The sequence below is a fragment of the Juglans microcarpa x Juglans regia genome, chromosome 6S, assembly GCF_004785595.1.
Source record: "Juglans microcarpa x Juglans regia isolate MS1-56 chromosome 6S, Jm3101_v1.0, whole genome shotgun sequence".
Lineage (NCBI taxonomy): Eukaryota > Viridiplantae > Streptophyta > Magnoliopsida > Fagales > Juglandaceae > Juglans > Juglans microcarpa x Juglans regia.
Window position 1 is genome coordinate 4,952,904 of NC_054605.1, and position 72,089 is coordinate 5,024,992.

At 39.4% G+C, this 72,089-nt stretch overlaps 5 protein-coding genes and 1 long non-coding RNA gene across 6 annotated transcripts; 3 read left to right on the top strand and 3 right to left on the bottom strand.

Annotated features, from left to right (window-relative positions):
- The first annotated feature begins 4,710 nt into the window (after positions 1-4,710).
- On the top strand, positions 4,711-5,694 carry LOC121236544. Its single transcript, XM_041132995.1, has 3 exons — positions 4,711-4,992; positions 5,047-5,363; positions 5,475-5,694. The coding sequence occupies exons 1-3, from the start codon at positions 4,711-4,713 to the stop codon at positions 5,692-5,694; spliced, it is 819 nt and encodes a 272-aa protein (XP_040988929.1).
- A 15,465-nt stretch (positions 5,695-21,159) lies between these two features.
- On the top strand, positions 21,160-21,567 carry LOC121236546. Its single transcript, XM_041132996.1, has one exon. The coding sequence runs from the start codon at positions 21,160-21,162 to the stop codon at positions 21,565-21,567; it is 408 nt and encodes a 135-aa protein (XP_040988930.1).
- Positions 21,568-24,548: 2,981 nt separating this feature from the next.
- On the top strand, positions 24,549-24,980 carry LOC121236547. Its single transcript, XM_041132997.1, has one exon. The coding sequence runs from the start codon at positions 24,549-24,551 to the stop codon at positions 24,978-24,980; it is 432 nt and encodes a 143-aa protein (XP_040988931.1).
- Positions 24,981-26,430: 1,450 nt separating this feature from the next.
- Positions 26,431-27,361, bottom strand: LOC121236548. Its single transcript, XM_041132999.1, has 2 exons — positions 27,281-27,361; positions 26,431-27,204 (listed from the first exon to the last, which is right to left on the bottom strand). The coding sequence occupies exons 1-2, from the start codon at positions 27,359-27,361 to the stop codon at positions 26,431-26,433; spliced, it is 855 nt and encodes a 284-aa protein (XP_040988933.1).
- Positions 27,362-31,406: 4,045 nt separating this feature from the next.
- LOC121236850 lies at positions 31,407-33,040 on the bottom strand. Its single transcript, XM_041133330.1, has one exon. The coding sequence runs from the start codon at positions 32,830-32,832 to the stop codon at positions 31,582-31,584; it is 1,251 nt and encodes a 416-aa protein (XP_040989264.1). The 5' UTR covers positions 32,833-33,040; the 3' UTR covers positions 31,407-31,581.
- Positions 33,041-42,529: 9,489 nt separating this feature from the next.
- Positions 42,530-44,116, bottom strand: LOC121236851. Its single transcript, XR_005934819.1, has 2 exons — positions 43,932-44,116; positions 42,530-42,746 (listed from the first exon to the last, which is right to left on the bottom strand). It is a non-coding gene; the product is annotated as an uncharacterized LOC121236851 (long non-coding RNA).
- Between the last annotated feature and the right edge of the window lie 27,973 nt (positions 44,117-72,089).

The following is a 72,089-nucleotide window of genomic DNA, read 5'->3' on the forward strand; positions in this document are numbered from 1 at the left end:
TTTAAGGTGGGGAGAATGTAACATCCCGCTACTTCCTTCTTACGTACGCCCCTTCTTTCTGATGAAGGAAATTCCGATGATGGAAATTATGCAACAGTCAGCCCCTTCTCTCTAACGACTGCGAGTCTCGTTATGCGTGTCAAACCCTGATGTTGTGTTTTCAAATATACTATGTGATGTCTAAAGTATGCCCAATGTTTTAAATGCACTGGAAATATTTATATAGAGTATTTTCAGTGTTATTGAACTAAGTTTGATTTTAAGTAAGACAATTATAATATTTATGAAGAGCTCTAAAAATATTATAATCGTCGAAAATCATTTTAATATTATTATTAAAAAGATTCCAGTTATTTAAAATATTATGAGATTTAAAATTATGTTTAAAACTCTAATTAAATTAAATGATTTTATTCCTTAAAGATATTAAATAAGACTTCATCATTTTATTAATGATGAAGGAATATTATAAAATAAACTAAAGTTTAGTTTAAATAATATTCTACCTTAATTCCTCTTAGTGCTTTTAGTTAAGTTAATGTTTACGCATTTTCAAATCAGTGTTTTAATCTCTTATTGTTAAATCGTTTTGAAGATTCCAAGATGAAGGGACTGGATTAAATATCCAGACCCTCTCTCTTTCTCCCTCACTTTTCCCTCCCCTCTGTCTCTCCTCCCTCTCCCTCACACGTACGACGTACGCCTCCCCCTCTCGCCCAATTATTCCATAGCCCAGCTCGGTGCCGCCACGCACCACCGCCACCACCACTGGCGTCCTCCCACGCTGGCAAGCTTCTACCACCGGAGCCAAGCCCCATGCGCAGCCCTTCTCTCTCCTCACAGTAAGTTGGCCAAAATGGGTAAAAACCCATTTCTCTTCCGTGCACCGCCGTGCGCGGCCACCAACGGCCTTCCCTCTCACCGGTGAACCTCTTCCATGGAACCCAAGCCATGGCAACCTCCCTTTCCCCTTCTGTCGCACTCACGAAGGAAACCCATAAATGAGTTTCGCAAGGCTTCAAGGCCACCGACGGCCCTAGCGCAGCCGTGTGCTAGATCCAGCCCCATCGAATACCACCAAGAGCTTCCCCTTCCACCGAAGACCTCCCCTAGCCACTCCCAAGTCCAGCCGAGCCACTTAGCTCCCTCACTCTCTCTCACTCTCCCACAGCTCCTCTCCACTTCACAACTTAGATCTGCCGCCGTGGACCACCGGGGCGCCACCCCAGCACCACCACAAGTTCCACCGCACCTCCATGGCCAGCCATGACCAGCCGAGCCTCCCTTCAAATTCCCATGTCGAGACCCATGGCCTTAGCTCCTCCACGAGCCGCCGTGTCTCCGACGTGTGCCACCTCGGCACCACCATGAGACCACCACTCCAGAACCGTGACCCAACCCTCCTACACTTAAACCCACACCTCTAGCCACCTCAAATGGCCAAGACAGCCACTGTACGTGGGTTAGCCGCCACGTACGACCCTTCCGACATCATCAACCGTGACGGTCAGTGAACAATGCACGGGTTATCCTGTCGGTGGTATAACCCTCTATCCCTCGTTATTTATGTTAGATGTTAATTAGCTGATTAGGTTGTTGACTGTGCTATTAGTATTGTGGAGTTCGTTGTGTAGTGAAGTGTTGGGCGTAGTTAGGAAGTGTGCTGTGAAGTGTTGTGGACTGTGCTGTGTAGTGTGGTTGTGGAATATGAGCTGTAATGGTGGCGTGGCGTCATGTGGATTGGGAAGAGAGTGTGTACTCTCATGGCATAGTGTGGATAAGGAGAGTGTGATAACCGGGCTTTAGGCCCAGCCCCTTTGCAGTCAGGATGAAGCCCAGCCCACGAGCAGCTTGTGATGGACGGACGGCGTCGTTTTGGGGGAGGGATTAATTCCCTTTCTGCCGCGTACTGTTCTTCTTCTTCTTCCGCAATTTACATTTCGATCAGGCCATTCCGTGATTCTCTCCCTTCCCGTGCAACTGCTTCCCACGCCCCACGATTTCTCTTGCTGATTCCGCGCATGAAGAGCCTTCCTCACCACATTTACAAACCACTCAGACTCTCTCTTGCGTGGACTGGTGTTTCATCCTTAGCCGACATAACTGTCTCCGTGGGTCTCGAATTTTCTGGTTCTTCGAAGGTGAGCCATTATTTTTTTTTCTCTTCCATTCTATGCTTTCTTCTCGGGCTTTTCCATCTGGTTGTGATTTTGCTTCGTGGGATTTTGGCACTTTACAGTAGACGGTGAGCACCAAGTCTGGGCGTTGGATTGCCTCTGTTTTTTAGTTGTTTTCGGTAATTTTCCCGCCACCCATTAAATCCTTAGTTCTCGTGATTCTTGCTTGCCGTTATACATTCATAATCATTTTATTTCCTTCCTTCGGTTTGTTTATCGCACACACACACGCTGCTTGGTTTGGCCGTGCATCACACTTAGTCATAGATTTCACTCTGCGCAGACCTTTGGCATTTTCAGTAAAGGAATATTTGACATTTATTTTTGAGTTGATGTTTTATGTGTTGGACTGCGGTAGAGTGTGTTGGAATTCTGAGTGTGAGGAGTATAATTTGGATGAATTGTGAAACTGTTTTGGATTTCATTTGAGACTATTTAGTGTAAAAGGATGGGTGTTTTGAGCTAGTTGTTTTGAATTCTTATGCAAGTTTTGAATTATTGAATGACTAGAATATTGATGCTTTCACTGAAATTACTTTATTCGGAGGTTGGAAGTGAAGTTTGGTTTGGGTTATGTTTTAATTATTGGAGTTGCGGTTGTTGGTTTTTTTTTGGAAATAATTATGATTGGTTTGGTGTTATAGAAGGTGGTGGCTGTTTTGGATTTTAAATGCGAATGGTTTGAAGAGAGAGTTGTTCAGGTTTAAATTGTTAGATAGTTATGGAGCTGTGAAGAGACTGTTTTGATTTATTACCCAATATATAGCAGCCTACTAGATTGGTTATTAATTGATAGATATATGTTTCTTTTGTTTAGGTGGTGTTACTATTAGAGTTCCGGCTCAAGGTGTTGATAGTACGAAGAAGTCAGGTAAGCGGGGTTCATATACTAGTTTTGCATAAAATAAATAAAATGAGGTTGACTTTGAGAATAAATGTGTTTATTTTCTTTTGAAAGAGATGATCTGAAAACAACCTCAGATGTTTATTCTGCATATGCATAAATTCTATATAAGAGAAAGTGTTTTTCTGTCATGACTAGTGTAGACATGAGCTAGTTTTGTGTACTGTACTTCTGAACTATGTAAAAGAGCGAATAAGGAATTCTAAAAGTTTTGTTATGAACAAATGAGAATACTTTGTTTATATTTATCTCGAACATGTGAAATGATCTGAAGCTTTTAGTGATTTGTTTTGATATGATGTGTCATCTGAAAATCTTGGCATGGAGTTCTGATTCTGTATATGTGTGTAACTGGATTTTCGATGAAATCCGTTCTGTTTCTGTTAAGGCCCAGCCACGGGTATAATGGTGGTTTATAACCCTACCACGGGGGTGAAACATGGTATACGGCCCAGCCACGGGTATAATGGTGGTTTATAACCTTATCACGGGGGTGAAACATGGAAAATGGCCCAGCCACGGGTATAATGGTGGTTTATAACCCTACCACGGGGGTTAAACATGGTATTGTCCCGATGTGATATTAAACGATGATAAGATTATGATGTTTCAGTTTAGAAATGCCAACGGATTCTCTTTTTGGAATAAGTATATTTTTTTTCTAAAAAAATTTCGCTCTAATGTTTTTGTACAAGTTTTGTTTCTGCATTCTGAAAGTAAATGTTTTGTTCGGCTTACTAAATGTTATAAATGCTCATGTTTACATGCCAGCATATGCTCTCTGCTTGCTGAGTTGTTGATAACTCACCCCTTTATCTCCATAATATTTCAGATGACATTGATGGTTCAGCTGAAGATCAGTATTAGAGTCTATGGAGAAGATTAGCATTGATTTGTTGTTGGGTATCTCATGATATTAGTGTTGGTGTTGGAGGTTAATTATCCTTCTTAAGTTTACTTCAATGGATTTAGACGATTTATGGAGACTATGTTAATGTTTTATTATTTCTAATTGTTATTTGAGACATGAAGAAGAGTTGATTTTTATTTGGGTTGTTGGACTGAATATTGGACAAATGAGTTTATTTGATTTATTTAATTGAAGTATTTACGTTCGATTTGAGGTTTGAAAAATGGAGATATTCTTGAATTTGGAAGTACTCTAGCCTTGTTAGAGCTGATTATCAGGTTTTAGGAGTTAACTCTCCGGACCCTCGGGGTCGGGGTGTTACAGTTGGTATCAGAGACAGGTTTGAATTCTGCATACTGTAGACCTTGGAGGTTTAGATATCTGTGGGTTCATAAGATGTGGGAATTTCAAAATAGGAATCGGAGGATTATAAGGATAGTCATGGGGGTATAAGTATGAGTTTCAAGGACATTAAGACTGTTCTTGATGGGATTTGAGGTTTAGATTTGGCTGATGTTAGTAGTTGAGTTTGGAACTTTGAGAATTCTAATGATATATGTGTGTAATAAGTGATGCCAGATTGGCATAGTTATCTGATATATATATATATGTATATGTGTTTATATGCATATTTTATTTACCCTCTTATTTATTTCTATTTATTTGGTATTTTTGTTTTCTTTTATTTTAGAACGTTTCACCGAGTTTAGACTTTCAGGATGGCTGCTCGTCGTAGAGTTCGAACTCTTGAAGATTTGAATGAAGACTACAATGGTGGGGGTTGCACGTTCGAACAATTTAATCGAACACATCCTCCCACCTTTGATGGAAGAGGTAATGCGAACGCTGCGGAATATTGGATACAAGACATTGAAGAAATATTTGGTGTTTTGGATTGTACCGATCAGCAAAAAGTCAAGTTCGCAGCATTCAAACTATCTGGAGAAGCAAAGAGATGGTGGAATTCTGAGAAAGTTATCAGGGAAGCTGAGGGGATTGGGGTAATTGTTTGGGCTCAATTCAAACAGAGTTTCTTCGATCGATTTTTCCCTTAGGCCGATAGGGATGCAAGAGCCCGAGAGTTCACCAATTTGGTGCAAGGGACCATGACTGTGCGCCAGTATGCTGCAAGGTTTGCAGAATTATCACGTTTTGCTGCATACTTGATTCCCAATGAGGAGAAAAAGACTAGGAAGTTTGAAGAAGGTTTGAACTACAGGATCTATGAGCGGGTGATGGTCTTACAGATTCAGAATTTTTCAAAATTAGTGCACAAGGCGACGCTAGTTGAACAGAATCTTAAGAGGGGTGCTGAATTGCAAGAACAGAGGAAGAGAGCGGCTCCGCAAGGGTTTCCTAGTTCGGATCAAGGGTAGTGGAAAAAGAAAAATGAGGGGAGCAGTTCGAGTCAGAGACAGATGCAGGGAAATCTTACACCTAACCCCTGTAAGTTCTGTAACCGCATACACCGTGGGGAGTGCAGGAAGGAAGTGGGATCATGTTTCAAATGCGGTAAAGATGGGCATTTCATTAGAGAATGTCCATTGCTTGCGGAGAACAATAGAAGGCCCAACCCACCCCAAAACTTCAGGCCGAATAGTCAAGGCAACAATCAGCGGAGGACGGTACCTGCTCGGGTGTTTGCTTTGACACCGGGAGAAGCTGAGGACAAGGAGGATGTCATCACAGGTATAATTCTCTAGCCATCTCTTAAAAAAATTTTTTTTTTTTCCTTGTTGAGAATTAAGGATTATTTATCTTATTATCTCTATGGGTTGGATGACATAACCAGGAATTATTCCCTTATTTCTCAATAAGGCTACTGTTTTATTTGACTCGGGGGCTACCCACTCCTTTATTTCAATGGATTATGTTAAATTATGCCCCATTGATGCTGATGAGATGGACTACAATTTGAGGGTCTCTACCCCAACTGGTGATATAGTGACTTGTAACAAGATTTTACTCAAGTGTCCTATAACTATTAGTGGGAAGGAAATGCCAGCTAACCTGATAATCTTTCCTATAACTGGGTTTGATGTGATTTTGGGGATGGATTGGTTAGCTTCCAGTTATGCTAGTATTGACTGTTTTAGAAGAGAAGTAGTGTTCAAGTTTCCGGAAGATGAGGAACTTCGATTTATGGGTTCCAAGGTGCGTATCCCTCCATCAGTTATTTCTGCTTTTCAGGTTGATAAGTTAATACGTGACGGGTGTCAGGGGTACTTGGCTTTTGTGGTGGTTGAACCAAAGGAAGAATTGAATCTAGAAGAGATTCCTATTGTGAGGGAATATCCAGAAGTTTTTCCTGAAGATTTGTCTGGATTACCGCCTGAACGGGAGGTAGAATTTGCTATTGAATTAGCCTCAGGCACGGCGCCTCTTTCCAAAGCCCCTTATCGAATGGCGCCATCAGAGTTAGCCGAGCTCAGAGAACAGTTGCAAGACTTGTTAGACAAAGGTTTCATTAGACCTAGTGTGTCACCTTGGGGAGCTCCAGTCTTGTTTGTGAAGAAGAAGGATGGGACAATGAGGATGTGTATAGACTACAGGGAACTGAATCGGGTGACCATAAAGAATAAATATCCGTTGCCCCGCATCGATGATTTATTTGATCAGTTGCAAGGTGCGCAGGTGTTCTCTAAAATTGATCTCAGATCGGGTTATCATCAATTAAAAATCAAGGCGGAGGATGTGCCTAAGACAGCTTTCAGGACTAGGTATGGCCACTATGAATTTTTAGTCATGCCTTTTGGTTTAACCAACGCCCCAGCAGTATTTATGGACTTGATGAATCGAGTATTTCATGAGTTTCTGGATAAATTTGTAGTGGTGTTTATTGATGATATATTAATCTACTCCAAGAGCAAAGCCGAACATGAAGACCATCTGAGGCATGTTCTAGGGACACTCAGGGATAAGAAATTATTTGCTAAGTTGAAGAAGTGTGAATTTTGGCTTGAGTCTATCGCATTTTTGGGACATGTGGTCTCAAGGGATGGCATTTCTGTAAACCCCGGGAAGATTGAAGCAATAGTTAACTGGACTCAACCAACCAATGTGCACGAAGTTAGGAGTTTCTTGGGTTTGGCTGGTTATTACCGTCGGTTTATAGACAATTTCTCAAAAATAGCGGTTCCCCTTACCGCCCTTACTAGGAAGAACAGCAAGTATGTTTGGACTGAAAAATGTGAAGAAAGCTTCCAGGAATTGAAGAAGAGATTGGTGACGGCCCCAGTTCTAACAGTCCCTAGCGAAAGAGGAGGATTTGTAGTTTATAGTGACGCTTCCCGTTTGGGTTTGGGGTGTGTTTTGATGCAGCATGGAAAGGTAATAGCTTATGCTTCTCGGCAGTTAAAGACTTATGAACAAAATTACCCCACTCATGATTTGGAGTTGGCCGCCGTTGTCTTTGCACTTAAAATCTGGAGGCATTATTTATATGGTGAAAGGTGCGAAATCTACACGGATCACAAGAGTTTGAAATACTTCTTCACGTAGAAAGAACTGAATATGAGACAGAGGAGATGGCTCGAACTAGTCAAGGACTATGACTGCAACATTAACTACCACCCAGGCAAAGCTAATGTTGTAGCTGATGCACTTAGCAGGAAGCCAGTGGGACCGATAATCGCAACTCTTACCACTCAGCCCCACTTATTAATGGACTTGGAAAGAGCCACTATTGAAGTAGTTGTGGGTGATCAACAAGCATTAATAGCCAGTTTAATAGTTCAACCAGCTTTGATAGACAGAATCAAACTCGGCCAAAAAGAAGATTCTAAGTTGGCGAGATTATTTTAAGAGGTAGAAAAAGGGGATAAACCTGAGTTTAATGTTTCTGAAGATGGAGTGTTAAGGTTTGGAATCAGATGTTGTGTGCCGGACAGTGTTGTAATAAAAAGACTTATCCTTGAAGAAGCGCACCGATCCCCTTACACAGTTCACCCGGGTAGTACAAAAATGTATCGAGATTTGAAAGAGTCTTTTTGGTGGGAAGGCATGAAGAGAGAGATTGCTCAATTTGTGGCTCAGTGCTTAACATGCCAACAGGTGAAAGTAGAACACCAACGACCAGCAGGGTTATTGCAACCACTTCAGATTCCAGAATGGAAATGGGACCATATCTCTATGGACTTTGTTACAGGCCTTCCACGGGCACCGACCGGACAAGATGCAATTTGGGTGATAATAGACCGTTTGACGAAGACAGCTCATTTTGTACCTATCAAAGTTTCTTATAAGTTGGAGAAACTAGCCGAGCTTTATATACAGGAAATAGTGAGGTTGCATGGGGTACCTGTGTCCGTTGTGTCAGATAGGGATCCGCGTTTCACTTCAAAATTTTGGCGAAGCTTACAAGAGGCCATGGGCACTAAGTTAAATTTCAGCACAGCATTTCACCCACAGACAGATGGTCAGTCGGAAAGGACCATTCAAATTTTGGAAGACATGTTGAGAGCTTGTATGCTGGATTTTAAGGGGACTTGGATTCGACACTTGCCTTTGGTCGAGTTTGCTTATAATAACAGTTACCAGGCTAGTATTGAGATGGCACCTTATGAAGCACTTTATGGTAGGAAGTGTAGATCCCCTTTATATTGGGACGAAGTGGGGGAAAGACAAATTTTGGGTCCGGAAATCATTCAGAAGACAACAGAGAAGATTGAGACCATTCGAGCTAGAATGAGAGCAGCTCAGAGTCGACAGAAAAGCTATGCAGATAACCGTCGTCGCCAATTAGAATTTGAAGTTGGGGACAAGGTATTCTTGAGGATTGCACCCATGAGAGGGGTTATGAGGTTTGGAAAGAAGGGTAAGTTGAGCCCTAGGTATATCGGACCATTTGAAATTCTTGATCGGATTGGACCAGTGGCTTACAGGGTTGCACTACCACCCGCACTCTCAGGCGTACACAATGTATTTCATGTATCTATGCTAAGGAAGTATGTACCTGACCCCACCCACGTTATCGATTGCGAGCCTCTTCTTCTTCAGGAAGATTTGACTTATACAGAAGAGCCGGTGCGGATTGTAGAGAGGAAAGAACAAGTGTTACGTAATCGGACTATTCCATTGGTTAAAGTGGTATGGAATAATCATGCTATCAGTGAAGCCTCTTGGGAATTAGAAGAGGATATGCAAGTCAAGTACCCACAGTTGTTCGACGATGATCCTAATTGCTTGTAACAAATTCCGGGGACGGAATTTTTATAAGGGGGGAGAATGTGATAACCGGGCTTTAGGCCCAGCCCCTTTGCAGTCAGGATGAAGCCCAGCCCACGAGCAGCTTGTGATGGACGGACGGCGTCGTTTTGGGGGAGGGATTAATTCCCTTTCTGCCGTGTACTGTTTTTCTTCTTCTTCCGCAATTTACATTTCGATCAGGCCATTCCGTGATTCTCTCCCTTCCCGTGCAACTGCTTCCCACGCCCCACGATTTCTCTTGCTGATTCCGCGCATGAAGAGCCTTCCTCACCACATTTACAAACCACTCAGACTCTCTCTTGCGTGGACTGGTGTTTCATCCTTAGCCGACATAACTGTCTCCGTGGGTCTCGAATTTTCTGGTTCTTCGAAGGTGAGCCATTATTTTTTTTTCTCTTCCATTCTATGCTTTCTTCTCGGGCTTTTCCATCTGGTTGTGATTTTGCTTCGTGGGATTTTGGCACTTTACAGTAGACGGTGAGCACCAAGTCTGGGCGTTGGATTGCCTCTGTTTTGTAGTTGTTTTCGGTAATTTTTCCGCCACCCATTAAATCCTTAGTTCTCGTGATTCTTGCTTGCCGTTATACATTCCATAATCATTTTATTTCCTTCCTTCGGTTTGTTTATCGCACACACACACGCTGCTTGGTTTGGCCGTGCATCACACTTAGTCATAGATTTCACTCTGCGCAGACCTTTGGCATTTTCAGTAAAGGAATATTTGACATTTATTTTTGAGTTGATGTTTTATGTGTTGGACTGCGGTAGAGTGTGTTGGAATTCTGAGTGTGAGGAGTATAATTTGGATGAATTGTGAAACTGTTTTGGATTTCATTTGAGACTATTTAGTGTAAAAGGATGGGTGTTTTGAGCTAGTTGTTTTGAATTCTTATGCAAGTTTTGAATTATTGAATGACTAGAATATTGATGCTTTCACTGAAATTACTTTATTCGGAGGTTGGAAGTGAAGTTTGGTTTGGGTTATGTTTTAATTATTGGAGTTGCGGTTGTTGGTTTTTTTTTGGAAATAATTATGATTGGTTTGGTGTTATAGAAGGTGGTGGCTGTTTTGGATTTTAAATGCGAATGGTTTGAAGAGAGAGTTGTTCAGGTTTAAATTGTTAGATAGTTATGGAGCTGTGAAGAGACTGTTTTGATTTATTACCCAATATATAGCAGCCTACTAGATTGGTTATTAATTGATAGATATATGTTTCTTTTGTTTAGGTGGTGTTACTATTAGAGTTCCGGCTCAAGGTGTTGATAGTACGAAGAAGTCAGGTAAGCGGGGTTCATATACTAGTTTTGCATAAAATAAATAAAATGAGGTTGACTTTGAGAATAAATGTGTTTATTTTCTTTTGAAAGAGATTATCTGAAAACAACCTCAGATGTTTATTCTGCATATGCATAAATTCTATATAAGAGAAAGTGTTTTTCTGTCATGACTAGTGTAGACATGAGCTAGTTTTGTGTACTGTACTTCTGAACTATGTAAAAGAGCGAATAAGGAATTCTAAAAGTTTTGTTATGAACAAATGAGAATACTTTGTTTATATTTATCTCGAACATGTGAAATGATCTGAAGCTTTTAGTGATTTGTTTTGATATGATGTGTCATCTGAAAATCTTGGCATGGAGTTCTGATTCTGTATATGTGTGTAACTGGATTTTCGATGAAATCCGTTCTGTTTCTGTTAAGGCCCAGCCACGGGTATAATGGTGGTTTATAACCCTACCACGGGGGTGAAACATGGTATACGGCCCAGCCACGGGTATAATGGTGGTTTATAACCCTACCACGGGGGTTAAACATGGTATTGTCCCGATGTGATATTAAACGATGATAAGATTATAATGTTTCAGTTTAGAAATGCCAACGGATTCTCTTTTTGGAATAAGTATATTTTTTTTCTAAAAAAATTTCGCTCTAATGTTTTTGTACAAGTTTTGTTTCTGCATTCTGAAAGTAAATGTTTTGTTCGGCTTACTAAATGTTATAAATGCTCATGTTTACATGCCAGCATATGCTCTCTGCTTGCTGAGTTGTTGATAACTCACCCCCTTATCTCCATAATATTTCAGATGACATTGATGGTTCAGCTGAAGATCAGTATTAGAGTCTATGGAGAAGATTAGCATTGATTTGTTGTTGGGTATCTCATGATATTAGTGTTGGTGTTGGAGGTTAATTATCCTTCTTAAGTTTACTTCAATGGATTTAGACGATTTATGGAGACTATGTTAATGTTTTATTATTTCTAATTGTTATTTGAGACATGAAGAAGAGTTGATTTTTATTTGGGTTGTTGGACTGAATATTGGACAAATGAGTTTATTTGATTTATTTAATTGAAGTATTTACGTTCGATTTGAGGTTTGAAAAATGGAGATATTCTTGAATTTGGAAGTACTCTAGCCTTGTTAGAGCTGATTATCAGGTTTTATGAGTTAACTCTCCGGACCCTCGGGATCGGGGTGTTACAGAGAGTATATGTAAGATATACCCTCCTAGCATATTGTGGGATGGGAAGAGTACACGCGGAGTGTACTTTGTGTGGTGTAGCATGTATGAAGGGAGTACATGCGGAGTGTACTCTATGTGATGGAGTGATGCACCATATGGCATGTACACTATAATGGTGATGTGGCATAACGAGTGAGAAGGAGTACACGTGGAGTGTACTCTAAGAGGTGCAGCGACACACCATGTGGCGTGTCGCAAAGATAAGGATGATTATGTGGTTGATGGAAGTAGAGCGTGATGAGTAGTGTCGGGAACTGTGGAACAATGTTTCGAAGTATTTATGGTGTAGCCTGTAGTCTGAGGTGATAGGTGTCACCGTGTAGTTGACTTATGACTGGAAGTATGGGTGAAGTAGCAAAATAAATGTAAGAGTGCACAGTGGAAGCATGACTGGGGAATGTCACGAAGTGACATGGTTACCAGCAGTTGTGCTTATGATAGGTGAGGAGTTAGCATAGGAATGGCACAGCGGGATCGTGACGTGATAGGAGTACGTGAGAAACCGTACTCTTGATGAGTTAGGAGTTGGCATAAAAATGGCGTAGCGGGATGTCAGGTGATGTGACACGGTCACGGTGTAGCTTAGGAGTAAGCTCAAGCTATATGACGTGACGTAAGGCATGGTTGTGAATGGAGTCTTGTCATGTTAAGTGTTGGGATGAACTGTCAAAAGGGACGGGTAGCATGAAGAGTCATGCCAGCCGGATTAAGAGAAGGTTGGTATCGGAGTATGATGCTTGTTTACACAAGCAAGTAATCAACGTGTTATATGTTTATCTTAAGTGATAAGAGGGTAAGGTAAGTGTGTAATCTGGTTAGACACATGTGCCGGACGAATTCACCATATGTAATGGGTAATCTATCCTAAACATAGTTACACGATGCTTAAGCCTCAGAGTTGGCTTAAAGTCATTTGGCCTGTATGGATGGGAATGAGGATTTAGTGTGAGCTAAGGTGCATGAAGATAGTGACGAGTGTATTGTCTAGGATTGGAATGCGTGATTCCATCGGTCGGAATATGGTTAGTAAAGAGAGTAAGACGAAGGTTTTAGTTTCTTAATCCTAAGGTGAACCACCTTAGGGGATGAGCACTCGAGTAAAACGTTGAGTTTGGAAGACGTAGTGACCGTAAACGAACCCCGAAGGTTTTAGCATAAGTAAAGGGCACGTAAAAGCATGAGATCGAAGGTGAGTGTTCCAAGTGAATTGTAGTTATGTCTTTTAAGTCTAGTTGCTTATGTATTAGATAAAGAATGACATCAAGATTATGTGTATGCATTTAGGTTGCCATCTGACACGCACATGAATGGATTGCATGATATGAAAGTAGCATGGAGTCCAGGTAAGTATTGCATTCATACTCTTCAAGAATTTTCTAAAATACAAGAAATGAAAATGAAACGCTTTTTCCTCACAAAACGACACGAAAGATGTTTTATGAAAAACATGCTAAGTATAAGTGTTCAAAGGTATACGTATGTACGGCCCCTCCTTGGTAGCCCTTTTTTACGCCACCAAAAGTATTAAGTGTACGCATGTGAATGGATGACTATACGCAGTACCTATTGTATGTATTTTCTAAGAAAAGCAAAGAAATGTTGAGGCTTGTGCCCTGAGCTTTAAGTGATGCTTTGACTGATGTGAAGAAAGTGTTTTAAAATGGTCCCTATGAATTGATGTTAAAATGCCCATATGAATTGATGCTTTATGGATGCCACGAAAGGTGATGTTTAAGCCCATGCTTTTAAATGATGTTTTCCATGAATGAACTGTTAAATGAAAGATAGAACTGAAATGAACTAAAAGAAAGGATTGAACTGAAAGAATGGACTGAATGAAAGAACTGAACGTTTAATGTATGAAAATACGTAACGGCCACATGAATGAATGAAAAGGGTACCAATGAATGGGCAGATTGCAATGCTGGGTAAGTAGTACTGGTAGTGCACCCAGTGATGCCCCCTGACTGAAAATGGATTCCCAACCCGTGGCCACGGGCAGAGTTCGGGTCCAAAGGAAGACCGCTAACCCCAACACACAGGGTATAACAGTGTGTACTGGCCAATGAAAGTGCTAAGAAATAATGTATGAACGTATGAATGCATTGCATTCTTTACGAAATGAAGACACTGACAGGAGACACGTTTTAAGAAAAGAAAGCCCATTTTTAAAAGAGAAACCCCATCCAGTGATGTTTTCAAACGCATGCATGCATGTACGTATAGTAATACTTATAAGTGATTGACTCATTTTAATTTTTATGCATGACACTCCCCCCACAGGGACTGAATGAGCATTACACGTCAAGACGGACACGGCCCAAAGGAAGAGCATGTAAGTCTAGGTATGAGCGTTTAAATGTAGGCCTTTTATTTTATTGTAAGATCAATGTTTTTTGCTGTAAATCTCTTTCATTCTCAAAGCACTTTTATTTTATAACGTAGAGTCTTGCACCCTAGGTATGAAAGTAAAAAGTTTTAAATCGAACAATAATTCCCGTCGTCTTTTCTAAAATCATTTTATAAAAAGTCCCACCACAAGGATGGGCATCACATGCATGCCTCAAGTACTTGTGAAAATGGAGGTAATGCCTTGTATGACATCTTGAGGTATGGTGATTAAGTCTCAAAAATGTACAAATAGTGAGTGGTTTTCGCCTTCACATCATGCATGACTTTGGGGCTATTAGGAGCAGTGGATGGCTTGCTATGGGTGGGTGGAAACTTCCTTAAAAAGCTTTGCCAAGGTGGCCAAAATTTGTGGGCCTTAAACAAGTGGGCTTCATTAAGGGTTTAAAGAGGGTTTGGTTAGGATTTGAGATGCTATCAAGCTCAAATTCAACTTTTATTGACTTAATCAAAATTTCAAGGTTTGAAGGGTTGGATAATGATGTCATAATTTGAATTTGAGAAATTTATAGAATGTGGACGTGATTTAATCAAGTGATTAAACACAATACTAGAAATCAGATCAAATAGGGTTTCGAGGCCAACATTAGGGTTTGGAGAAACCGTTTAGGGTTTCAGTTTCAACCAAGATTTTGGGATTTCAATTGGATTCTAAGTATTTACGGTTTCAATAGGGTTGAAAGCTTCTTTGGTTTGGCACAATTTGGATGGTTGGATGGAATAGGGTTTTGCTTAGGCATGATCTCACAAATTGATTTCCTTCACAAACCATCACATGATTCCTCTTGGTGCCAAGTTTCTAATACTATTCTCCAAGTGTGGCTAAGATCTTTCCATGTGTCCAAATAAAATTTCTCTAGCCTAATTTGGACATTCCACACTGTAATTTTGAAGACACTGCACTAGGTACTACTATTGAGGTTAGTATTCACTTTGGGAAAGTGAACATTAAACTTAGCACTGAAAAATATTAAATATACATACTAAACTAGATGTGCAATTCGTTTATCGAAATTCAACACCGAAGTGCCTTGAAATAAACAAAACGCGTTTTTGAACAAGTGTTTCGTTTGAAAATTGAAAATGAGATTATTATGCCATAAAATCCTAAATAATAAACTGAGTCTAATGGCGCAAACCATATCACAATCTGACACTTCTAACTATCTCAAATAAAAAAAATCGAGCTTCTGGCACCATAGTGAGTGGCAACACTAGCTTTGCTGATAGACCAAAACCTATGCGAATGGTCGATTCGTGAACGAGGTTTCTAAAACCTATAGAAATTGTACCATTGAGTTTCTAGCGGCCTGTTACATGTGGGCCTCTTGTAACGCCCGTCCTTGTGGTGGGTCTTTTTATAAAATATTTTGAGAAAGACGACGGGAATTACCGTCCGATTTAAAACTTTTTGCTTCTTTCCAGGGTGCAAGACTCTACATTTATAAAATAAAAATGTGCTTTTGTAATAAAAGAGCTTTACAGCTGAAAACATCAATTTTAATAATAAAATGCCTCTCTTACATTTGAACCTCGTGCCTAGACTTCCGTGCTCTTCCCCATGGGCCGTGTCCATCCCGACGCGTACTTCATTTCATTCCTTGTGGGGGGAAGGGACATGCATAAAAACTAAAATGAGTCAAAGACTCGTAAGGATTACTTCATGCAGTTAAAATATAACAACGTAGGTTTTCATTCATGCATTCATCATTCGTACATACTATACATACATGCGTGTGTGCATACGTGCGTTCATTTGAAAACATCACTGGACGGGGTTTTCCTTTCTTTTCGTAAAACATTTCACCCGTCAATATGCAAGAGTGCAGTGCCTTCATTTCTTAAAGTGCATTCGTGCACGCGTACATACGTACATACATACATTCTTTTTTATCACTTTCATAGGCCGGTACACACTGTTATGCCCCGTGTGTTAGGGTTAGCGGCCCTTTGACCTGGATCCCGCCGTGGCCACAGGTTAGGAATCCCTTTTCATAGGGGGCAGCACTGGGTGTACTACCAATACTACTTACCCGGCATTGCAATCTGCCCATTCATTAGTACCCTTTCATTCATTCATGTGGCCGTTACGTATCTTCATACATTTCATGCTTTCATTCATTCTTTCATTCATTCATTCATGCTAGCTCTAAAGAGCTGGAGCTTTCATTCTGTTCTTTCTTTCATTTAACATGAGAAAACATTTCTTTTCATGAGAAAACATCATTTCGTGAGCATGGGCTCGAACGTCCTCTTTCATTACGTCCATGAGCATCACCTCGCGGCATTCACAAAAGTGTCAGTTCGCACCGTCCATAAAAAATAAAGCACAGGCTCAAACTTCGCCTTTCGCGGCATCCGTAAGCATCACCTTGAACGTTGGCCTTCGCAGCGTCCATGAGCATCACCTCGTGGCGCTCGCGACAGCGTCGATCTGTTGGATCCATGAAGGCGTCGGTTCAAGCCCATCTTTAGTGCATTTACATCAGTTCATTTTCTTTGAAAATACATACAATAGATACATCTTATAGTCATCCATTCGCATGCGTACAATTAATAACTTTGGGTGCGTAAAAAGGGGCTTTCATGGAGGGGCCATACATACATATACATTCGAAAGCATAACATCTTCTTTCGTAAACATTTTCTTAAAGAGAAGAGCTTTTCCTTTTCGTTTCGTAATTTCTAAAGAACTCCAGAAGGGCATGAACGTAATACTTAACTGGAGTCCATGCTACTTTCATACCATGCAGTCCATTCATGCGCGTGTCAGCTAGCAACCTACATGCATACATCATCTTAACGTCATTCTCTATCTAATGCATAAGCAACTGAACTAGAAATAGAACTACACTATACTTGAAACACTCTCCTTCTATCATGTGCACTTACGTGCCCTTCACTATGTTAAAACCTTCGGGCACCACTTACGGTCACCACATCTTCCAACTCAACGTCTTGCCTCGAGCGCTCATTCACTAAAGTAAACCCATGATTCACCCTAGGATTAAGACACTAAGACCTCAGTCTTATTCTCCTTATTGAACTCATCTTGATGCATGACTCAGACCAACTAAGTCACGCATCCCAATCCTAGACAATACACCATTCACTACCTCCATACATCTTAGCCCATACTAATCCTCATTCCCATCCATACAAGCCACACGGCTCTGAGCCAACTATGAGGCTTAAGCACTGTGTAACTGTGCTCAGGACAGATTACCCATTAGATATGGTGAATCCGTCCGGCACATGTGTCTATCCAGATTACACATGTACCTTACCCCTTTATCACCTAAAATCAACATATAACATGTTGATCATCTGCTCGTAGGGATGAGGGCCATATTCTGATACCAACATTCTCTTAACTCGGCTAGCATGACTCTTCATGCTATCCGTCCCTTCTTACAGTTCATCCCAACACTTAACGTGACAAAACTCCGTTCACAACTACGCCTTGCGTCACGTCACATAGCTCGAGACTACTCTCAAGCTACACCGTCACCTTGTCACGTCACCTGATATCCTGTTACGTCACTTCTATACCAACTTCTAACTCGTCACGAGTACGGTTCCTCACATACTCCCATAACATCATGACATCTCGTCACGTTCCCGTTACGCCATTCCAAAGCTAACTCCTTATCTATCGTAAGCACGACTGTCAGTAACCATGTCACTTCATGACGTTGCCCAATTATGCTTATGCTACGCACTCTTACACTTATTCTGCTACTACACCCATACTTCTAGCCATAAGTCCATCACAGTGACACTTGTCACCTCAGACTACAGACTGCACCATAACTACTTCGGGACACTGTTCCACAGTTCCCGACACTACTCATCTCGTTCTACACCCATCAACTGCACAACCATCCTTATCTCTACGACACGACACATGGAGTATCGCTGCCTCGTGGAGTACACTCCACATATACTCCCTTTCCACACGCTACAACCTATCATCAATATGGCATACCCGCCATACGATGCATCACTCCACCACATGGAGTACACTCCGCGTATACTCCATACACGTTACGCCACATTACCATTACGGCATACCCACCGTATGGTACATCGCTCCACTACATAGAGTACACTCTGCGTACACTCCATACACATTACTCCACATCACCATCATGGCATACCCGCAGTATGGTGCAATGCTCCATCCTCCCGTTACACACATCACGCCATACAGAGTATACTCAGCGTGTACTCTTCGCATTCCACAATACGCCAGGAGAATATATTCTACATATACTCTCATTATCCCACACTACGCTATACACAAAGTACACTCAACGTGCACTATTCCCACTCCACATGCCACGTCACCAATACAGCACATACTCCACAACCACATTACACGGCACAACCACGCCATAATTACAGCACAAACTCCACAACCGCATTACACGGCACAACCATGCCATAATTACAGCACAAATTCCACAATCATACATCACCGCACACTTCACAACACAGAATGCCTAACACTTCACAGCGCACTACACAATATGCCCAACACTTTACATACACGGCACATCACATCACCACACTACATAGATATGCCCAACACTTCACAGTGCACTACACAGCGCATCTCCATACTACACAGTCATTCATCTAATACTAACAGCACAATCTACAACCTAGTCCACTAATCAATATCTAACATAAATAACGAGAGATAGAGGATTATACCATCGACGGGATAACCCGTGCGTTGCTCGCTAATCGTCATAGTCGATGACGTCGGAGAGGTCGTACGTGGCGACTAACCCACGTACGTTGACTGTTTGGGTGTTTGGATAGTTAAGTGTGGTCTTGGAAGGGCTTGTGAAGGCCCTGTGTTGGTGGCTATGAAGGGCGGTACACAGCGTACCAAACCGTGTATAGTGGAGGTCAGTCACACGCAGTGACTGTCCGTCATGTGCAGTGATTACCCACCACATAAAGTGGTAGTTTGGGACCATGGGCTTGGCTAAGGGAAATGAGGTGGAACTCTTGGTGGCGTCGATATGGCGCCACTGTGGCTCACGGCCACAGTTCTGGCCACACAGTGGAGGAAAGGCCGTGGGACAGTGAGAGAGAGTGTGCGTGCATGGGTGGCAGATTGGGGCCATGGGAGGTTGGCTTGGCTTGGTGGTGGCTTGAGGATGCCGAAGAGGGTGGTTACCCGCCGTGCGTGGCGGCGCACGGCGATGGGGGATGCACAACCCGTGCGTGCGTGAGGAGGAGACCCGTGCATGGAGGAGAGGCCATGGGCCTCTAGTCCAAGGGAGGAGGAAGGGGGAGGTAAGGGGAGGTCCACGGTGATGCCTGGTGGCCGTGGGAGCTACGCACGGCGACGCACGGTGAGGAAATGGGTTAGAGACCCATTTCGGGTTCTTGCCGTGGAAGGAGAGGGAGGGCTGCACAACAAGGGCTGGCTTCGGTGGAGGAGGATGATGGCCGACAAGAGGAAAAGCTGCCGTGGGAGTGGTGGCGCAGTAGGACGGTGCACGGCGGCGCTACGTGCATCAAGCCCATTCGAGCTTTACACTTCTAAAAGGGAGAAAGGGAGAGCATGAGGGAGAGATACCGGGATGGAGGGAAACCACAGATATAGAAGTGGTACCGTATCAAGGTTTTCACTGGACTCCGAGTTTTGATGAAGACAAAGAACCCTCTCTGGTTCCAATGTGGGTTGTACTTTTGGGACTACCTCCAAACTTCTATCATCAGTCCTTCCTGGAAACGATTACAGCCCCTATTGGTAGGTTCTTGCGGAGGGATAATGCGACCAAATGTGCCACACGAACTGATGGTCCTTGGGTGTGTCTCGAGATGGATGCAGCAAAAAAACCGTTACGTGGGATATGGATTGGTATTCCTCATAGGATAACCAATTTGTATATTGAGATTGAATATGAGAATTTGCTTGCTTTTTGCACTAGATGTAATACCCAAGGGCATAATTTAAAAACTTGTCGCTGGAAGGAAGGTGGAATGAAGGTGTCGGACCAGAAACAGGAGGAGGGTGAGGAAAGGAGGAAGGATTTGGTGTCAACAATGCAGGTGCATCAGGTGGATGACATGGTCGGGAAGCCTGTGGTTTTAGGTATTCAGGATTCTTTAATGGTACTGGAGCCTGTTCAAGTGATTTTGGAAATTGGAGGACCAAGTAACGAAGGTGTTATGGACCTTCAGTTGGAGGAAGGTGAGGTGGAGGATGATAATAGGGATAAGCAGGTGGCTGTGGGTGGCATTGAGTCTGACAATATGGACAGTGTTGAGTCTGGGCATGTGGGTTGCGGTGATGTTGAGAATGGGATTGGTGAGGAGGCTAAGAAGGTGAAGAAGGTTGACGTGGAGATTGGTGATAGCTATACGGAGAAATTGGTAAGTCCTTTGCTAGTGAAATCTATGGTGAACAAGGAGGTATGCTTGGTGCTAGAGCAAGTGCAACAGCCTGTTGCTGAAGTGTCGGAACTCATGAGTCATGTGATCATTGATGCTGCGGAAAAGTCAGGGCACAAGGTACGGGATGACAAGGCTGCGGTGAATCTGCCTGAACAGGTGGACCTAGACGTTGTGGATGCACATGTGACAGTGCTGATTGGGGGGTGGGCTTTAGAACTTGAAGGTAATTGTGTGGACCATTTGAGTGAAGCAAAAGACTGCCCTTCTGACTATGATTTTCCGAAAAAACAAAATGGTGTCAAAGGTGGTAGATTTCAATGAAGCTCGTCTCGAGTTCCTAGCAAACCCGCTTGATTAAATTTATGATGTGTAAATCGTTTTTTTTTTTTTTGGAATATCTGTGGTCTGCATTCGTCATAGAAGTGGTTCTATAAATTGGTAAGGAAGTTGCATATAAATTTTCTTATGGTGGCTGAGCCTTTTGTGAATGAGGAAAAAATGGAGGTGTTAAAAAGTTGCTTGAAGTTTGAGGCATGTTATTCGAATCAGCAGGTTGGTGGTAAGCTATGGTTGTTTTGGGGGAAGGGGGAAGGATCTGCAGGTCATGGTACTGAGTTCGAGTGCCCAACATGTTACAGTTTCTATATTATTTGACTCTCATCCGATTGTTGTTTCCGTGGTCTATGCTAAATGTAACTATTTGGAACGTAGAGAGTTGTGGAGCCAGCTCCAACTAGATTTGCCGACTGATGACCCATGGCTTTGTATTGGGGATTTTAACATTATTCGTGAAGATATGGAGCAACGTGGTGGTCGACCTCGATTGTGGGTGGCCATGGAAGATTTTAATGACTTTATTGATTCTTGTGGCCTGACTGAGATGAAGTCGGTTGGGAGTAAATTTTCTTGGTGCAATGGTCAAAAGGGGATGGCTTGCTCTTGCTCGAAGCTTGATCGTTGTTTGTTAAACCCAGTGGCTGCCAGTCTAATGTTTGAGGCGTTCGTGAAATAACTGCCTCGTACCATTCGGACCATGTGCCGATGTCCTTTGTGCTGAAGCCTCCTGCTTCTCGGTATGGTCCTTCCTCCTTTAAATTTGCAACAAATGTGGGTATCCCATGAGAATTTTAAAGATGTTGTTCAGGCATTTTGGCAAGAGTAGTCTGGGGATTTGGGTCTTTTTGTTTTAGCAGGAAAATTAAAAAAGCTGAAGCCGGTTCTTAAGGAATGGAATCTTAGAATTTTTGGGCGCACTGAGGATAATATTCAGAGATTAGAAAGGCAAATTGAACGTCTGGAAGGTTGTCTTCAATCTTTTTTTTTTTCAGAAGAGGTTGAGTCGGCTTTATTGCTTGTAGAGGATGAATTATCGATGTGGTTACAAAGAGAAGAAACTAGGTTGTCACAATAGGTGAAGCTCCATTGGATGGAAAAAGGGGAGGCATCGGCTCAATTCTTTAAGTCGTTTGCGTCCTTCTCGAAGCTTGTAGTGCAGGAGATGCACTTGCGGGATGGCTCTACCTTGGATAGTCCTGAAGCTATCCATCCGGGTGCAGTGGATTTTTTCAGCTCGTTTCTTAGTGCCCGACCTCGTAGAGACCTTCTGGTCCTGTCTTTGTATGTGGAGAAGACTGTTTTGGAGGAGGAAAGCAGTGGTCTTATACAGCTCCCTTCAATCCAAGAGGTGAAAGATGCTATGTTCTCAATCCCAACAGATAGTAGTCCGGGTCCAAATGGCTTTGGATCTGGATTCTATAGATCGTGTTGGGATATCATTGAAGCTGATGTGGTGGAAGCAGTAAGAGACCTCTTTCGTGGGATTCCTTCGCCGAGATTTTATTCGGCTTCTTACATTGTTCTTATTCCGAAAGTCCAACAACCTAGTGGTTTTGATAAGTTTCATCCGATAAGCTTATGTTCAGTAGTCTACAAGGTTTTCTCAAAAATTATGGTTCGTAGGCTGTCGCCTATTTTGAGTAAAATTGTCTCCCCGAAACAAGGTGCCTTCTTACCTGGTAGAAGTATTTATGAGAATATTGCTCTGGCCCAAGAAATGGTTCATATGATTAATAAACATGTTCGTGGTGGCAATGTACTTATTAAAGTGGATATGGAAAAGGCGTATAATCTAGGATTTTCTTCTACACGTCATGAGCACGTTTGGTTTTTCTCGGCGTGTCTGTGAGCTAATCAAACAGTGTATATCCACCCCGTGGTTCTCTGTAGTTATGAATGGAACGACAAAAGAATTTTTCCCAAGTGGTCGTAGATTGCGACAAGGGGACTCGTTATCCCCCTATTTATTTATTTTGGTGGAAGAAATTCTTTCTCAGTTGTTGAAGCATAATTTTGCGGCGGGTAAAATTGTTCCTTTTTCACATCCGCATGGTGCACCTTTAATTTCACATTTATTATATGCTGATGATGTTATTGTATTTGCCAATGGTGGACGATCCTCAATAAGAGTGATCAGGAACATTTTTGAGTTATATGCAGATTGGTCAGGTAAGAAGGTAAGCAAAGAGAAGTCTTCGATATTTTTCTCTAAGCGTATTCCTGCTGTTGTGAGACGGTATTCCTTACGCCTAACGTCTTTCACTGAAGGTCTGTTTCCTGTGAAATATATGGGGGCCCCTCTTATTGCTGGTCGTTTAAAGGTATTTGTTTTGATGGTCTATTGAGCCGAATTCGAGGTTGTTTGGGGGGGTGGAAAACAAATTTGTTGTCAGCTGGTGCTCGGGTTGTATTACTAAAGCATGTTGTATCTAGTATTCCAGTTCACTTGTTCTTTGTGATTCATGCGCCTAAGGCTGTACTGGATGCTTTGAATCGCCCCTTGAGCAATTTCTTCTGGGGTTTTTCGGATGGTAAGCCAAAGCGAAAATGGGTCGCGTGGCATAAGATTTGTACACCAATCCAGGAGGGAGGCTTGGGTTTGCAGAAGTTGGAGGAAGTTCAAAACGCCCTTTTCATGAAGTTTGCATGGAAGTTTTTGTCTCAACAATCACTATGGTCTCTTTTTTCCAAGGCTAAATATGTTAGAGATAGGCATGATACGTTGACGGACCAAAAAAAAGGCACTTCCTTTTGGCGTTGTGTTATGTCCATGATACCGAAAATCCTGAGTCATTCCTCATGGCGGGTTCGGGAGGGGGAGGTCTCGTTTTGGCATGACCCTTGGTTGGCGTCTGGAGCTCTAGTGAATGCCTGTAAGATCACGGATCAGCCTTGGTTGAAGATACGGGAATGTAGGCTCCAAGATGGCTGGGATGTGGAGTTGTTAAGAAGGTTAGTGGGCAAAAATAAGTTAGAAGAGATTCTGGAGTGCCTTGGTGATCCTAAGGAAGGAAAAGATTTACTTATATGGCAATCGAATACGAGTGGTGAATTCACATCAAAATCGGCTTGGGATTGCATTAGAGTTCATGCTCCGAAGATCACTTGGGCTAACTGGATTTGGAATTCGGCTTTGCCCAAGAAGTATTCGGTTACGTTGTGGAGAGCATTACATTTTGCCCTTAGTGTGGATGAGAGTTTGAAATCTTTGGGAGTTTCGTTGGTCTCCAAGTGCGAATGTTGTGCTCCTGGGAGTGTAGAGACTCAAGACCACGTACTTGCCACAGGGATGGTTACAGCGGAAATATGGCGTCGTGCGTCCTCTCAATTTGGTATCCCGTATGACCGACAACGATCTTGTACCTGTCGTTCTAACATGGTCTCTTTGGGTTTGGAGGCGCAGAGCCTGTATGGAAGGTAGAGTGAATTCGGTGGAGTCATTATGGTTGTCGATAAGAGCTGCCATCGCTTGGGTAGGTAGGTCTATGGCTTCGAGCTGGAAAAAAGTTTAATATCGGGAATGAATAGATTTTACAGGCCTTGGTGACCGATAAAAGTCCCGCATCGAAAATGTATTTGCCTTGTCAATTGGCAAAAGCCGGAGTCGGGTTGGTTTAAATTAAATGCTGATGGAAGTTGCTTGGGTATCCGGGACGTATGGGGATGGGAGGTCTTATTCGGAATGAGTTTGGGCGATTGAAGTTGGCTTTTGCAAAAAATCTTGATCAGGGAACGAATAATATGGCGGAACTTTTAGCTCTTTATTATGGTTTGAAGCACTGTACGGATTTGGGTTTACAACAAATAGAAGTGGAGATGGATTCGTTGTTAATTGTTAACTGGTTGGAGAAGAAGAGATGTGGTATCTGGTATCTCGAAGATTATTGGGAGGAAATTCTACAAATTCTATCGAGCCTAAGATTGAAGATACGGCATGTTTATAGAGAGTGTAATGCCGAGGCTGGCTTTTTAGCTCGACTGGCTTCTAGACAACATTTTGGGATGTGGGTACATCTTCGTGATGTTCCGCATCAACTTAAAGGAATATTAAGGGTGGATAAGCTTGGTTTGCCAGCTATGCGGTGTTAGTGGTCGGTTTGTCCGTTCCTAGTTGGGTGGTTATTTTCAGGCTTGTTTTGGTTTGATTTGTTGTTTGGCTTGAGTTTTAGGATGTGTATACGGTTTTCCTCCACCATAAGTGAGGTTTTCTAATAAATTGGGCGGGGGTCACTAGCGAACATGTAACCTTCGTCTCTTTATTTAAAAAAAAATATCAATTTGTACATTTACTTTTGTGAAAGAAAAATACTTGGGGGCAGATAAACTGGACCCCCCAAATGGATCGATGCTTTTTTTTTTTACTTAATGGTTAAGAAAATGTTTATTAGTGAATTGATGTATTTTTTAAAAATGTTTAAACATGTTTAAAAAATATGTAAAAGAATAGGTCCAAACTATCGATACCTATAGCGAGATCTTTTATAAAATCTCTTTATGATTAAAAAATTTCTTTTTTATAAATTATTTTTTATTTAGGAGCTTTGGGATACGAGCAAAACAACTACATAAGGAAAACGCTAAATCCACCGAGGGTTGAGAATAGGTATTTGCAACCGTGAATTGTGCAACCGCAGCGTAATCGCTTTGAAAAAAGTGAATAATATATGGCACCCACATGAAAAAATTTAATTTTTTAATAGTGGATCCCACACTTTTTCAAAGTGATTACGCGGTGTTTACGCACTTCACGTTTGTATATAAAATGACGCCTGAAGGTTTGTCCCGACAGTGGGTCTCAATAGGTTTTTTTTTATTTAATGATTAAAAAATATTTTTTAACGATGTGAATTTTTTTAAAAATATTTAAGGATATAAAAAAATGTATGGAAAAAAATTAAAAATAAAAATAAACCAACACAAACCAATGGAGCTGAGCTCAGCGCCTCCAAACTACTGTTTGAATCTCGGTATCATTTCCCACAACTACTCTGCGCTAAACAACAACGTCAGATACAGATATTTCTTTTAAAGGAAAACAATTTCATTGATAACTTAGGCCATACATGATACGTCTTCCATTACAGAGTTTTTAACCTCAATAGGACCATCTTCTAACCATATTTTTTCACTTGCTTCCTTAATAGCTATCTTAGCTGTTGTGTGGGCAGTATTGTTTACAGACCCTGTGTACAAAAGCTAGTCTCCCGGCAGGATGAAGCTCCCTCAGTTATTGCAAGTCCTTTGTCTCCTGGCCAAGCCACGAGTTATCTTCACTTTTGGAAGTGACGGCATCTCTGAAAACTTTGGCATCCCCTTCTAAGATTACTTGACTTAGTCCTAACTCAATGCAGAATTCCATGGCTCTGTGAAGAGTAGAGATTTCTGCTTGGAATGCAGAGAGGACATGCACTTTAGGGGCTGTCAAGCTCGCTTGTAGACCCCCTTCAAAGTCCCTCATTATGATCCCCATCCCCATTCCATTCTTGTCTTTGTCAAAAGTTGCATCAAAATTCACTTTGAAGAAAGGCCGCTCGGGTGGCTACCAAGACTGACTAGGTCCTCTCCCTCGACTCCTTGCTGCTCTATTACTGCTGTTAAGATTGATCTCCTTAAGCAAAGATAGGTCTGCCTGAGCCAAAGCAACAATTGTAGCACGGTTCTTAAACTGAGTTTGAAAAGTATACGCATTCCTCCTAGCCCATATGTGGTAGAACAAGACTACAACCAGTTCAATGCTTTCCTGGTTCAATTTCCCAGTCATCTCTCCCCAAAGCTGCTGGAAGTCAGGATAAAATCTTTTCCATTTCCTAAACAAACTGGTCTCTCCACCCCAAACATCTGCTACTGCAGGACAAACCCATAAAACATGCACTTTTGTTTCTTTCTCTCTTGCACAAACTGGACACAGATTACTCTCAACAATGTTCTCTCTGAGCAGACTGTCTTTTGTAGGACGTATGTTGCTTAGGCATTTCCATATGAGCAGTTTGGCCTTGGCAGGAACTTCTAATTGCCAAAGGTCTTTCCACATCGAATTGTTTCCCCCACCTGTTGAAGGTTCCCCTGAGCTCCTGTTTGACAGTTTGGTTTCTAGAAAATAAGCACTTTTGATTGAGAAGTTTCCCCTTTCTAAACTAGCCCAAATCCTTCTGTCACTTGCCCCACTTCTACTGATAGGTATAGAGCAGATGAGCTTTGCTTCTTCTTCCTTAAAGATTGTTTCCACCAGGTCTATCTTCCAAGAATTACTATCTTCATCAATCAATGCACCCACTTTGGTCTCAATGTCCAAAGTGTTGATAGGAGTCTGAACCTGGAAGGTCACAGGCCTTGGAAAGCCACTTGTCCTTCCAGATTCTTATGCCTTTTCCATTACCCATCCTCCTGACCAACCCCTCCTTTAATAGCCCCAAGCTTGACCAAAGGCTCCTCCATATAAAAGATGGTGATCCTTTCAGCTTAGCATCCATTACATCATAGTCTGGAAAGTATTTTTGCTTGAAAATTCAAGAGGCTAGGGAGTGAGGATCCTTTATCATTCTCCATACTTGTTTTGCTAGAAGAGCTCTGTTAAAGCTGTAGAGATCCCTAAAACCCAAGCCCCCTTGGTTTTTTTACTGAACCCATATACTTCCAAGTTTTCTAGTGAATCCCTTTACCATCTCCTTGATGACACCACCAAAACCTGGCCAAGAGTATTTCAATTTCTTTTAAGAGTAATATTGGCATTTTAATCACACTCATAGAGTAAGTTGGGATTGCCTGCAACACACTCTTGATAAACACTTCCTTCCCAACTGAAGATAAGAACATAGTTTTTTAGATGTTGATTCTTTTCCAAATCTTCTCCTTTAAGCTTCTGAAAGTATCATATTTTGATCTTCCTACCACAATAGGGAGACAAAGATATCTATTATAATTATTGCACCACAAAATGAAATCCTTTGTTTCCACCTTGGTGTTTGAACTAAAAAACACACTAGTTTTCTCTTCATTTAAAGTTCGGCTCAATGTTTTTTCATATTGAATCAAAATTTCATAAATCTGGTACACTCCACCAACTTTGCTTTACAAAAAGTTATACAGTCAACAGCAAAGAGTAAGTGATTGATTCTCAGTCCACCCCGAGTCAACCCCCTTGATAAGACCACTTGATTCAACCTTGTATGGGAGAGAACTGAGACCTTTTGCACAAATCAAGAATAAATAAGAATGGGTCACCTTGTTTCATTCCTCTGGAAGAAAGTTTCACAACATAAAATAATAGTCTCTCTCTTTGTTGTTATTATTATTATTATTTTAATTTATAAGTATGTAAAGTAAATAACAGGAAAATAGTAATTTTATCATTATCCATACCATAAAATAATAATCTATCATTGTTATTTTTATTATTGTTACTTTAATTTATAGGTACGTGTTAAAGGTAAGAATCTCTGGCACAAATAAATGGAAAATAAAATAAAATAAAAGACAGAATGACAACAAAGTCATATGAGCTCCTTAACAAATTGATTTCCCATCACAGTCAGAAAGCCTCGATGTAACATTCGGGCTCTAAGCCCAGTTCTTTGAAGTCAGCCCAGTTGCACGAAGCCAGCCCACGAGCACTTGATGAGAGACTCGATCGGCGTCGTTTTGGTGAGTGTTTAATTCCCCTTTTCTACTGCACTACTTTTCTTCTACACGGTTTCTTCCCACTACACTGCATTTCCGCATATCGCTCAAACCGTGCGCACCAAACCCATAACTCTTGCATTTGTTTTACCTCTTATCACGCTCAAGAAACGAACTCGCACCATTCTGCAGACCTTTTCAATCGGTTCCTCTCAATTTTTCTATCCCTTCACCGTGCGTTCAACCCGGGTGTTGGAGCTTCAGCTTTTGACTCCACTACTGTTTTTTTTTTTTCTCTTGAACAACCGTTGGTAATTCCTTCTCTCAATCTAGCTTCTCTCTTTCATTTTTTTTTTAATTTCTATTTCTTCCTTCTTCTTCCTTTTTTTCTGGTTTACCCGCGCAGGCCTCTCTTCTATGCGGGTTTGCCCTGTTTTGTTTACACACACAAACCACTCTGTTTTGCTTGCCGTATGCACACACTCAAACTTCTCAAGCTTTCCTTGCACAGGTCACTTTCTCTTTCTCTAGAGATTGTTGTGAATTTTCTGGGCATAGACTACAGTGGGTTGTGTCGATTTGAAGTGATTTGAAGCTTTCGTGACTCTGTTAGGTAAGTCACTCCCGAAGCCTTTGGTAGGGTTTGGATATTGTGGTCGGTTGTGAAATGTAGTAATGTTACTGATTTGAGTGTGGCGTGGGTAAGATTTTTGCACCACTACAGTGACTTTTGGGCAATCTGTTACAGTTATAAATTTATATTGTGTTGGTGTTTTATATGTTGGATTGTGGTGGAGTGTGATGGAATTCTTGAAGTTGAGGAGTATGATTTTTGGATGGCTTTGTGAGATTGTTTTGGACTATTAATTGAAACTAGTTGGTGCAAATTTATGGGTGTTTTGAGCTAGTTGTATTGGATTTTTTATGCAAGTCTCGAATTGTTGAATGACTAAAATATTGATGCTTGTACTGAAAATTTTATTTGAAGGTTGGAGGTGAAGTATGGTTGGGGTTATGTTTTAATCATTGGAGTTGTTGTTGGGGGTTTTGGAAATTATTATGGTTGGTTTGGTGTTAATAAAAGGTGGCTGTTTTGGGTTTTAAATGCGAATGGTTTGAGGAGAGTACTGTTCGGATTTAATTGTTATGATAGTTATTGAGTTAAAAGGGACTGTTTTGGTTTATAACTCAATAAATAGTAGCTTACTGTATTGGTTTATTAAATGTTGGGAATATGTTTTGTTTAGGTGGTGTCACTACTAGAGTTCCAACTCAAGGTGTTGATAATACACGGAAGTCAGGTAAGCGGGATTCATATACTAGATTTGCATAAAAGAAATAAAATGAGGTTGGCTTTGAAAATATGCATGCTTGTTTTTCAAAAGAAATCTGAAAACGACCTCAGACGTTTGTTTTGCATGTGCATAAATTCTACATAAGATAAAGTATTTTTCTGTCATGACTGGTGTAGACATGAGCTAATTTTGTGTATTCTGTTTCTGAACTATGCAAAAAAGAGCGAATATGAAAATATAAAAATTTTTGCTATGAATAAATGAAGATGTTTTGGATTCTATTTATTTCGAACATGTGAAATGATCTGAAGCTATTCAGTATTTTGTTTTGATGTGATGTGTCATCTGAAAACATTGGCATGAAGTTTTGATTCTGTATCTGAATGTGATCTGATTCTGATGATGTCCTGTTCTGTTTCTGTTAAGGCCCAGCCACGAGTATAATGATGGTTTATAACCCTACCAAGGGGGTGAAACATGGTATACGGCCCAGCTACGGGTATAATGGTGGTTTATAACCCTACCATAGGAGTGAAACATGGTATACGGCCCAGCCACGAGTATAGTGGTGGTTTATAACCCTACTGCGGGGGTTAAACATAGTATTTGTCCTGATGTGATGCTATGAGATGATATGGATAGAATGTTTCAGTTTGGATATGCCAAAGGATTTTCTTTGGGGAACAAGTTTGTTTTTTTGAAAATTTCGCTTTGATGTTTTGTAACAAGTTTTGTTTATACATTCTGAAAGTAAACATGTTGTTTCTGTATTCTGGAAGAGAATGTTTTGTTCTGCATGTTGAATGTTATAAATGTTCATGTTTACATGCTAGTATATGCTCTCTGCTTGCTGAGTTGTTGATAACTCACCCCTTAATCTTCATAATATTTTCAAATGATATTGATGGTTCAGCTGAGGATCAGTATTAGAGTTTGTGGACAAGATTTGTTATGGATAGCTTTGGGTATCTCGTGATATTAGTGCTGTTGTTGGATGTTATTTACTTATTAAGTTGTTTTCAATAGATTTAGACGGTTTATTGAGACTTATGTCAATTTTATTCTATTCTAATTTGTTATGTGAGACATAGAGAAAAGTTAATATTTTATTTGGGTTGTTGGATTGAGGATTTGATATGTGAGTATGTATGGTTTATTAATTTAAAATATTTACGTTTGATTTGAAGTTTCGAAAGTATATATATTCTTGGAATTGGAGATACATTTAGATTATTGGAGTCGATTATCAGGTTATATGAGTTAACTCTCTGGATTCTTGAAATCGGAGCGTTACACTCGTGACCACCAAAAATAAATTAAAAACGAAAACAGATTCCATATCTTTCAGATCCAGAGGAAGAAAGACCAAGAGAGATACTGGAAATCTACTGCTCTGCATTGGTTTTTTTTTTTTATCGGTTAAGTTAATTTTAAATAAAATATTATTTTTTAATATTATTATTATTTTAAAATTAAAAAAAATAAATTATTCATTATATTTTATATAAAAATTTTAAAAAATTATAATAATATAAAACCTTGCTCTATCCAAGTTGATAACGTACGTAGAGAGCATCTACAGTGACGATCAAGATCAAAACAATTATCAGCAAAGAAAAGCCAGCTTCAAGATCCCCAATCCTTCCTGGCGCATATTTACACGACACATACACGGCCTAAAATCCTAAAATCAGTTAAAGAAAGAAAGAAAGCCCGAATTAAGTAAGCTGGCTACCTAGAAACCAACCAATCCAACTCCCACGTGATCAATATTTGCTTTATTCAAATATTAGCAATGACCCAATGGTTCCTCCGCTCCCCTCAGGTTCGATCAGTGCGGTTCCTGCAGTTACTATGCGAGCCTCTATTGCCCCGTTACCTTCTCTCTTCTGCTGCGACGAGAACAGTTGGCCTAACCCAAACACGGCGACCGACTTGGAGGACCCACGAAGCGAACAAACCGGAACATTGAGAACCGGAGTGACTCTCACGTTCGCCGAGTATGAGCGCTCCATTCCCCTCTGCTTATGCTTCAACGTCCTTGGCCCTCCAATGAAGCTACTCGGACTGCTCGAACTCCTCTCCAAGCTCTGAAACACTATCTTCCCTGATGAGTTCATTCTCGGGCTATCCAAGGATACCCCTCTACTCCCCGCCCCACCTGATTGCTCCCCCGTTCCCCTCATCGGGCTTCGTCCCATCCTCATCGGATTTGTATTATTATCCGACGATATTGCCCTCGGTTTCACCATTCTCATCCTTGGTGGGTTGTTGGGATTCCGGTGAAGAGAAATCGGGTTCGAGTTTGGTTTGTCAGAGTCCAGGGAAAGCCTAGGGACATCTTCGTGTTCGGGTCCAGAGGATGATGAGGAAAGAGAGAGGCGCGAGGATATGGAAACCGACTCACAGTCCTGGTCATTCAACAACGGGAGGCTCATCAACGCGTCAGAGGAAGACGACGAGCATCTTGAACAGCTTCTGTGGAGAAAATGCTTTAGAGACCTATGGTTAGCGCTCCAAGTCGCCTTGTGGGTTTCAGGTTTGTTGTTAGCGTTCTGGTAAAACCTCTTCAGCCCTAGAAGCTCCTTCCACCTACTCGAACACCTTGGGGCTTTTGGAGAAAACAGGTAGGAGTCCGTACCGGAAACCTCGGCTCTCCCCCGGGAGTTGGTGGACTCCGGCGACATTATCTCCGACGAGGTTGTGGGCTCTATGACCGAGGGCTTTACCGCTGAGAGCTGGAGAGGCACGAGCTTTCCTTCGGAGAACAGCTCGTCTGCAGGGTGCATAGCGACAGGATCTTCGAGGCTGAACTCAAAATCGGTAGATGAAGCTTCTGGATCTGGCTTCTTGGAAGGTTTCATGGCAGCCGCGGAGGGAGCTTTGACTCCGGCAAGTTTCGATGAGTCTTCTTCGCGGCTGAAAGAGATGCGAGGACTGAGCCAACCGTACGGAGGGAATGTCGCCGGAGGGCAGTCGAAAATGTTATCAGGCGACATCCCGATGTTGTTGACGCATGCGGAAGCCATTACCGACAACGTACTACTGTACTCTAGAACGGAAAACAAAAATTCGTGTCAGCATCACATAGCCGGAAATGCAGCAAGACCTAGGGCGAGAGAGGGAGAGGGTGGGGGTGGTTTGTTGGGCGCTGTGCTAGGGTTTGGAAGAAAGGACTGCCTGCCTTAGTCAAGATTGTGAGAGCGTGCAGTGGCCTCGTGCTTATATACGGAGATCAGTTTTTTTTTTTTTTCAAAGGAATAGACTACAGTTTATCTATTATGGAAGTTATGGCTATAATTAGTTAATATAGAGAAAATTTTGAATACAAGTCAAACTACACATCTGTTGTATGTCTTTTCATACACAAAATTTTTTATGACAGACATATTCTAAACTTCTAAAAATTCTCATAAGAGAGTATAACTTTCTATATAAAACAAAGATAAAATACATCCCTACCACCAAAAGGAAGAAAGGGTATCCCCACCACCCGATCCTCCTAAGGATGAGATATATTCTAACCAACCTATCCTCCAAAAATGGGAGGGGTATCGAACAATCCTGCTATGGACATAAGTCCAATAGCCTATTTTTTCTATTCACTGCATCCTCCAAATAAGGAGGGGTATCAAACCACCTACTATGGACATAAGTCCAATACTTTTATTAAAAGGAGATGAACAAAATACAAACATCAAATAAAACCCCGCAAAGAGCAGAGATCCACTACACAACAAACAAAACACATGAGCCCAGACTAAACCAAAGGGTCCAACCTATTTGCAAATGGGAGGGCAGCTCTTAGGGTTTCATCTCTATCTTAACTACTGCCATCCTTCTTCAATTTTATTTTTCTCTTTTTTTCTTTCTTTTTTCTTTTCTTTTCTTATTCCTTCGTAGTCCGATCTCTTCCTCCTTCGCCCGATCTTCTTTTGCCACCCATCTCCTCCGCACGAGCTTCGGCAGCCATTGCCTAGGCTTCGAAAATAGCTTCCTCCATCGTCCCTCTCACCCAGCCCCGACTTCGCCCACCCATCGCACAAACTACCGCCACACGAGCACCCATCGGACTTAACAAGCACCCATCGCACGAGCATGAATGCACAACATCCCCACACCTTCACACGCCACAAATTACATCTTCTCACTGCACAAACGCACCTTTGTATGACACAATCGCACCATCACATGGCACAGGACCATCGCACAAATCAAATGCTCAGCCCCAACATCGGTGACACCATGCAAGGATACTCTGAGACAAAACGTGTTATGCTTTTATTAGATCTAATAAAACACATGAATGAAAACCAAAACCAAAGAACGCAAATAGGGAGGGGGTGAGGGGGGTGGGAGCGTTGGCTCCGCCCCCTCAAGCTAATTTCAGAAGTGAGGGAGTTTTTAGAGAGAAGATGGAGGTTCTCTCTCTAGAGAAAACCGTCTGTTTTTAAACGAGTATGCAGGGATCAATCTTCAGATCACAACATTTGCTTGTATTCAAGCTATGCCACTAGTCTTCACTGCTTCCCTCTAGACCCCCTCTCATTGTTTAGGGAAATGATATTTGCATTGAGTGTTCAAATGTCGTAATTTTTTTTTTAAAAAAAGCGTGAGTAAATATAAAATTTATATAAAAAAAATTAAATTTTTATTAATAGATCTCACTCTTATTGTGGCTTCCTCAAGTCACTATTTGAGATGCAATGGAGACTCGAAATGTTGGAACATGCAACACATGGTTACATACTCTTGTTTATGATAATTAATATGTAATTAATGCATTCTAGTATGCAACTAGTAGTATGCACAAATAGTTAAATATAGCGCATCCTTAATACAAGTACTTAAAACCAAGTCTCAACAGTTAGATTAACTCTTTCATATGCTCTAAGGTATGAAGATTTAGTGCTATTAACATCATAATCAAATCTAATCTCCGCTCTAGGTCTGACTCTTTCTCAACCAATCGTATCCATTGATCCATCCTAGTCGGTCTCTTCCAGTCCTCCTGATACAATTTTTAACATTCTGGGGGGAATGGTAGTGAGACTACTACAATAAGATTTATTGAGATCTCAGTAAGTTAACAATCAACGTGCATAAAGATAAATTATACATGACAAATGATAAATATGGGATGCATGTTGTGCAAAAAATCAGTATTTATCTCCTATCCAAGTTGCTCAACATTTTCTTATAAAGAACATATTCCAATTTATCTTTCAAAAATATAATATTTCATCAACGTTAAAGCCATCATTAACATTAACATCATAGCGTATGGTATCGTCAAAACTCTCCATATGCACTGCGAGCACCTGTTAGTGATCATAGTACAACTCATGTTAAAACTACATTGTCTACATACTCGTTGTAAATACATTGGTAACATAGCATTTCATTATAATTGTAACGCCCTGGTCCACTGAGAGTTACTCCTTATCACTTAACCTCACATTCTAACAATATATTCAAAAAATCCAAAATCTCAATATCATATAAAACATTTTGTTTCAAACTAATTCTCTCAATATAATCAACCTTCAAAAATACCAAGTCATCAGAACACGACAAGATTTGTTAACAAAAAGGCCAATACTCAAAGAAATATTCGATGCTTAATCTACTATGATTAAAAATCATCTCACATATGCTTCATAATATTGATTCTTAGCTGAAATATCCAAATTATCTGAAAAATATTGTGGAGATAAGGGGTGAGTTATCAACAACTCAGTAAGCAAATGACATATACTAGTGTGTAAAAATGAGCATTTACAAAGTACATTATGCAGAACAAAAATATTTTTCAAAATTAGTATGCAAAACAAGACTTGTTTTCAAACGTAACAGAACGATGGTTTTAAAACACATAAAACTCAGAGTACTTTGGCATAACATAACTTGAGCATCATCATCATAGAAAACATAGCATCTCATAAAGTAGAGATCATGTTTAACCCCGTGGTAGGGTTGGACAGAGATGAAATCTTCTCCTTATTATTCTCGGAATCTCGAGTGTGCATACATGAAAGATCACATAAAAATACTTTGCTTCAAAAGTGGGTGCACTCAGAGATAGAGGATTTGGTACCAACCCAAACAGAGTAGAGCAAAACAGAGCAGAACAGAGATAGAGTCAGATACAAAATTAGTACACCATGCCAAAGGTTTTTAGATGCCTTATCAAAACAAAACAACTATCGAAACATATTTAGATCATTCTCACATACTGAAAACAAAAATCAGAGCATATTTCTAATCAATGCATTAATTTTCAGACTTTCAAATATCGCTATTTTAAACATTTCAGAGACAGCATGACAAAATAAAGCTCATGTCTACACAAAGCATGTCAGAAAACATTTTCTCTCTTTCATATAGATTTTATGAGTAATGCAAATAAATGACCGAGATTGTTTTTTCCAAGTTCTCATTTCATAACAAAACTTGCAAAATTTTTAAAAAGTCAACCTCAGTTTAAACAATTCGTATAAAGCCTAGCATAGAAATTCTCCTTACCTGGACTTTTTAACTATTTTGAATCTTTCCACAATCGTACCGAATGAATGTCAATTGTCACCTATACAAAACACTAAATGTTACTAAACTTCTAAAAGGACTTGTTGAAATTCTTCAGTTACCTAAATTCATACTACGAAAAATAGCTTTGATAACTATTTAGTTATAAAAATCTAATAAATACTATTATCATTAAATATATTCTTAACTTATTATAATATAATTTTATCAAAAATGGTAAAACAAATTAAATTCATTTCAGAAATTAACTTAATCATATTTAAAACTCATGTCTCTATAAACTATTATTAAAATAATAATTTAATATTGCCAACATATAATGTAGTAGAAAATCATAAACTTCTTGAGCAATAGCAATAAAATAAAGCCCATTTAAATTGTTTTAATAGTTTAAAATATAAACTCAAAAACAAGTTCAAACACCTCATGCTTTAGCTTATAACTTAGAAGGGTAATGTTGTAATATCTAAAATATCTTCTCTCCTATTTGCGTAAGAACATTACGAAAAATGCAAAGGTCATATTTTAGAAGAGACTTAGAGCCGTGCAACGAAAACTCACCGTGAGAGCAGCTATGAAGCGGCGGCGAGGTACCTGAGGCAGCAGTAGTGCACTGTGGACAAAAGAGAAAAAGTGGTGAGAGAGCAAGGGAGAGAGAGAGCCTGAGAGGTGGGAGGAGGAAGTTTATGTATGCTCCATGCATGCAACGTGAGGGCTGAAGAAGGGGTGCTGGAAATCCAAAAGGTGGCGTAAGACGGTGGATTGGAGTGGTGTTAGCCTCAGATGGTGGTTTCCATGGCGGTTGGCGTGGTGCCTAGAGAAGTAGGTGCCATCCACTTATGTTGTACGTCAATCTGTGGAGGAGAGGAGCACGACGATCGAGTGGTGGGGGCTGTAGTCCAAACATCGACTCTTGCTTTCTGGCATCTTCTGTTTGCCAATAAAGGTACATGAGGGTGGTAGACGATCGTGTGGGAAGTATGGGGGTTAAGAGCACTTTACTTGCTCTGTTTTCTTGCTTAAAAACAGAGGATTTGCTTTGGTTGGGTCATAGTGTCGCCGTGTGGGCTAGTGGTGCAAGGCAGAGTAGCGATGGCTGACTCGAGTTGGCCTATCACGGGGCCAGGGCTGGTTACGCTAGCAGATCTGGGGTCAACATCGACAGAGTCCAAGAGAGCGTCGTGCTGGGTGGTTGAGAGGTTCAAGGTGGCTGAGTGTCTCTCTTTCAGTGGTTGCTCGAGGTTGGCAAGCGTTGGGTAGTGTTTGAGCATGGTGGTTTGGGTGGTGCAAGTTAAGTGTCACGATGACTTATACTTGGTGATGCGCGCATGGCGGTACTGGAAAAGACTGCTCTGATTTTGGTTCAATGGTTCACGGCAACCGTGGCCACGTTGTATTGCTGCCACTGGATCGTGCATGATGTTCCTCGTGTGATGCTAGTGAAGAAAAGAGTGGGAGAGGGAGAACACTGGGTGCACGTTTGAAACGGGATGTGAGTAGTGGATATAGAAAAATAAACTGTCAGAGAAGATCAGAGAGAGAAAGCATTTACAACGTAAAGTTTATGTGAGAATCCGAAATGGCATCGAAGGCACATTGGAGAGGGAAAAAGAAATGAGGGTGAAGAGTTGTCGAGAGAAATTAAGACGTGGGTAACGGGGAAGGAAATTGTTGAGGAAGCCGTCTGGTGGGAGAGAGAAGAGAGGGAGAAAAAAATAAATAATAATAATAAAATAAAATAAGAGTGCACACGCTACTCATAAATGGAAAGGTTTTCTTTAGCAACAAATCTTTTCTCTGTGGGCTCGGGTGTTACATTCCACCCCCTTAAAGAAAATTTCATCCTCAAAATTCGCTACACCTAAAGCAAGATCTAAAATGTTTAAGCCTTACATCTTCCACACCTATTTTAATCCTTAATCATTTTGTCAAATCTAATGTTCTAAGAGCTTAATCCTCTAATAATTTAGCTCGATGCCTCAAATACCTCATAATCCTTTAGGCATACACTTTCATGCACATAGTATCAATCGGCATACTCTCTAGGGTCCAGCTCAAATCTAGAAACATAACTTCAACAATAGAATTACAAGCCTAATATTAATTCGAGACTCTTCACATAATATAGTAACCTAAAATCTGATAAAAATCAATTGTCCAAACATCTGCACAATCTATAACCTTAAATCTAGAAATAACTATAGCTTAAAGTCTGTAAATTCTAGAGCCTTAAATTTCAACATAATGGTCCCTTGCAGTCCGCAAATCTCTACACGTCAAATCTAAAAATTATTTCCTAAAGTCCACAAATATCCAAAAGCTCAAATATTATAGCATGCAGAACCTAAAACCTGTCCTTCGATCAAGCTTAAGTCAACTTTAAAATCTAGATCATAAATCTTCTCAAAATCATTTCCTAAAATCTAGTGAATAAGCCTACAAGACCTGAAACCTCAAATGTCATAAAAACTATTTCTTAAAATCTACAAAATCTAAAACCTCAGATTTCGTAGGACACAATTCATAAGTTTGCAAATGTTAAAACCTTAAATATCATCAAAATCATATCTTAAAGCCTGCAGAATTCTAAAACTTTAGTTCTCATCAAAATAATTCTTTAGAATATATAGAATCTCTAAACCTCAAATTGCTAAAACCTCAATCCATAAATCTGTTGAATCTCAAACTTGAAATATCCCCATGATCATCTCTTAGTCCTTAAATTTCTATACATCAGATGTGAAATTACTTCCTAAACTGATAGATATCCAAAACCTTATATGTTATAGTCTGTAGAACCTTAAACCTAGCTCTGATACCAACTGTAACGCTCCGGTCCCACAGGGATCAGAAAGTTATTCCTTGTCACTTAAACTCACATTCTAACAATATATTCATAAAATCCAAAATCTCAATATCATATAAAACATTTTGTTTCAGACTAATTTCTTCAATATAATCAACCTCCCAAAATACCAAGTCATCAGAACACAACAAGATTTCTTAAGAAAAATGCCAACACTCAAAGAAACTTTCTATGCTTATTCCACTATGATTAAAAATTCTCACCTATGCTCCATAATCTTGATCCTCAGCGGACTATTTTACCCCTAACTTAAGGATTTTGCATCCTAACTCCAAAAATCACCAAAATTCACATACCTCATGTAAATTTTGTCCTAAGTTCAAATATCACTTCAACGAAGTTTAAAAATAAACACAACCATTAAAAGTTTATAAGGGCCGAAACTTACATAGGCTATTTCCCTTGATTTTTGTTGCAATTCTTTCAAATTTTAAAAACTCATGATTAAACCAAAAGTTTTCTTCTAATATTATCATAACATAGTCCTAAGAATAATCATGTTTAGAATCATGAACAACAGTCATCAAAATCACTAAAACCATACTTAAATTTTTCGGTTTTTCTTCTAAGTTCAAAACATATTTTTGTTTAAGTTGTTTTGATCAACCTCTTGATCCAAAACTTAAAAATATGTGATCTTCAAACCAAAACATCACATGGTGTAAAAAGGTGTCCTAAAACAGATCTACGTTTTAAACTCAAGATCACATGGTTAAAAATCAAGCAAAACAAGAATTTAGCCAAGAACATCATCACTTTGACCTAACCGAATATCTTCTTTCATAAAATTTCATATCTTTGAAAATAACATTAAATATCTTCAAAACAACATTCTAACATGTATATAAAAGGCTTAGGATCCTTAAATAAAAATATCAAAGCCATTAGAATAAGATTAAACCATAAAAGATTTAAATTTTCTCAAAACAAAAATTGTTTTTCCTCTTCCAGTTTCTAAGTTTCTAGATCTAAGAAAATATTTCACCAAAACTTTTAATCATGCAACAAATCCTCAACTAATAATCATATACACATGTTAATAGTACTCTATAAGAATTTCGGACCAAGATCTCTTCATTAGCTTGGTAAAACACTCCACAATATAACACACTCTCTAGTTTATTGCCCATAATAACATTTCTAGGGTTTAAATAACTTTTTACTTACCAAATCATCTCCACATGGAACAAATAAGGTATTCAAGTAAACTAGACTCAAAAGAAAAAACTTTAATGAAGGGGACTTTGTGATAAAATACTTACAAAAGCTTCGAATTAGGCATGAAAATTAGTTCAGAAAAGCTGTCCGAGAGTATTTTTTATGTTCTATCAAGGAAAAGTGTAAATGAGGGTTGCTTTCCGTGAGAAGTTGTAACACCCCACTTCTTCTTTATGATGCAAGCAAATTTGATTGCGAGCCTCGTTATGCTTGTCGAATCTCGATGGCATGTTTCTAAAGATATTATGTGATTTCTAAAGTAAGCCAATGTTTTAATGCTCTCAAATATTTTAAATGCCATGGAAATATTTATATAGGGTATTTCCAGTGTTATTGAACCAAAATTGATTTTAAATTAGACAATTATAATATTTTTGAAGAGCTCCAAAAATATTATAATTAGAGGAAATCATTTTAATAAAATGATTTGAGCTATTTAAAATATTATGAGATTTAAATTATGTTGAAAAGTCTAATTAATTAAATGGTTTTATTCTTTTAAATATATTAAATAAGACTTCATCATTTTATTAATGATGAGCGAATATTATTTTATAACCTAAAGATTAGTTTAAATAATATTCTATCTTAATTCCTCTCAGTGTTTTTAAGTTAAATCAGTGTTTAATCTCTTATCGTTAGATCGTTTTGAGGATCCCAAGATGAAGGGCCTGGATTAAATACCCAAGCCCCCTCTCTTTCTCCCTCACTTTTCCCTTCCCTCTCCTTCATGCGTACGCTGCAAGCTTTCCCCCTAGCACCCGATTCTCCCTCAGCCCAGCCCGGTGCCGCCGTGAGCCAACCGGCCTCATCGCCACCACCAGCGGTCTCCTCTCACGCTTGCGAGCTCCCACCACCGAACCCAGCCTCCATCTCGTAAACCCTCACACACGGCTTCATTGTGCGCAGCTCCTAGCGCCACCATACGCGGCTACCCAGGCCACCGCACGTCCACCACCTCACACCGGTGACCACCTCTTAGAGACCCAGCCACCACAAACCTCCCTCTCTGTCGCACATGCGCACACAACCCATAAATGGGTTTCACACGGTTCTACTGCCACTGACGGCCCTAGCGCAGCCATGCGTCAGTCCTAGCCCCACCGAGCACCTCCCCTGACCACCGTGACTCCTCTCCAACCTCCTCCAAGCCAGCCAAGCCCTCCACCTCTCTCAAGCCCTCTCTCTCTCCCATGGCTCCTTTCCTCCTCATTGCTTAGATCTACAGCCGTAGAGCCGCCGCACCACCTTATCGACTCCACCACCATCTTGCCAAGGTCCTCCCAAGCCCCTCCATGCCCAACCCATTCCAGATCCGCACTGGTAGCAATCTTCAAGGGCCCAAATAGCCACTATACGTGGGTTAGCTGTGTAACACCCCGCTTCCCAAAAAGACATTTTAGAACTTTCGGGGAGACAGTATGCTACTACTAAACTTAAACTTTAAAACTTTTCTTTTTAACAAAGCGCCAGATGCGAAAGATTTCCATAAATAACAAATTTCAATAAATACTGAAATTCCAAAATAAAGTCTGCGGAAGCACTTATTTTAAAAAAAATACAGAAGTCTCATGTGCTTATCAAAATAATTTATTTAAACTATAAACCATAGAAATAATCATAGCATAATCTGTCTAGGCCTCTGCCTCGCCTCCCGGGGTCAAGTCCTGTTCTGCAGTCTCATCCTCATAAATGTCATCACTTGGGGTAGTTTAAAAACATAAAAACAACTAAAATGAGTCGAATACTCAATAAGAAACACATCATACAGTAAACATAATAAACATAAGATTTTTTGAAAAACGTACATACCCACAAATACATATGTAATTAACGTGAACATAAACATGGACTTATCTTTTCATTTATCATAGGCCATTACTCACTGTTGACCCCTGTGAGTTAGGGTTAGCGATTCTAAATAGATTCCGATTCCGCCCGTGACCGCGGTGTGACGACCCCGTCCTAGGAAGGACAGAATCCTGACTTACATGCTTGTTCTTTTCTTTTCTATTTTCTTTCTTTTTCTTTTTCTCACAACATTTTCTTCTCTTTCTTTTTCTAATAACATGCGATCGCCATGAATATGACACACGTGCACACTAAATTTTTCATTTAATAAAAGGGAACACCTAATGGACATTTTATTCGAACATTCATTCTTAAGAGACTCTCAGAGTCCATCCCAAAATAAAATATCTATACATAACATAACCCATCATTCGTAACATAACTGTCCTCGTTAGGGAAGGTCCTAAGCGTCTGCCTATCCCTCTGCAGTAATGCTTTGCTCTCCTGCCTTTTCATCATTACCTGGACGTTTAAAACATTTAACACAAAATGAGTCGAATACTCAGTAAGTAGTACACCATGCAGTGAACATACTAGGCATCTATTCTTTTCTTTTGAAACATGCATACATAAACATTTTCGCTATTCTTGACAATGTTTTCATGCATAACAGTTTAAGGAATAAGCCATACTTTCATGCATAAACATTCTTGGGAAGTAAACCATACTTTCATGCATAAACATGCTTTTCATCTTTTCACTTTCATAGGCCATTGCACACTGTTACGCCCCACGTGCTAGGGTTAGCGACCCTGTGGCAAATGGATTCGCCCGTGGCCACGGGTTGGAATCCCATTCCGTTAGGGTGTAGCACTGGGTGCACTACCAGATACTACTACCCAGCATTGACATCTGCCCATTCATTCATTGAGTACCCCTTTTCATTCATTCTTGTGGCCATTACGTATTTTCATATAATAAAACGTTCATTCATTCAATCATTTCTTTCATTCATTCATAGCAGTCCTTTCAGTACTTTCTTTTCAGTCCTTTTTATTTAACAATTCATTCATGGTAAAACTTCATTTAAAGTATGAACTTAAACATCATCTTTTCATTTAACAGTACATTCATGAAGAAACATTATTTTAAAAGCATGAGGTTAAACATAATTTTTCACGGCATCCATAAAACATCATTTCATAGGAACATTTAACGTCAGTTCATAGCGACATTTAACGTCAGTTCATCGGGACATTTTAAAACACTTTCCTCACGTCATTTGAAAGCATAAGTTCATAGGGGCATTTTAAAACTCATTTAAAGCATCACTTGAAGCATAAGACATGAGACATTCATTTCCTTTCGTTTGCAATCAAAACATTTTCATCATCTTTCTTACTTCAATGCACATGCATTTTTATGAACAAGATACATTTTCATGCTATACTACATATAGGAATAATCAATAAGTTTATTGAGAGAGCATGTATGGAAACCTCATGACTTAGTACCTACGTGCATGCATTACCTTATACACATACACACGATTATAATCGATAGGGTGCTTAACAGGGGCTATCAAGAAAGGGTTTGTACATACTATATTCATTTACCCTTTTCTTTAGAAGAACATTTGCAATAAGAGAGAGAGACATTCTTTCATAAAGAGAACTTGGTGTAAGAAGTATGGTCATAGCTACTTACCTCTACGCTCCTCGATACTTCCATCATCAATATAGGTCATATTCCAATAAATACCATAAGCATGTTAATACTTATACAATATTCTTTAGCCCTCCCTTTAAAAAGAGAAAGCCACGATATTACAATCTAACGTCCCTTCTATGCTTAACATTAACCCAAATGACTACTCCTCACCTCGACTTACAAAAGAAATAACTTAAATATTAAGACATGCTAGCTGTTCATAGAAAGGTTATTTTAAAAGCTTATATGAAAAATAGCGAAGAATTCACAGGTTTCAAGCAAGGTCTCTTTGGTTCAAGCTCACTTTGAGTTATGGACACTAGGAGATAAAATCTGGAATTCTCGACAATGGATTTTAAAATAGATTTAGGCATCTCAAGTAGGCTAACAAGCTTAGAAAACATGTATTTTAATCAACTTGCAATCCCTCATTATAAAAAGGTTAGCTTATCAACATTTTGGACTCTCGGGTTACGTAGAATTTAACCAACGAGGGACAACATAAGTGGGCTACTTTTACATCAAGACATGGCATGACATGGGTTAGGGGTACTTGGACAGCTTTGCATATCATAATATACGAAGCACAATTAATCTCTTATATCTAAACTAACTAAGCTATAACTTATTCATATAAGCAATATATTAATTAATTTAGATAAAACCTTCCATTAAAATTAAAGTAGCATAAAGTATGGCAAGGTCACCCATTAAGAAACTTTAAAACCTTTAAATACTTAACTTATGATTTACAGACTTAATACATTTCAAAAGCAAGATATAAAATTATAGGACCAAGTAAAACCTTTAAACCAAATTTCTAGCTTCCTAAAAATAGATTACCAACCAATCTCAACACAAGACACATAATACCAACATATATAATTTAAAATCATTTTAATCATCACTTATGATTAAACCAAGTTTAATAACAACATAGTATTTTCAAAATATAGGAATATACATAGCAAAACAACTATAATACTATTCGGTTTGGGCTAAAACAGGGCATACATATTTATTTGCAATATAGGAATTTAACTACACCAAAACACAAGCTAAAACAACTTAATAAGCTTCCAAAATTACATTAAAATAAATAAGTCAAATTAGGATTTTTACCTTAAACTCTTAGCCTCTTTCAAGAGGTAAGATAGATGACCAAATAGTGGTAAACACGTGTGGATGAAGAGCAACAATATCACTGTTTTAAACCCCAAAACCGAAACATCATGGGTAAGAAAATAGTGAAATTCGAAACCCACAAGTAAATCACACTAGGGAATAAACCAAAAGTTTATTACCTTCAATATTTCACCACTTGGAAGATGAAATCAAGCTTTATTTCCAAGCTTTGAGGCAAATCTGAAAATGAATATGGAGAGAGTATACTCGTATGGGTTGGAGAGGATGAGAGAAAAATATTTTTTCTTTGTCCCTTGCTATGGAGTCACAAGGCTTGAAGGTGATCAGATGAACTTGTTTTCTTGAAAATGGAAAGAGAAGAGGAAGGAAATAGGTGAAGGTTAGCTATGGCTTGCTTGGAGAGGAAGATGAAGTTTTCCATTTTCCTTGGGTGTAGATCGACGGGTAAGTGGGAAGAAAGGAAATTGATTTTCAACTCTTACCTTTTTGTGTTGTTTTGGACGATAGGTGTGAGGTAAAGTCAATTCAATAGTTTCCTTGGGAAGCTTATGGGTCAAAGGCTTAATGGCTTTCCTTAGAAGCCTAATACGGGTGAAAGGGTGGGGGAAACTTTTGCCTTGGTCAAAGCTTATCATACAAGCTTGCGAGGAGAACATAAAGACTTTTCTTTGGCTTTATTTGTTGCTTCCTACGGGTGAAATGGATGAAGGGCTTTAGTTGCTTGGTCAAAGCTTATCATCTAAGCTTGGAAGATGGATGGTGGAGATCAATCCATCTCAAGAATGCTTTTCACCTACCAATCCAATGGTAGAGATTAATTGGGCCATTATCTAAATAAATAAAATTAAAGGACTTAAGGGAAAATATTTCAAAGTCTTAAAAATAATACCCAGGATTTATTTTAATAAATCATATTTTAAAAATAAAGCATACTCATCTTAAAATAAAATAATTGGAAGTAATAAAAATATCTTTATCTCAAAATATTTAACATAAAGAATTAATAAAAATGACGTAAGGACCTACGTAGTAGTACTCGGGTATTACACGCGGGTTGTGGAATCCATACATAAGGAAGACAAATTGGGTGCACTACCAGCATGCACGACTTGGCAATGCAATATGCCCATAACATAGGTACCGTCTTCATATCATAACATAGGCTGTTACATATTTTATCAAAATCATACTTGCATACTTGTCATTTCATAGATTTCAAAAGAAATCACATATATACTTGTCATATCGTGTCATAGATTTCAAATGAAATCACATTCTTTCATAAATATCGTGATATATGTTCCCTCACACAAATTCATGACTTTCATAGAAAATTTTATGCATAACTCTCACATAAAATAATTTTATGCATAACTCTCACATAAAATCATGCATTTCATAAATAATTTTATGAATAATCTCTCACATAAAATCATGTATGCTTTCCCATAATTATTTTAATGCATAAATTATCACATGAGATCATCAATATTCATAAAATCATGGATTTAATAAATAATTTAATGCATAAATCTTCATATAAAATCATAGATTTTCATAAATATATCATGATTGGGTACGTAAAGAGGAGCTTCCAAAGAAGGGCATACATGTAAAATATTTTTATAAAAGACATGCCGTTTACAGTACATACGTGGGTATGATCATGCTACTTACCTTGCAGTGTTAATCCACTATTTTCAGTGTGTAATCGGTCGCCTATAAAAAAAAAACACATAATTTGCTTGAATTTCTAATTAAACACGTGATTTTAAAATCTAAACTACTAAAATATCCTATATTTTCTAAAACTAAAATCTTCTAAACACTAAATTATTGTCTAATTGTTAATCTTTCTAACAAAAAGACTTAAGCCCGTAGATAAGAGCCCACGTAAAAATCAACGCTCAATATAAAGTATAAGTTCAACACGTACGTTGTTTGGCGTATAACCAAGGGACAAATATGTAATTACATTAAAAGTCTACCCTTCTGTAATTGTAACCGACATAAGGCTTAGGAATTCATTTCAACTTGAAGACAACAGAGGTATTTGCTTGAGGGGAACACAAACTGAGTGATAGATCCTTACCGAGAGAGGAAGCACGTGACGAGCTGAGGCTGAGGCGAGGGTGGTGAGTGCGGCGTCGTGCTGGGCATCTCTGGGCAATGGTGTGGCACAAGAGAGAGAATGAGCGAGGGAGAGTTTTACAGGATGAATGAGAGGGAGAGGACACGGCGTGAACTTTTACAGAGCGTGGGTGGTGGCTTGTGGTGGTGTGAGGTTCCGACTGGCACTCTCTGTCCAGTGTGGTGAAGACGTGTAAGGAGTTGGTGCTGTGGGGTGGCTGGGCTGTGGCTCACGATGGGGAGAAAAATCCCCTGTTTTTCGGTGGTGAATACAGAGTCTGTTCGTGTGTTGGTGAGTTGGGCTGGCTTTCGCCTTGGTGGTTCTTGGTGTAGCTGCGCGGCTATGGTGTGGAGGCCGTGAGATGTGAGGGAGAAAAGGGATGGTTTCCGGCTTGCGGGAGTCTTGTTTTCGTGGTAGTTCACGGCAGAGGGTGGAGTGGCTCTGAGGAAGAGGCTCACGGTGGAGGGCTGAGCTAGGAAACACGGTTGTTTTCAATATTCACGGTGGAGAGAAAACGGCGTGATAGTCTAGGGACGGGCTGAGCGTTCGATGAGTTCGTGAAAGGTGCTCTGCGTGCGTTTTGACGTTGGCGGCAGTGGACTGTGATTATTTATAAACATAGGTGGTTGAGAAACAAAAGAAAATCGAGATGACAAACGTGTATGCGGGGGAAACGGGTACAATGGAGCCGTGTATGCAGTGATAGACGGACAACAACTAAACCGTGCATGAAGCGAAATCTACCCAGGTGAGGAGTCTAGGTGAAGGAGGGCTGTTGCGGCAACCATAGTTTGATAGCAATCAACAAGGAAGTTCTCGTATGTATATAAAAAACATGGTGGAAAAACCCTAGAGAAAAGAAAGGATAGAGACGTGCATGTGCATGTGAGTGTATTGTTTGAAATTTATAGAAGAAAAAATCTGGTAGGGAAGAGTTTTATTATGAAGAGGAAATAAAAATAGTAATCGTGTTTGGACTCTGACACACACGTGCTTGGAGTAAAAATAAAAAATAAATAATAATAATAATGGAGCCTTAACTCTTGGTTTAATACAAATCATCTGATAATTCTCACTTGGGCTTTAACTCATTTATTGAGCCTAAATATTTATATGTACTTTGTCCCTAAAAATATAGGACCGGGTCGTTACAATCTCCCTTCCTTATAGAAATTCCGTCCTCGGAATTTGCTAGACCTCTTCTCCACATTCTTTCGTCGTCTTTATTCTAAATCCTTGATCATTTAGTCGAACCTATTATTCTCATACTTTTAATCCTTTGATATTTATTGTTAAACCTAGCTAATTCTTCAAAATTGTAAACCTAAATAATGGATTTGATTACAAGCCTGAAATGATAAGTTCATTTGATGATTATCTGAACTCCACAGAAGAGTAATTAAATTTTCCCCATACAAAAGTAAAACTCTCTACATGTAAAAATAATTTCAAATAAATCGTAACCTAAGATTCTCCAAATTCATATCCTAACTCCTATAATTCATGCTGAGACAGAATCGTGTTATCTATAGCACTTGAAATATTTCCAATAGTCATCATGAATATCACAACCTCCTTACCTAATATCCCAACAATAATCCATATTTCTAGTTGAGGAGATTAGTTACCTGTGTTCTCATTGACGAGCGCGTCAGTGTCACGCAACTGTGCCAGGGAGAAAACTCGAGCTGGTGCCATATTCTTCTGTCCGTCTCTTGTAGCTTGATTAGTAGCTATGTTTTTCCCAGGACAATCTCGAAGATGATGTCCTTCCTTCCAACACTTGAAACATGTTCCGGTCCCCATCAAACATTTTCCTGCATGCCTCTTACTACACTTCCCACACACGGGGAGCCATCCTGATTGACCCTGTTGTGGGCATTGTCCATTATCCTGAAAAGGCCTCTTATCCCTATGTGACGCTGGTTGGAGTTGTTGCAGCTGTTGTCGCTTCCTTTGATTATTGTAGTCGATACTTTCTTGAATGTCTTCTTCAGCAATGGTAGCACGGGTGACCAGTTCCGTGAAACTCCGAATCCTGAGAGTATGTACACGCTCCCAAATCCTGCGATTTAGACCGCGCTCAATCTTTTCAGCTTTCTTTTCCTCATATGGAATTAAGTAACTGGCGAAACGAGACAATTCCATGAATTTGGTAGCGTATTGGTCTACTGTCATTGTTCCTTGGGTAAGATCTGCAAATTGACGGGCCCTAGACTCGTGAAGCGTCTGAGGAAAGAAACGCTCCAAAAATATCTTCCTAAAACACTCCCATGTGATAGGGACTCCATCTCCTAGTTCCATCTGCAAGAGTGCTCGTGTTGACTTCCACTACTTGTTTGCTGCATCTGTTAAGTTGAAAGCAGCATAAGTCACCTTCTGATCGTCTGTGCAATAAAGTGCCTCGAAGATCTGCTCCAATCGTTCAATCCAGCTCTCTGCATCCATGGCATTTGATCTGCCGTCGAAAGTAGCTGGGTGCTGGTGGGAGAACTGTTCTAATGTGCATCCTATATGTGGGGTTCTACCTACCACCATATCACCATTGACCATGCTTTGAAAGAAACGTGTCGCTGCAACAGCGAGTACTTCTGAATTATCATCTTGTACGGTATTGTTCTCAGAGGGGGGTACGTGTGGTCTTCATCCACGGGGTGCCATTCTAACATGCATGTTTTAACAATGTCAATCAAAATGCATTCAACTGCTAAAAGAAAAAAATTATAACATACTTACTGCAGAGCAGAACCTGCCTTGGGGAGACCTTGGCCTAGACATTTCATCAATTCCTTTTCTATTTTCCATTTTTTTTTTAAATTTTTCAAAATTTGTCTTCTCTTTATTTTGAAAAGTCTACAGAATCTTTCGACCTGGGCTTTGATACCAGTTGTAACACCTCGCTTCCCAAAAAGACATTTTAGAATTTTCGGGGAGACAGTGTGCTACTACTAAACTTAAACTTTAAAACCTTTCCTTTTAACAAAGCGCCAGATGCGAAAGATTTCTATGAATAACAAATTTCAATAAATACTGAAAATCCAAAATAAAGTTTGCGGAAGCACTTATTTTAAAAAAAATACGGAAGTCTCATGTGCTTATCAAAATAATTTATTTAAACTATAAACTATAGAAATAATCATAGCATAATCTGTCTAGGCCTCTGCCACGCCTCCCGAGGTCAAGTCCTGTTCTGCAGTCTCATTCTCATAAATGTCATCACCTGGGGTAGCTTAAAAACATAAAAACAACTAAAATGAGTCGAATACTCAATAAGTAACACATCATACAGTAAACATAATAAACATAAGATTTCTTGAAAAATGTGCATACCCACAAATACATATGTAATTAACGTGAACATGAACATGCACTTATCTTTTCATTTATCATAGGCCATTACCCACTGTTGACCCCCGTGAGTTAGGGTTAGCGAATCTAAATAGATTCCGATTCCGCTCGTGGCCGCGGGTTGTGGAATCCATACATAAGGAAGACATATTGGGTGCACTACCAGCATGCACGACCTAGCAATGCAATATGCCCATAACATAGGTACCGTCTTCCTATAATAACATAGCCTGTTACATATTTTATCAAAATTATACTTGCATACTTGTCATTTCATAGATTTCAAAAAAAATCACATACATACTTCTCATATCGTGTCAAAGATTTCAAATGAAATGAAATCGCATTCTTTCATTAATATCGTGATTCATGTTCCCTCACACAAATTCATGACTTTCATAGAAAATTTTATGCATAACTCTCACATAAAATCATGCATTTCATAAATAATTTTATAAAATAACTCTTACGTAAAATCATGCATTTCATAAATAATTTTATGAATAATCTCTCACATAAAATCATGTATGACTTCCCATAATTATTTTTAATGCATAAATTATCACATGGGATCATCAATATTCATAAAATCATGGATTTTAATAAATAATTTAATGCATAAATCTTCATATAAAATCATAGATTTTCATAAATATATCATGATTGGGTATGTAAAGAGGAGCTTCCAAAGAAGGGCATACATGCAAAATATTTTTATAAAAGACATGCCGTTTACCGTACATATGTGGGTATGATCATGGTACTTACCATGCAGTGTTAATCCACTATTTTCAGCGCGTAATCGGTCGCCTATAAAATAAACACATAATTTGCATGAATTTCTAATTAAACACGTGATTTTAAAATCTAAACTACAAAAATATCCTATATTTTCTAAACCTAAAAGCTTCTAAACACTAAATTATTCTCTAACTGTTAATCTTTCTAACAAAAAGACTGAAGCCCGTAGATAAGAGCCCACATCAAAATCAACGCTCAATATAAAGTATAAGTTCAACACGTACATTGTTTGGCGTATAACCAAGGGACATATATGTAATTACATTAAAAGTCTACCCTTCTGTAATTGTAACCGATAGAAGGCTTAGGAATTCATTTCAACTTGAAGACAGCAGAGGTATTTGCTTGAGGGGAACACAAACCGAGCGATAGATCCTTACCGAGACAGGAAACACGCGACGAGCTGGGGCTGAGGCGAGGGTGGTGAGTGCGGCGTCATGCTAGGCTTCTCTGGGCAGTGGTGCGGCACAAGAGAGAGAATGAGTGAGGTAGAGTTTTACTGGATGAATGAGAGGGAGAGGACACGACGTGAACTTACATAGTGTGGGTGGCGGCTTGTGGTGGCGTGAGGTTTCGGGCGGCACTCTCTGTCCAGTGTGGTGAAGACGTGTAAGGAGTTGGTGCCGTGGGGTGGCTGGGCTGTGGCTCATGGTGGGGAGAAAAATCCCCTATTTTTCGGTGGTGATAATAGAGTCTGTTCGTGTGTTGGTGAGTTGGGCTGGCTTTCGCCTTGGTGGTTCTTGGTGTAGCTGTGCGGCTGTGGTGTGGAGGCCGTGAGATGTGAGGGAGAAAGGGATGGTTTTCGGCGTGCGGGAGTCTTGTTTTCGCGGTAGTTCACGGCAGAGGGAGGAGCGGCTCGGAGGAAGAGGCTCACGGTGGGGGGCTGAGCTAGGAAACACGGTTGTTTTCAGTATTCACGGTGGAGAGAAAACGTTGTGATAGTATGGGGACGGGCTGAGCATTCGATGAGTTCGTGAAAGGTGCTCTGCGTGCGTGCGTGTATTTTGACGTTGGCGGCAGTGGACTGTGATTATTTATAAACATAGGTGGTTGAGAAATAAAAGAAAACCGAGATGACAAATGTGTATGCGGAGGAAACGAATATGATGGAGCCGTGTACAGTGATAGACGGACATCAACTAAATCGTGCATGAAGAGAAACCTACCCAGGTGAGGAGTCTAGGTGATGGAGGGCTGTTGCGGCAACCATAGTTTGATAGCAATCAATAAGGAAGTTCTCGTATGTATATAAAAAACATGGTGGAAAAACCCTAGAGAAAACAAAGGGGAGAGACGTGCATGTGCATGTGAGTGGATTGTTTGAAATTTATAGAAGAAAAAATCCGGTAGGGAAGAGTTTTATTATGAAGAGGAAATAAAAATAGTAATCGTGTTTGGACTCTAACACACGTGCTTGGAGTAAAAAAAAATAATAAAAATAATAATAATGGACCCTTAACTCTAGGTTTCAAAAAAATCATCTGAAAATTCTCGTATGGGCTTTCTCTCATTTATTGAGCCTAAAAATTTATCTGTACTTTATCCCTAAAAGTATAGAATCGGGTCGTTACAAGCCGCCACGTACGACCCTTCCGATGTCATCAACCGTGACGGTCAGCGAACAATGCACGGGTCAACCCCGACGATGGTATAACCTAGGGCTGAGCTCCGACTCCGACGGAGTCGGAGTAGCCGTTTCTGAACTCCGACTCCGATAGGATTCGGAGCAGATTTTTTTCTCCGACTCCGACTCCGAATGGAATTGGAGTCCGACTCCGATCGGAAGTTGGAGTTCCAATCGTCTATTGGACTAAAAACAAAATTAATAATAGTACTTGGTCAATTTCTTTTGCTAAATAAATTATATGCAAAAATAAATTTAATCCATTACATGACATAGCACTATTAATAGAGGTAGGTGTGTCTACGACTTAATCTAAAAATAAATATAAGACATTAAGACTAATAATTTAACCAAGTCCAAACCTGTAAAAAGAAAATATATATACTAAAAAGATAAAAAAAAAAAAGAGAAAAAAAAGCTTAAATACAATAATTTAAAAACTAAATAACATGTATGATGTAACCATAAGTTATAACAGTCCCATTTATAACGTAATAACAACATTGACATAAATATTAAATGCTCATGTCACTCAAATCTCAATGGTCCATTGATCATGCCTGAAATGAAGATAGAAAGTTACAATCAATAAATGAAAAAAAATTGATAAAAACAACTGAAAACGGTAAAAGTAGAATTTCATTCTTACCAAGAAATGGGGTTTTCTGAACTCCACCCCAACTCTCAAGGGGCGTCCATCTCAAACTCTCAGTCATCAGCAATTATGTTAGGGTTTATAATTAGATCTATAAAATCATAAAAAGTAGAAGTTTGAAACATTAAAAATAATTAAATAATCATTTAAAAGCATAAAAACTTACCCGATTCAAGCCTATAGCTCTCGGCATCAACGCCAACGATATCTAGTCCAATGGGCATTTCACTTATCCAATTTTGTGTGCAAACGAGGGCCTCCACGGTTGACAATGACAATGAACTCCGATAAGCATCCAACACGCGACCTCTAGTACTAAATGCCGACTCTGAGGCAACCGTAGTGACAGGAATGGCTAGCACATCTCGGGCTACACGGGAAAGGACTGAATACTTGGTGGAATTAACTTTCCACCAAGTTAATAGCTGAAATACATCCTCAGGTGCCTCGACAGCTTCCATAAAATATTGTTCAACCTCAGATGTACAATGCATAATATTCATTGTTGACATGAGTTGATGATACTACTGGATAATACGATTGCTTCTAACCCCTACAGATGGGTTAGAAGCACCTGAGGAAGCTGTCGACCCCGTCGGCCTCGAATGTGAGGAGCTACCAACTGCGGATGAAGGCTGATCACTATTGCTGTAGTGATTATATAGGTCATCAATATTACTTTTTAGCTCTCTAATAAACTCTGTAGCCTTCACTGCCCCGAGGACGGAATTTACCCAAAATTCTAGAACAACCAGCTTATATCGGGGGTCAAGGATCACAACCACAAATAGCAATCTATTTATCTTCTCAATATCCCCCCAATATTTATCATATTTGGTCTTCATCCTCGTAGCCATAGCAGATAATAATCCACCAGACTCAGTACAATTATTTTCCAAGTGGAAGTGAAGCTCCGAGAGCTCGCTGAAGAATGAGTTCGTAGTCGTATATTTGGATCCAGATAGCCGCATGGTTATGTCATAAAAAATTCTTAAAAATTCAACAAAATAGCTCACACTGGCCCAATCATGTGCGTCCGGCGCACCGAGCTCCTGTCCTACTGGCTCCAACAAAGCATACCTCAGGCCCCCATCCTCGACCTCCATCCGCTCGAATGCTTTTTGGTACTTTTGTGCCACATCCAACATCATGAATGTAGAGTTCCATCGAGTTGGAACGTCTAGGCACAACATACTAGAACATTCAATCTTAAGATCTTCTGCTATTGCCTTAAACTTGGCAAGCCTTTCAGGGGAACCCCTTACATATCATACAATACTGTGAACTCAGGTAATGGAATCATCGACCTCTTTTAACCCCTCAACAACTATGAGGTTGATGATATGAGCACAACATCAAACGTGAATAAACTCATGGCCCCGAATGACATCATCTCTCACCGTCGTGTTCCGTTTAAACCAATCAATTACTGTTTCATTGGCACTGGCATTGTCAACTGTAATACACAGCACTTTTCAAATTCCCTAGTCCTTTAAACAATCATAAATCTTTGCCCCAATGGATGCACCTTTATGATCCACAATATCTTTAAAACCAATAATTTTTTTATGCAAAATCCACTCACTGTCAATGTAGTGTGCTATGATACACATGTAATAGACGTTCTGTATGGAAGTCCATGTGTCAGTCGTAAATGACACTCTCTGGCCAGTGGTAATAAACATCTTCCTCATCTCCGCCTTTTCTTTCGCATGCCTCTTCATACAATCTCGCATCACTGTATACCGTGATGGAATGGGAAATCATGGCTCAACAAAATTTAGAAACTTTCAAAAGCCTCTTTTCTCAACTGTGGTAAAGGGCATCTCATCAATAATTATCATCTCTGCAAGCATGTCCCTCAACATCTTCTCACTGTATTGAGGTATGACCAATTTCTTAGTCTGTGTACCATCAATGGCTGTAGAAGTTTGGTAACTGAGGTTGGTCTGATCAGTGGCTTGCAATCCCTTCGCTATCTTATATCGTTGGCAACCATTTAGATGTGCTATTAACACTGGTACCTTGCTTCTTCTAATGGCATCCACAAAGTGATCCATAGTAATGGCATCTTGATACCGGGTTCGCAACATCACCAGGAATTTTGGTGAAATGCTCCCATGTCCACGACTTTTTTTTAGAAGGTCGTGATGGTTGATGTTGCTCAATGGGCATCTCATCCTCTTCGTTGAACATATCCGCATCCTCTATATCAACTGGGAGTGGGAGTCGACTACTCCCACAAGATGTAGCTGCTCTAGATGTAGCTGCCCTATATGTGGGTCTAGGGGTGGAAGTACCCACCGGTGTAGGAGTTGTAGCATTGGCATCCACCACATCCCCTTGTGGGCGATCATCTCCACTACGTCTAGGATCCATATCACAATCAATGAAGCTGAAAAAATAAATTAGAAACAAAAAATTAGTTTAAAAATAAACTAGGCTATATTAAAAATTTAAATCAATGCAAAGATATAGGACATGTATTATTGTATCATAAAGTATTCCAAAACATTACTAATTTAAGCATATGTGGCAAAATATAAAAGCAGTGAGTTTTACTATATTTTCCTGTGGCAAAATAATAAAGTTATTCCTTTTAGAACAATAAAGTAATACTCATGATGAACTTATAGCCCCAACAAATCACGGCGCTCAAAATCCTGAATTTTAAGTTGTCTTGAACATTGGCTCGAGCGAAGTGTAGAGTGCAAGTCGAGCAAACCTCTCTGGATGAGTTCTGCTTGAGTGCTACGTCGAGCGCATATCGAGCGAACCTCTCTGGAAGTCTGGAAGAGTTCTGCTCGAGCGCCACGTCTAGCGCACATCGAGCGAACCTCTCTGTATGGGTTCGGCTCGAGCGCCACGTTGAGCGCACATCGAGCGAACCTCTCTGGAAGGTTCCGCTCGAGCGCCAGTCAAGCGCTAGTTGAGCCGTGTTGAGACACTTCAATCTTTTTTATGTTACACCGCTTCAACACTTGTTACAACTCAATTTTACACAAGTTTGCACAAGAATATGCCAACACAACTTACAAACACAACATACACAACACTTGCACATTTTATCAAACACATTGCATGCATACAACACAACTTACAAATACAACATACAATTCATCAAACACATTTCCTTACTACAAATTTACAAAACCAATTCACAAGAATCACAACAAAATACCAATTCATAAGAGACGTGCTGTAGAAAATTAAATTGCTTGAATTAAATTTAGGGCTCGGAACCCCTTACTCTCACTGTAGGCGGAAGCTCAACGGAGGAGCAATGAGGAATGGCGGCATAGAGTAGCAACGAGGAACGGCAGCAACAGAGACCCGAGACGTGAGACGCGAGACTCTTCACTGAGGTTCAGAGTTCGTGAGCCGCGAGAGAGAAGGGAGAACTGAGAAGGAAGACCGAAGAGGAAGAAGTGATTCGGGAAGGGGGGTCTTGCGTTTTGGACCCCCCAATGTGATGAAACGACGCAGTTCCACATTAAAGTGGAACGGCGTCGTTTAATTTGTTTTTAAAAACCCAGTTGTAAAACGACGTCGTTTTACAGCTGGGTTTTTGTTTTTTAAAAAAATCGGAGTCAGAGTCAGAGCTCCGATTCCGACTTCGACTCCGATTATCTATTCGGAGCTACTCCAAATTCCGACTCCAAATTCTGATGACTCCGACTCCATTGGAGTCGGAATCGGAGCGGATGTAGGGCGGAGTCGAAAATTTCAGAATTTTGCACAGCCCTAGTATAACCCTCTATCCCTCGTTATTTATGTTAAATGTTAGTTGGTTGGTTAGGTTGTGTATTGTGTTGTTAGTATTTGTGGAGCTTACTGTGTAGTGTGGTGATGTGATGTGCTGTGTATGCAAAGTGTTGGACGTAGTTGGGAACTGTGCTGTGTAGTGTCATGGACTATGCTGGGAAGAGTACACATGCAATGTACTTTGTGTAGTGTAGCGTGTGTGAAGGGAGTACATGTGGAGTGTACTCCATGTGGTGGAGTGATGCACCATATGGTGTGTATGCCGTAATGGTGACTTGTCGTAGTGTGTCCGAAGGGAGTACATGTGATGTGTACTCTATGAAGTGCAGTGATACACTGTCTGGCGTGTCACGAAGACAAGGATGGTTGCATAGTTGATGGGCGTAGAGAGTGGTGAGTAGTGTCGGGAATTGTGAAGCAGTGTCCTGAAATAGCTGTAATGTGGCCTGTAGTCTGAGGTGACAGGTGTCATCGTATTTGACTCATGGCTGGGAGTATGTGTGAAGTGACAAAACAAGTGTAAGAATGCGTAGCGGAAGCATGACTGGGGAATGTCACAAAGGGACATTGTTAAACCAAAAGTCGTGCTTGTGATGGGTGAGGAGTTAGTGTAGGAGTGGCGTAGTAGGTATGTGATGAGATGTCATGATGTGACATGAGTACATGAAGGACCGAACTCACAATGAGTTAGGAGTTGGCGTAGAAATGACATAAGAGGATGTCAGGTGACGTGACAAGGTCACGGTGTAGCTTGAGAGTAGTCTCGAGCTATATGACATGACGTAATGCGTAGTTGTGAATAGAGTCTTATCGTGTTAAGTATTGGGATGAACTGTCAAAAGGGATGGGTAGCATGAAGAGTCATGTTAGCCGGGTTAAGAGCAGGCTAGTATCGGAGTATGGCAATTGTCCATACGAGCTTGTGATCAACGGAGTATATGTTGATCTTAGGTGATAAAGGGGTAAGGCACGTGTGTAATCTGGTTAGACACATACACACCACAACGCTCTGAGGCTTAGAGAGTTATGGTGTGTATGGATGGGAATGAGGATCTAGTGTAAGCTAAGATGAATAATGGTAGTGACGGATGTATTGTCTAAGATTGGGATGCGTGACTCCGTCGACCAGAATCATGCATCAGAATGTGGCCAATAGGAAGAGTAAGATGAAGGTCTAGTGTCTTAATCCTAAGGTGAATCATGAGTTCACTCTAGTGGAAATGCACTCGAAGTAGAACATCAAGTTTGGAAGAGGTAGTGATCGTAAGTGGTCCCCGATGGTTTTAGTATAGTAAAGGGCACTTAAGAGCACGAGATAGAAGGAGAGTGTTCCGAGTGAACTATAGTTCTACTCTAGTTTAGTTGCTTATGCATTAAATAGAGAATGACGTTAAGGTTATGTGTATGCATGTAGGTTGCCATTTGATACGCACATGAATGGACTGCATGATATGAAAGTAGCAGGGAGTCCAGGTAAGTATTATGTTCATACTCTTCTAGAGTTTTCTAAAAGATATGAAATGAAAATGAAATGCTTTTCCTTTACGATGCCTTACGAAATGACACGAAAGATGTTTTACAAAAGCATGCTAAGTGTTCAAATGTATACGTATGTAATGACCCTTCTTGGCAGCCCCTTTTTATGCAACCAAAATATTAATTGTACATATGTGAATGGATGATTATATGCAGTATCTATTGCATGTATTTTCTATGAAAAGAAATGTTGAAGCTTATGTCTTGTGTTTAATGATGCTTTAAATGATGCCATGGAAGATGATGTTTAAGCTCATGCTTTTAAATGACGTTTTTCCATGAACGAACTGTTAAATGATAAGGACTGAAAGGATTGACATGAATGAAAGAAAGAAAGGTCTGAACGTTTAATGTATGAAAATACGTAACGGCCATATGAATGAATGAAAAGGGTACCAAAGGAATGGCAGATTGCAATGCCAGGTATGTAGTACTAGTAGTGCACCCAGTGCTGCCTCTGACTGAAAAGGGATTTCCAACCCGTGGCTACGAGCGAAGTCCGGGTCCAAAGGAAGACCGCTAATCCCAAGACATAGGGCGTAATAGGGTGTACCGGCTAAAGAAAGTGATAAGAAAGCATGTATGAATGCATCGTATTCATTAAGAAATGAAGACACTAACGGGAGAAACATTTTATGAAAGAAAACCCGTTTTAAAGAAAAACCCTGTCCAGTAATGTTTTCAAATGAATGCGTGTATGCATGTACGAATAGTATGTATGGAATGATGAATGCATGAATGGAAACCTATGTTATTATATTTTAACTGTATGAAGTAATGCGTACTGAGTATTCAACTCATTTTAGTTTTTATGTGTGTCCCTCCCCCCACAAAAACTGAATGAACAGTACGCGTCAAGACTGACACAGCCTAAGGGGAAGAGCACGAAAGTCTAGGCATGAGAGTTTTAACTATATGAGAGGCCTTTTTATCTTAAGATTAATATTTTTCGCTATAAACCTCTTTTATTCTCAAAGTACATTTTATTTTATAACGTAGAGTCTTGCACCTTGGGTACGGAAGTAAAAAGTTTTAAATTAAATGGTAATTCCTGTCGTCCTTTCTAAAACAATTTTATAAAAAGTCCCACCACAAGGACTGACGTTACAAAAGTGGACTGGAGAGCCTCTTACACAAGTTATGAAAAGGGATAGGACTGAAATAAAGCTTGAGTGTTTGCCTTTTCTTCCCATTACATTATACAAAAATCAGCCCAAGATATTTCTCTTGGTGGAGTGTAGATGTGAAAGAGTGAGGTGACCCTTTAGACTTTTACTTCAAGAACCTTTTTGAACACATCTGGTTAGGCATGTGGGGGTACAAAAACTTAGCCAAGAAGCAATGTTAATGTGGGCTTTAATGGGCCTCAACCGAATGAGCCTCAATTTATGGTTTTAAGAGGGTTTGGGTTGCTATCAAGCCCAAATCTAATTTCTCCTGGCCCAATCAATAATCCAAGGATAATAAGATTGGATAATGATGTTCTAACATAAATTTGAAGGATTGATAGCAAGCATGTGGAAGTAATTTCATCAAGTGATTAAACACAATGCTAGAAACCGATTCAGTTAGGTTTTGGAGGTCAACTTTATGGTTTGGATAAAACCGTTTAGGATTTCGGTTTACAACATGCTTTTGGGTTCTTAATTGGATTCCAACCATATAGGATTTTACTAGGATGAAAATCCTCTTTGGTTTGGCACAATTTGATTGGTAGGATGAAATAGGATTTTTGCTTAAGTGGCATAATCTCATACCTTGATTCCTTCAAATCCATCAAACGTTCCTCATGGTGCCAAGTGTCTAATACTATTCACTATTAGTGGCTAAGATCTAACCAAGTGTCCAAATAAAACTCCTCTATTCTAATTTAGACATTTCATACTGTGATTTTGAAAACACTACACATGGTGCGCTTATTGAGGTTACTATTCACTCCATAAAAGTGAATAATAAACTTCGCACTGAGAAACTCTAAATATGCATATTAACCTACAATCAAAATCGTTTACCGAAATTCAACCTTGAAGTACCCCTAAAAGTAATTTCACATTTTCGAACAGACGTTTCGTCCGAAAATATGAAAATAGACTTATTGAGCCATAAAATCTTAAATAATTAACTGAGTCTAATGACACAGATCATAACGCATTCTAACGCTTATAACTACCTCAAATAATTAGAATCACACTTCTGGCACCAAAGTGAGTGATAACACTGACTATGTTGACAAACTAAAACTGATGGGATTGATCGATTCGTGAAAACTTATGGGGTTTTCACGAGGTTCTGAAAGCCAATAGAAATTTCACCATTGAATTTCTAGTGGGCTGTTACACATAAAACCCAGAGTACTTTGGCATAATATAACCTGAGCATCATCATCACATCAAAGTAGAGCACTTACAAAGTAGAGACCATGTTTAACCCCTGCGGTAGGGTTGTGTTATCTCTAGTGACCAAACAGAGTAGAGACAGAGGTAAAATCTTCCCCTTATAATTCTCGAAGCCCCAAGTGTGCATACAAGAAAGACCACATAAAAACCACTTTGTTTCCAAAGTGGGTGCACTCAGAGATAGAGGAGCTGGTACCAACCCAAACAGAGCAGAGCAGAGACAGAACAAAATAGATTATTGAAACATATTCAGATCATTCTTACATACTAAAAACAAAAGTCAGAGCATCTTTCTAATCAATGCACGAATTTTCAGATTTTCAAATATCTATTTTTTTTCAGATTTCAAAGACAACATGACAAAATAAAGCTCATATCTACACAATGTTTGTCAGAAAACATTTTCCCTCTTTCATTTAGATTTCATGAATAACGCAAATAAACGACCGAGATTGTTTTTCCTAGTTCTCATTTCATAACAAAACATGCAAAATTTTTAGAAAGTTAACCTCAGTCTAAACAATTCGTGTAAAGCCTAGCATAAGAATCCCGCTTACCAGGACTTTCTAACTATTTTGAATCTTTCCACAATTGTACCGAATGAATGCCAATCATCACCTATACAAAACACTAAATGTTACTAAACTTCCAAAAGGACTTGCTAAAACTCTCCATTTACTTAAATTCATACTGAAAAAAATAGCTTTGATAACTATTTTGTTATAAAAATCTAATAAATACTATTATCATTAAACATATTCTTAACTTATTATAATGTAATTTTATAAAAAATAGTGAAACAATCAAATTTATTTCAGAAATTAACTTAATCATATTTAAAATTTATTTCTCTATAAACTATTATTAAAACAATAATTTAATATTGCTGTAATGTAATAGAAAATCATAAACTTCTTGAGCAATAGCAATAAAATAAAGCCCATTTAAATTGTTTTAACAGTTTAAAATATAAACTCAAACCCAACTCAAAAACAAGTTCAAACACCTCATGCTTTGGTTTATAACTCAGAAGGGTAATGTTGTAATATCTAAAACATCTTCTCTACTGTCTACGCAAGAACATTACAAAAAATGCAAGGTCATATTTTAGAAGAGACCCAGAGCCGTGCAATGAAAACTCACCATTAAAGAAGCGAGGAAGCGGTGGCGAGGTGCCTGAGGTAGCAGTAGTGCACTGTGGACGGAAGAGAAAAAGTGGGAGAGAGAGAGAGAGAGAGAGAGAGAGAGAGAGAGAGCCCGAGAGATGGGGAGGAGGAAGTTTACGTACGCTCCATGCATCCAACTTGAGGCTGCGGAAGTGGTGCTGGACATCCAAAAGGTGGCGTAAGACGGTGGATTGGAGCGACGTTAGCCTCAAATGGTGGTTGCCATGAGGGTTGGCTTGGTGCCGAGAGAAGTAGGTGATATCCACTTCGTGTTGTATGCCGATCTGTGGAGGAGAGGAGCACGACAGCTGAGTGGTGGGGGCTGTAGTCCGAACGTCTAGTCATTCTTTTCGAGGCTGAGAGCACTTTACTTGCTCTGTTTTCTTGCTTCAAAATAGAGGCGTTGCTTTGGTTGGGTCAAGGTGTCACCGTGTGGGTTGGTGGTGCAGGGCAGAGCAACGGTGGCTGAATCATGTTGGGCTATCATGGGGGTAGGGTTGGTTATGGTGACAGGGCTGGGGTCAACGTCGATGGAGCCCAAGAGAGCGTTGTTCTGGGTGGTTGAGTGGTTCACAGTGGCTGAGTGTCTCTATTTCGGTGGTTGCTCGAGGTTGGCAAGGGCTGGGCAGTGTTTGAGCATGGTGGTACGGGTGGTGCAAGTTGAGTATCATGGCGGCTTATACTCCTTGATGTGTGCTGGTTCACGGCAACCATGGCCACGTTGTGTTGCCACCACTGGATCGTGCATGATGAACTCTCTAGAAAGGGAGAGGGAGAACATTGGGAGCTAAGTGGGTGCACGTTTGGAACGGGATGTAAGTAGTGGATAAAGAAAAATAAATTGACGAAGAAGATCAGAGAGAAAGAGAGCATTTACAAGGTAAAGTTTTTGTGAGAACATGAAATGGCATCAAAGGTGCACGAGAGAGGGAAAAAAATCAGGGAGAATAGTTGTTGAGAGAAATTAGGACGTGGGTAACAGGGAAGGAAAACTGTTGGGGAAACCGTTTGGGAGGGAGAGAAGAGAGGGAGAAAAAATTAAATAATAATAAAAATAATAGTGAAGAAGATAAAATAATAGTAATAATAATAAAATTAATAAATAATATAAGAGTGCACACAATACTCATAAATGGAACCGTTTTCCTTAGCAACAAAACTTTTCTCTATGGGAATGGGTTAAGATTGGGCCTAGGTGTTACAATAACATTATTATCGTAACATGATAACATCATACATATACACCCACCAGTCTTATGTGTCATAAATTTGACTTCAATTTGGTATTTTTTAAAATGAATCCATTTGAAATCCGTTGGTTCTTTGTCAATTTAGGGGTTATCACTCCATTTTTACTCACTCTAGAGTGGACAAATGAGTTTCACTAGTATAATTTTCCGTCCTAGACTTTGGGGTCATGACAAAATTTTATATTTTCATGCTATGCTTGAAAATATTTTTCATGACATGAGCTCATAAGGTATGCTTCATGTGGAAATGACGATTTCATATGATATACTAAAATGGTGAAAATTACACATGTCATGTAAATAAGTAATCAAATACTCAATGTATCATACAATATGATGTCATGCTCAAAATGACATTTATATCATGAATGTGATATTTATTAATAAATCAAAAATAAATTAGTGGCTAACTTACAAACTTTCTGGAGTTAGAGAATTGAGGCGGCTGAAATCAAAGTTAATCTAAGTTAGGATTTGAACTACTAAGGAAGATGTTCATAATCAAAAGGGTTCAAAAACTGCTATTTACAAAACTGCCCTTAAACTTTCCGAAATTGCCACTAAGGCCCTAAATTTTTTACTATTTACAATCGAGCCCCAAAATTCACTAAATTTCTCAAACCTCATATTTTCAATGTTTTAAAATCATCCATGCCCTTAGAATTGCAAGATTCAAGTTACAACTATGTCAAACAAATTCAACCCGTGGCATGCATCTCTTAAGGCCTATATGTGATTCTAAGTTTAAAACCTCTATGGATGCATGCGCGCTCAAATTTAATCAAGTGGCAACTATAAACATAACCTTAGGGAAAATTTAAAAACTTAGATTCAGGTCATATGAATTCATCCCGACACTTAAGCATGGATTAAGGCCAAATTACTACAAATCCATCCATTAAGCATATGCATGATGTTTCTAGCTTTTCTTTTAGCAAGAAATGTTTTAAAACCTAACTAAATCATGAATTTACATTATTATCCCAATCACAAGACTTTTCTAAATTCTCATTATTCAAGCCTAGGCAATTTAGGCAAAACTTCACAAATTAAACTTAAATCAGGTAAAACCGATGCATGCTAGATGATCAACACAAGATATGAATTTATAAACTATCATGGCATGCTTTCAACTTAAAATTTGAACCTTCAAAGTTTATTCCAAGACCATAGTGAATCATATAAAATCATATTAAGACATGTCATGGCTAAAAGTTCAAACCAAAGTAATTTATTTATTCAATGTTCCTACATTGACCCGGTTTGCATTTAGCATGGTAATCCTCAATAAACACAATTAAAATTTCATTCCCATGCCATAAATTAAAACCTAACATGCTATGCTAACACTAAAAAAAATATGGGGCTAGATTACTTAAAAAATCGTGGCCCTTTGAGCTCCCAACACAAACTCACTTCAAGAACACTCTCAAACCCACTCGGTTTCACTCTATTCTTACACTAAGAGGGAATGGCTCTCAAGAATGCTAGAGGAATGTTTTGAGGAGTGGTGTGAGGAAGTGAGGGGTGAAGGGGGTATTTATAGGGCTTCATAGAGGGAGAGTGGTGTGGGTTTGGATGAAGGAAAGGCTTGGGATCGGTGGAAGTGGGCGATGGAGTGTGGAGGTGCAGAAATCAGATAGTGTAATCCTTGGGCAGGTGAATATTACCCTATAACTTCATCATGTCTTCAAGGGTAGGTGATGCATTGTGTGTAAGGGTGCAGGTATTGCCATGGTTCAGAAAATCAAAGCAAAATGCAATGGATTGCAAGTGAGGTCACGCTAGATGCCGTCGGGTAGGGGTCTTCAAAGGCTGGCCAATTTTTCATCACCTTTTTGTCGTATCTCCATGGATTTGTTTTGTAGGTATGATGACTCCTTTTGATGGATTTTCGATGTGGTGGAAGGTGGAGGGATTAGCTGCCAAATGATCATTTAGGAGCATTTCATGGAAGGGAGTGAAATGGAGGTGGTTGCTAAGTGGCACCTTGTGCCAATGTCAATTGGTTTTGGCAGTTATTTGGGGAAAAGTTGGTCAACAAGCTCTTGAGTACTTGAGGAACCTCTTAGGGATTTTACATCATAAATGTGAAAAAAATAATTTGAAGAAAACTAGGCAAAACATATGGTTTTGAGGTTACTATTCATGTGTGGGATGAATCATGCTTCTTAACTCAAGTTAGAAGCTTAACTACGGTTGGGTAGTAACCCTAGGGCCTGTGGTTCATCTTGAACTTGAGGGAACCCAATGGTATGGTGTGTGTGGGTTTCATTTGGAAGGATAAAATAAAAGATAAGGCTTGTTGGGCCTCATGGGTTGGGCTTGCTGGGCCATTTATGTAGGTTTTGGATATAGGCTTTGATGTGGGTTCTTGTATGGACCTTACGTCCAGATTTTTGGGGCTTACCTATGGATTCAAGGGTCTACTAATTTGGGTCCCAATCGTTGGTCTTTCTTTGGTTAGGCTAATGGCCTTTACCCTTTTCAAGTTAGACCTAATGGCTTCATGCCCATCACATATTGGGCCTAATTTCTAAGGTTCTTCAAGAAAGGCCTAGAGCCTTATAATTTCCAAATGGACCTAGGGCTTATGGTACCTATTCTTAGCCCATCTCATTCTTAGTAAATTAGGGCCCTAAATAAAATATGCTTGGGCTACTTCTAAATCCATCCACACTAAGCCTTTTAGCCTAGCCCATCAATATGCCATGCGTCATACCACCATTGGCCTCTTAATAATTATCCAAGTAAAACCCTAAATACTTGGAATCTAATTGAAAACCCAAAAGTTTAAAGGAAACTGAAATCCTAAACTGTTACCCCGAACCCCTAAACTTGATTTAAAAACCCTAATGGATATGATTTTTAGCATTGTGTTTAATCACTTGATTAAATCACTTCCACTTGCTATTAATCCTTCAAATTCATGTTATAACATCATTTTCAACTCTTAAAACCTTGAAGATTTGATTGGGCTAAGAAAAATTGGATTTGGGCTTGATAGCCTCTTAGCACTAACCAAACCCTCTTTAGATCGTAAAATGAAGCCCATTCGATGAAGGACTTTAGGCCCACAAATTTATGCCACCTTGGCAAGGATTTTCTTAGGAAGTTTCACCCACTCGAGGCTGACCACCCATTGCTCATGACAGCTCCCAAATAGTCCTTGATGGGAAAGCAAAGACCATCTCGCCACAACCACCTGCATGTAACCTCAAGCCAACCCATACCATGGGCTGTTTGCCCCTTGTTTTGGCCAAGACTTCCATCACTCACAGTTCAGTAAAGACCTCAATTCACCCTTCAATTTATGTAAGAAGGATCCAGACCATTCCCTTCCTCATTTCATCCCTTTCACTCATGTTCTTGGAGAGAACACTTATGGTTTTCTATCAGGCAATTTTTTAAGCTTTCTTGCTTATGATTTTTGTAGAACTTTTAGTTATTATCGCACGAGGATTCCTCATAAAAGTTGTTTCTATTTAAGTCTAGTTTCTTTTGGTACCTTTTTTGTTTGATTTAATGGTCATTTGATCAGTGAAAAATCATTTTAACCATGGAAAGGTCTGCCTGGGCAATAAACTAGATAGTATGTTGTATTTTAGAGTTTTTGACCAAGCTAATGGACAGATCTTGGTCTGAAATGTTTATGAAATGTTACCAACATGTCTATGTGAATGTTTGTTAAGGATTCTTTACTTGGTAAAAGCTTTTGATGAAAGCTTTTCTCGGATCTAGAAACTTAGAAACTGGAAGAAGAAAAACATTTTCTATTTTAAGAAAGTTTGGATCTTTTGTAGTTTAATATTACTCCAATGACTATGATATTTTTATTTTATACTCCTAAGTTAGGATGTTGGTTTGAAAATTTTAGGAGTTGATTTGTAAATATATGATTTTTATACATGAAGATACTTGGTTAAGTAAAAAATATGTGGTTTTTGAATGGATCAATGTTTTGGTTTATTTTAGCCATTCGATTTTAAGTATAATACACGGATCTAGTTTAGGAAATATTTTAAACCATATTATGTTTTATTTTGTGGTTGTTGTCATGATATGTCTCAGATCAAGGGGTTTGATTAAAACCAAAGTTGAGAAAATTATGTTTTGACGAAGTGTTGAAGCCGAGTGCTTCAAGTTAGATTTTTGGAGATTTTTATTTGATGATTCAATGCATGATAATTCTTAGGAGTTTGTTATGGACATTTTAGGAGAAATTTTTGAGTTGTTGGAGATATTTTTTTAAAAGAGTCAAAACCTTGAGATTTAAGGGTTTGTATTTTATTTAAAAAGTTTGGATCTTTTTACTAAAAAGTTTTGTGTTTATGTGAAGTGAATTTTTGTTGGCTGTTTTAAGCATGCTTCTAAGTATAGGATGTGATGATCTATGCTGCAATATTTTGGTTTAAGTATGAGTGTTGAAGTTGGATAAAATTGCAACACAAATCGAAGAGAAATGTCCTAAGGGAGTTTCGCCCTTGGTGTGATTTTTATGATTGTGAATTATTTTAAATTTTTCTAAGTTGATATTTGAGTTTAGAAGAAAATTTACATGAAGAATGTAAATTTTGGTAATTTTTGAATTTAAGATGTGAAATCCTTAAGTCAGGGGTAATATGGTAGTTTTACTCTAAGTTTGCATTTTTTCATGTTACTACGTTATTAGTGATGAAGTTTCTAACATTTAGAATCCCTACTTACAGTTTCTCATGTTTCGTTCCTTTTTTCGTAAACATGAATATCATTGTAAGTTAGCTCTGAACTTACTGTCAAATTACTATGTATGTGTGAGGGGTAAGGAAACTATTATTTATGTATTTATGTTATCCTGTGTACCATGGTATGCCATGTCACTACATGTACGACTATTACACATATTATATTCTGTCACAAAATATTTTTATGTCACATAATATACTCTGTCAAGTGATGTTATCTGTTACACGTTATGCCATATCACGTAATGGTTTGTCTGTTACATGTTATGCCATGTCATGCAATGGTTTGTCTGTTACACATTATGCCATGTCATGTAATATTTGTTAGTGACATGTTATGCCATGTCACGTTATATTTTCTGTTACATGTTATGCCATATTTCATACTATTTGTCTGTTTCATGTTATGTCATGTCATACATCTCATGTACATGTCATGTTACGTTGCATCTGGTCATCTGTCTTTTTGTTTCATGTCACATTTTGTCTCGAGTTTAGAGTGTCTCATAAACATCATTTTCTCAGTCAGTTATATTGGGATACTCATGACGTAATCACTATGATTGTCCGAGTATCACCATTGATAATTCACGCAAGGTACTTCCAGCTTAATCATTTTGATTGTTAGAATATCTCTACTCAAATACTCCTGGCGAAATCATTCTGATTGTTAGAGTATTACTAGGTACTCCTGGTGTAATCATTTTGATTATTAGGGCATTTCATTTAAAATACTCATGGTGTAATCATTCTGATTGTTCACTATTCCTAAAGAAACAACAGGCGAAATCATTTTGATTGTCAGAATTCATGTATTTTCACGTTCATGTTTCATGTTCAAGTTCAAGGTAATGTTTCATGTTCTAGTTCAAGTTCGTGTTAAGTTCAAGTTCACGTACAAGTGTGGAGCCCCCAGCCCTCGTTGGGATTGGACGGTGACTGAAACGCCGGGACATGTAACACATGACTACACACCCCTCATACATGACAAGTAAAATGCAATGCACTTAAGTACACTAGCAGTATGCAATAAAGATCGCAGTGGAAAATAATAAAGTTGAATAATCTAAGCAATGCAATGAGAAATTGCGAAGCACATGGTGCCGTTACTAACAAAATACCCCATCATTGTTAATTTCCATAAGCATGCATCATAAAAGATGTAGTATCCCAAAAGCATAGAGTATATTTTTACACTCCCAAAACACAGGACCTTCTCAAATCATTGTTCCTCAAAAGTTGAGACTTAAGCCATAAGTTTTTCTTCTTTCCACAAAATATCTTAGGTTCGCATTTTCTTCATCACTACTATCCCATCAGGAGTCAGACACCGGAAGACTCCATGGGATTGCTGAGACTCGGGTGGTGTTAGTCCTAAGTCTTTTGCTGTTACCTTTGCGTCATCCGAGGCTTTCAAGGCTCGCTCAAGAAAAGTAGACAATTGGTCCATGTTCCACCAAAATTTTAAATTTTCGGATGGTTGGTAGATCGTAGCATCGATTTCGACCTCACTAATACTAGCTAGAATTTCCATGAGAAGCTTGGCCTTGTGTTTTAAAGCGTCTGGAGTATAGTCATAATGAGCCTGTATAGTAAACTTGTCCTCTATCATGGAACCGTCTAGGTTCATCGTTCTTGGGAATTTGAGGTACCTATCACAACTTCTACCATTCCGGTTGGGGAATGGTGGTGGAAAATACGACAATGAGATTTTGAGAAACCTCAGCAAGTAAACACGCAAGATACAATAGTTAACACAAACATACAAGAGGCATATCATGAAATGCGTGCATGGACATGTACTTGACATTTGACTTGTCCAAAACTTGACTTATGCATTTGACCATTTTCAAAATACTTGTAACAGAGACTTTAATATTTTCAAAAAACTTCTTTGACTTTCTTTTTCATGTTGATCTTAATCAGAACTTGCGTTATCAGAACATATCACAAGATTTTCATCGAGTGATCCTTATCATATCACAAGATTTTCATCAAGTGATCCATAATATATGAGCTCTTATTCTAGTTTAGAGGGTGGACACAACATAGTTTCCCTTTGCACCGTGTGTTCCTGCTAGTTACCGCACCGTCAACGTGCACTGTGATGAACATGTCTTAAACAAAGATTTCATATTAACTCGACAGTACTTCGTCAGATTACATGCCTTATGCATCCACTAGCGTTAGGCTCTTCCTTGCTCCGGTATTCTTTAAAAAGAATCCATTAGAGGCTTGTCGATGGTTCTTTATCGACCTAGGGGTTACCACTCCATTCTTAAGCATTCTAGAGTGGACATAGGAGTTCCACTAGGATATTTTCTCATCCTAGTATTTGGGGTCGTGATAAAATTTTTAAACTCTTTTCTTTGGAAAACACTTTTGAAAACACTTCTCTCCAAATACATGTGACATGAGACTTAAGACATACATTCTTATACTTGACACATGGCGTGTGAAATGCTGTTCATGAAATAATCGAGCATAATATGTTCAATTTATGGCATGATAACATAGATCACATGAATTATTAAAATGCATACATGGAACTATGAAAAAGGGCCTTGGCCGAAACATGTATGTGGCGCCCCCAGCCCCGCTTGGGATTGGACGGTGATTGAGACGCCGGGACATGTAACACAAGGCTACACACCCCTCGCACATAACAGGTAATATGCTATGCACCTAAGTACACTAGCAATATGCAATAGCGTAGCAAAGGAAAAATTAATAAAAGTAAGATAAACTAAGCAGCGCGATAAGCAATTGTAAAGCACATGGCATCATAAACTAATATCATAACCCAAAACATTGTCCAAAACATAAACATACGCCATAAAGGCATAATATCCCAAAAAGCATGAAGCATAATTTAAAATTTCCAAAACACGGGATCTCCACCAAAGTCGACGTAATTCCACAAAAGTTAGCCATAATTGTTGTTGCCTTCTTTTTTTTCCTTTTCTTCACAAAATACTTAAGCTCTCGTACTCTTCATAGCCATTGTCCCATCGTAAGATAGACACCACAAGACCCCATGGGATTGCTAAGGCTTGGGCGGTATCAGACCTAAATCCTTTGCTACTGCCTTCGCGTCAGCCGAAGCCTTAGAGGCTCGCTCTAAATATGTAGACAATTGGTCCATATTCCACCAAAACTTCAAGTTCTTAGAGGGTTGATAGATCGTAGCATCAATTTCTGTCTCACTAATACTATGTAAAATCTCCCTAAGAAGCATAGCCGTATGAATTAGTACATCAGCAGTGTAGTCTTGATGGCTTGAACTATGAACTTGTTTTCTACCAGGGAGTCATCTTGGTTCATGTTTCTTGGATATCTGAGGTACCTGTTACAACTTCTACCATTCCGGTTGGGAAATGGTAGTGAGAACTACCGCAATGAGCTTTCAAAAAGTCTCAGTAGATAATCACACAACATATGATAGTTAACACAAGCATACAAAAGGTATATCATGATATGCGTGCATGGACATGTACTTGACTTATGCTTTAACCAGAACTTGACTTATGCACTTAACCCTTTTCAAAAGACTTGTAACAAAAACATAAACTTTTCATGAAAACTTCTTAACTTCTCTTATTCACGTGAACTT

Excerpts from the sequence above, each read along its gene's own strand:
- LOC121236546 (XM_041132996.1), top strand. The coding sequence starts at position 21,160 with ATGGTACTGAGTTCGAGTGCCCAACATGTTACAGTTTCTATATTATTT.
- LOC121236548 (XM_041132999.1), bottom strand. The coding sequence starts at position 27,361 with ATGGATGCTAAGCTGAAAGGATCACCATCTTTTATATGGAGGAGCCTT. Across the intron at positions 27,205-27,280 it reads GGCTATTAAAGGAGGGGTTG|GTTCAGACTCCTATCAACAC; the intron begins GTCAGGAGGATG and ends GTGACCTTCCAG.
- LOC121236850 (XM_041133330.1), bottom strand. The coding sequence starts at position 32,832 with ATGGCTTCCGCATGCGTCAACAACATCGGGATGTCGCCTGATAACATT.
- LOC121236544 (XM_041132995.1), top strand. The coding sequence starts at position 4,711 with ATGGCTGCTCGTCGTAGAGTTCGAACTCTTGAAGATTTGAATGAAGAC. Across the intron at positions 4,993-5,046 it reads GGGAAGCTGAGGGGATTGGG|GCCGATAGGGATGCAAGAGC; the intron begins GTAATTGTTTGG and ends TTTTTCCCTTAG. Across the intron at positions 5,364-5,474 it reads TTTCCTAGTTCGGATCAAGG|GAAGGAAGTGGGATCATGTT; the intron begins GTAGTGGAAAAA and ends TGGGGAGTGCAG.
- LOC121236547 (XM_041132997.1), top strand. The coding sequence starts at position 24,549 with ATGGGGATGGGAGGTCTTATTCGGAATGAGTTTGGGCGATTGAAGTTG.